At 37.2% G+C, this 72,089-nt stretch overlaps 1 protein-coding gene and 1 long non-coding RNA gene across 2 annotated transcripts; one reads left to right on the top strand and one right to left on the bottom strand.

Annotated features, from left to right (window-relative positions):
- Positions 1-22,740: 22,740 nt before the first annotated feature.
- LOC110594594 lies at positions 22,741-32,363 on the bottom strand. Its single transcript, XR_002481333.1, has 3 exons — positions 32,243-32,363; positions 31,649-31,780; positions 22,741-22,974 (listed from the first exon to the last, which is right to left on the bottom strand). It is a non-coding gene; the product is annotated as an uncharacterized LOC110594594 (long non-coding RNA).
- A 344-nt stretch (positions 32,364-32,707) lies between these two features.
- VCPIP1 (valosin containing protein interacting protein 1) lies at positions 32,708-57,962 on the top strand. The gene is made up of 3 exons (XM_008074317.2): positions 32,708-35,706; positions 47,062-47,148; positions 57,051-57,962. The coding sequence occupies exons 1-3, from the start codon at positions 32,994-32,996 to the stop codon at positions 57,920-57,922; spliced, it is 3,672 nt and encodes a 1,223-aa protein (XP_008072508.1). The 5' UTR covers positions 32,708-32,993; the 3' UTR covers positions 57,923-57,962.
- Positions 57,963-72,089: the final 14,127 nt, after the last annotated feature.

Genomic DNA, 72,089 nt, shown 5'->3' with positions numbered 1-72,089 from the left:
AAAAGAGAGAGAGAACAAAAGAAAATATTTCAATGTCTATTTGTTTTCTCTACAACGTAAGAAAGAAACTCAGCTTCGTTATTTGACATACATGTTGGCACTGGCATATTCATACAGGCCTTTGTCAGTCATGTCATACGTGTGCTATGTAAGTTGCCCTGAGAAGGATCAACTGAATGCTCTTGTTCATCTGCGATCCATCTATTGAAGTTTTGTGTAGCATAGGAGGTCACTGATGCGGTTGATTTTGTAAAAACAAAGCCTTTCAATAGAATCTATGTAACACCTTAGATTGAGATGGGGGTGATTATGAAAACTCTTTCTCTTCTAGCGAAGAACTCAAGATACTTGTGGCTTAAAAGCATACCCTAGACACACACTACATAAGTTCTGACTATAGTTCTGCCATCACCAGCCATGTAATCTTGGGAAAGTTATCTAACATCTCTGGGGGTCAATTTCGTCATCTGTAAAATGGAGATAATAATAGTAACTGCTGCATTGGGTTGTTCTGAGGATGGAATGAATTATTTATGCATATAAAAATTATGCATATAATATTAATCACCAAAATGAGTATTATAGTCAGTGCTAATTATTATTACTTAAAAGAGTGTTTGTCAAGATAAATTATACACTTTTCTCTGTCAAAAATACAAGTGATCCAGACTACCTTACCTTTTCTGTGATAATGTCTGTAGATATTATGCTACATAGTGGATTTCAAGCATACACACACACTTTCCTATTAAGGTAAAGTTTTAGCAATAAGTGAGACAGTAACTTCCTTCTCCCCATTTCCTTTAAGTGTGTATGTGTTTTGAAAGAACCACTTTGGAGAGAGCAACTTTGAAAATGTGTGGAAATATTTCCATCAGTATGTAAGTGTTGCAGAAAAATGTGTACGTGTGTCCTGTCAAAACTCTAATAAATACCAAAATTTTGGAAACACAAATTTTTCTACTTGTTTAGATTTTCCAAATGATGAATTTCAGTGGTTTTTAAATTTATCTGTTGAAAAGGCTAAATGTGATGTCTTTAAATTGGTTTGCAAGAAATACTGACTGACAGCAGAGAAAATGGAAATATACTAGTCAAACTTCGACAAAAACCTTTACAGAACTAGTTGACAGGACTGAAAAAGAAAATTAATACTTTAATAGATATAGCCAATGACAATGCATCTCTTCCATTTAAACCTAAATATATTTTTGAAATATCTTTTCAGCTATGACAGCTATTAAAATGAAGTTTATAATAACTAAACTTAGAACAAGACTTTAAAATCACTGTATCATAAAGTGTTAAGCCAAGATTTTTTAAAAAGTAATGAAGTACCAAGTTATAAAGTATCGAGTGAAAGCAAAAATGTTCTTATACTACTAATAAAATACTATTAAATTATTTAAAATGTATTTTAACATTGGGGATTTATCTTTTCAGTGTATACAGCATATTAGTAGAAAGTCAAACACATAATTTATAAATGGCTGTGCATGTTGAAACTTGGTAAAGGATGGAAAAACATGTTAGTTACCTTCCACATTCCTATTCCTTGGTTTGGTGTCATTTACGATACCGATGTCTTTTGTTCTCTTCCTCCTTCATTTAATAACTATTCATTGACTACCTAGTGTATGCCAGGTATTGTGTTAGGCTCAGAGAGGTAGAAATTAAAAATATAATCACTTAATCAGTACTTATATAATTTATGAAACATATAATAAGGAACTATTCCCATCACCAAACTCCATAGAATCACCTGCTTCTCAACTCCTTTCCCTGACTCTTCCCAGGCCTTTAAATAGCTAATGATCTGTTACAAATTGGGAATTGAGGTTGAATCTAGTCATTTGAACATTCATTTAGTTTTCACGTAGTTTAAATGACCCATTTGTGACATATTTTCTTTTCCAGATTTATACAAGGCACTTTTATGACAATCATGTGCATATATATGTTACTGATTCAACAAACATTTTCTCTGCAAAGTGCTGTGTTAAGACAGACAGAAGGTACAAGGTACAAAGATGCACTGTGCTTTCAAGGGTTTTTATAACTTTGATATAACAGGAGAAAATGAAAAATGAAAAAAGCACCTTAATTTTTTTCCCATGCTCTGTAGGCTGCTTCCACAATTGAATTTATTCCTCAGTACATTTCATTTCTAACCATCTTACCACTTCTGTCCTGGGCTGTGTTTCCTCAAGCTTGGTACCACAGTGTTGGAAAGTTTCACAGGCATTTTATTTGGCTGCAACCACCTTTTTCAGATTTTATTTCATTATTTACAGTTTCAACCCCTAACTGGGACATATTGCTATTATCTATCTGCTGGGATCGATTGTTTCATTGCTACTTATTTGTACTGAAAAACAATAATTTAAAAAACAAATAGAGGAAAATATTGCTGAAAACTAAGATTAAAGAAATGAAAATTCTCTATGCCTAAAATGAAGTCCTCTACTTCTCCCTAAATAGCAATGAAAAAGTGGTGATTTGAGGTATTCAAGGCAAGAGACTAGACCACATGACTTCCTGGGGTCTTGTTTACTTTAGACTCTACAAATAAGCAAAATCAAAATTCACAGCCTTCGGAAGAACTTACACTCATTTGACTTTTTAAAAGCAAGTGGTACTAACAGTCCAGAAACTTTGGACAAGGACTAAAAAATATAAATTAGTTACCAAAATACTGTGATAATAAAAAATTCAATTAAAAAATATATAAGCAGCACATTAAGGCAATTATGGTATTCAGAGAGACAATATGTTTAGTTGAATTTTAATGATAGATAGTCCTTGACCTAGGCCTCCCACAAAAAAATCCAATTTTCATTATTATAATTTTCTTGGAAAGTAAAAAAGAAAAATACAATTTGAACAAATTTCAGTGTAGTATAGTGATTAAGAACATGCCTTTAAACAGCCCAAGGATCAAATCTCACTCTGCTATTTGCCATTCCTGGACCCAGACACATTTTCTAACCTCCTCATCTGGTTTCTCATTTGTAAAAGTAGCTCTTACTTCATAGGGTTTTGTAAAGATAAGTTGAATGAGATAAATACATAGTAAGAAAGCAATTCATGATAAAATTTAAAATTATGAAATGAAAATTCTCTCTCTATATAAAATATAGTAGTTCCATATATCCATGGTTTTGCTTTCCACAGTTTCAGTTACCTGTGGTCAGCTGATGTCCAAAATTATTACATGGAAAAATCCAGAAATAAACAATTCATAAGTTTTAAGTTGCATGCCACTCTAAAGAGCATGATGAAATCTTGCATTGTCCCACTCTGTCTTGCCCAGAATGTGAATCATTCCTTATGAACACCCACCCTACACAATGTAATTACATAGGGGAAGAAAATAGTTTATACTATCCACAGCTTCGGGTATCCACTTGGGGTCTTGGGATGTATCTCCTGTGGATAAAGAATACTGTTGCATAAATTACATATATAAAATATTAATATGTACCCATTACTATAGGCAGATTGATGGCTCCCTAAAGATGTCCACGTTCTCATTCCTAGAACCCATGAATGTGTTCCATTGCATGGCAAAGAATTAAGGTTGAGATAGAGTTAAGTTTTCTCATCAGCTGACAGAATATCGCTGGTAGGTCCAATGTAATCACAAGGGTCCTTAAAAATGGAAAGGGGGCTCATGTCTCTAATCTCAGCTACTCAGGAGGCTGAGGCAGGAGGATCACTTGAGGCTAGGAATTCAAGACCAGCCTTTAAAAGACTCCTTTAAAAAAATAAAAATTAGCCTGTTGTGGTGGTACACACCTGTAGTCCCAACTACTTGGGAGGCTGAGGTGGGAGGACTGCTTGAGCCCAGGAGTTCAAACTGCAGTAAGCTGTGACCACATCCCTGCACTCTAGCCTGGGTAACAGAGCAAGGCTCTTCTCAAAAAAGAAAGAAAGAAAGAAAAAGTGGAAGAGGGCGGCAATAGAAAAGAGTCAGAGATGGACAACTAGACAGAGAGATGCAATACTGTGGGCTTTGAAAGTGGAGCGTGGGCCACAACTCAAGGAATGTGAATGACCTCTAGAAGGTGGAAAAGGCAAGGAAATGGATTCACATCTAGAGCTTCCAAAAAAGGAAAACAGCCCTGGCAAGCCCTTGATTTTAGCTCAGTGACACCCATGTCCAATTTTTAACCTACAGAACTATGTGATAATAAATTTGTGTTGTTTTAAGCCTCTAAATTTGTGGTAATTTGCTATAGCAGCAAATAGAAAACAAATTAGATATAGAGGCTGGGTACTGTGGTTCATCCCAGCACTTTGGTAGGCCGAGGCAGGAGGATTGCTGAGCCCAGCAGTTCAAGACCAGCCTGGGCAAGATAGCAAGACCTCATCTCTACAAAAAAATCAAAAAATTAACCAAGGGGATGGTGAGCACCTGTACTTCCAGCTACTTGGGAGGCTGAGGCAGAAGAATCGCCTGAGCCCATGGGATCAGGGCTGAGGTGGACCATGAACATGCTACTGTACTCAAACCTGAGCAACAGAGTGAAACCCTGACTTTAAAAAAAAAGAGTAATAGAAAAAATTAGCCGGGCGTAGCAGCATGCCCCTGTAGTTCTGGCTACTTGGAAAGCAGAAGGATCACCTTAGCCCAGCAGGTCAATGCTGGGGTGGCGGTGAGCGTGCCACTGCACTCCAGCCTGGGCAACAGAGTGAGACTCCAACTAAAAGAAAAAAAAAAAAGAAAAGAAATTAGATTTTGATACAGATAGATAAAGGAGCAGTCCTTCAAAAGATGCAGGCAAGTGCAGGGACATAGAAAATTTCCTTTTTAGATCTTTTTTTCTAGTTTTGGAAACCATGCTAATTCACAAACTTTTTAATTGTTGTTTTCTTTATATAACTAATTGCAAGAATTTGATTTACTATAAGATTATTCCCCAAGCAATAGAAGCGTTATTGACTTACAATCACCTATCGTTTCTTAATGAAGGAAACTGACAATTCTAGAAATTAGATATTACTTAAGCAATATCTAATTTTTTAGTTTTGTTTGTTTGTTGAGTCAGAGTATCACTCTGACGCCCAGACTGAAGTGCAGTGGCATGATCATGGCTCACTGCAGCCTCGACCTCCTAGGCTTAGGCGATCCTTCTGCCTCAGCCTCCTGAGTAGCTGGAACTACTAGTGCATAAAACCATGCCCACCTAATTTTTTTATTTTTTGTAGAGGTGAGGTCTTGCTATGCTGCCCAGGCTGGTCTAAAACTAGTTTTTAAAAATCATTTCCTATGCATGTCTAGACACCTGAGAGTATCATACAAATTAGTTATGAGCTGATGATGCCTGAAAGTAATGGGAATGGCCCTGTCATCTCCCTGAAGGGTGAGGGATTATCAGAGGAGACAGGCCACATTCACTGTTTCCTGCCTCTTCTTGACTGTATCCAAGTTACATTATGTACTCTATTGCCTTTAATTCTCAAACCATCCCACCATTATCCCCATTTTACAGATGAAACCGAAGTCGAAAGAGGTGAAATAACCTCTCCTAGGTCACATAGAAGAAAAGTAGCAGAACTGAGTCCATTTGAACTGAATAGATATCAGAGCCTCTGATGTCAGTGGGTGCTGGAAGAAAGGCCTTAGGACTAGGTATAGAAAAGTTTACAAACTCAAATGCCTATAAGTACCTGGGAGCCATGCTGAGTGTTAGCAGAGGTGAAAGTGAGATGCTAAATGGCAACTGACAGTCTCACTGAGTGGCAATAGGGTATGGTAGGGACTGTGGAAAAATACAAAGCTCATGCTCTCTCTAAAGAGAACAGTTCATAGCAGCTACCAGCTGATGGTTGCTATGTGGGTGCATAGACACAATGTTGCCAGATGTATTAATTTTTAAATAAAAGCTAGAAATATACATTTTATGTGAAACAGCATAATTTTATAATGCTGAGAAATAATTCAGATGATCTTAGAACACTGTGCAGGTCAAATAAACCACATCTATCAAGCAAATATGCCCCATAAACTGGCAATTTGAGGCCACTGCTATAAGCCATAGGAATCTATAGTCACCCAGGGAGTAGCCCAAGTCATGCTAAAAGAGAAGATGTGTAAAGATTGGACTCGATTTTGACTGAGCTCCTAGAGTAGAGAAGGTGCCCTAGTTCAGGGACAAGGGACTTGTTCTAAGGCATTAAGGCATATCAGAGAAGGGAATATGACTCAACTTTTCCTTAGAATCTTCTTAAAGTGACCTGTCTAACCAGTAATTAAAGCAACTCTAAACCTAGTAAACCTGTTGTTTTCCCTTTTTTCTTTGTTAATACATAAGTGCTTTTGAACCTATCTGCTGAATTTCTGTATAAAACAATTTCTGTATATAACAATTAGTAATCGGATTATATTAATTATTTTCATAGAAAACAACTTAACATGAATTCAATTTTATGAATATGCAAAAAATTTGACATATAATATCTGTAAAATAGGAAGATATAGTATATGACTTAGAAAATATTTATTCGAAATGGTGCAATTTCAAAAAAAGAAAACCAAAGTTAAAACTTATACACATTTGGCCGGGCACCGTGGCTCAGCCTGTAATCCCAGCACTTTGGACGGCCGAGGCGAGAGGATTACCTGAGCCCAGGGGTTCGAGATCAGCCTGGGCAACTTGGTGAGACCTCATCTCTACAATAAATCACAGAAACTAGCCAGGTGTGGTGGCGTGTGTCTGTAGTTCCAGCTACTTGGAAGGCTGAAATGGAAGGATCGCTGGCGCCCAGCAGGTCGAGGCTGCGGTGGCCATGAGCGTTCCACTGCACTCCAGCCTGGGTGACAAGAACGAGACTCCAACTAAAAAAAACAAACAAAACAAAACAAAAAAAACCTTATACACATTTGAAGTTGAAAGTTCTGATTGGAGAAACACATAAATAATTGGAAGAAACACTGAAGAATGAGTTGATGTAGTGAGATAGGAGTTTGGCAGGATTCGTTTCCTAGGATAAACAAGGCTAAATTCTCAAGATAGGTGGCTGAAGACGGTTTCTTTCAGAGGCCCCACAGAGAAAAACAGGATGCAGTTAAGAACTGGTTAGAGCCAGCTAGAACCAAGATGACAACTAATTTGCCTGCTACCCAACCTTGCCCCTCATTATATGCTCATTATAGTCTATTAGCATACTAAATGACACATTCTCCAACACCAAGACAGTTCCAACCCTTCCCATTTATAGTAACAAACTGGGTGGTAGCCCAGTTCTTAAAAATCTCCACCTCTTTCCCAGGAAATGCATGAATATTCCATTCCTTGCCTGACATATAATCAAGAGATAGCTATAAAAAATAACACCCCAGTGATATATGACAGCTGTTCTTCCTATAGACCAGCCCGGGCTGCTTTGCCTATGGAGTCAGCCTGCTCTCTGTCATTTCAATACACTTGCTTTCATTTTCCAACCCAAATCCCACCAAAATACGGGGGCTGCTCTGCCTACAGTGTTCTTCTTTTGCTTTAATAAACTTACTTTTCCTTTACTTTGGCGGTCTGCTCTTGAATTCCTTCCTGCGTGAAGCCAATAATTCTCTCGGCCTCTTGTGCTGGACTCTAGTTTTGGGACCCCCATCCGGTGTCAGCATCATCTTCACCACTGGGGTTTTTTTCTCCAGCAAAGATCTGCAGCTCTGACACAGTCATGGAGGAGGTAGACAGCTGAATTGAATCTGGGTTGGGAAGTTTTAAGAGAAGGACAGGACAGCAAAGGAAGAGGGCCCGAATGGGCACAGTGCCATTTATACTTGCTAGGAAAGAAGGAGGTGACAGAAAGGCCAGGTCAAGGGAACAGGGGACTTGAACGGGTAGAGAGTGAGGTTAACAAAAATGTATTATACACAATCGCACTATTATTAATAGTATCTTACCTTTAAAAATACGCGGTAAGTTTCAAAGAATTTTTAAAAATAGACTTAAAAAAATCAGTTTCAGGTTCATAGCAAAATTGAGAAGGTACAGAGATTTCCCATATCCTTCTTGCACCTATGCATGCACAGCCGCTCCCCATTACCAACATCCGCATACAAGTGGTAGGTACATTTGCTGCAACTGATGAACTTACACTGAACAAACCTTACCACCTAAAGTCTATAGCTTACTACATTAGAGTTCTCTCTTTGGATTGTACATGCTGTGGGTTTTGACAAACTTATGACATGTCCACTATTAACAGTATCATTCAGAATAGTTTCACCGTGTAAAGGTCCTCTGTGTTCTGGTTACTCGTCCTTCCCTCCAGCCAAACCCTGTTCTTTTCCTTGTCTCCATGGATCTGCCTTTTCCAGAATTTCATGCAGGTGGAATGATACAGTATGTAGCCTTTTCAGATTGGCTTCTTTCACTTAGCAATATGCACTTAAGGTAGTCCTTCTCCACCCCTCAACCTTTGCATGGCTGGATCATTTCTTTTAAGCACTAAAAAGTATCATTGTATGGATGTACCACAGTTTATTTATTCATTCACTCCTATAGGACATCTTGGTTGCTTCAGTTATGACATTTATGAATAAAGTTATTCATGCGCAGAATTTTTGTGGACAAAGAATTTTGCATATATAGTTTGAATATGGATGCAAATTTTCTCAAATCCTAACAAGCTAAATACAGCACACTGAATCAAAGTATGTATCAATATGACCAGAAGAGGTTATACTTCAAAAACACAATGAAACAAAAACTATACCATTATGATGCTAGGAATAAAAAGCTCTAAACTGGTAAGTTCAACAAATGGTTTGAGTAATTAATTCTCTATTTCATCATCTTTTTCAATTTGTCTCTGCTTTCCCCCTCCCAACCCTTAACCCAGCAAGGTACAGTGGGTCAGTGGACTCTAGTCAGGTTGTTGTTGATACATTTCTGTTTGAAGGGCTCTGACGCTTATGAATTGCATGACTTGGGGAAGTTACTGTAGCATCTTTGTGCCTCTTCTTCCTCATTTGTAAAACGGGCTTTTACTAGTAACTATTTCATAGATTAAATGAGTTTATATCTATAAACTCTTAGACTAATGCCTGGCACAGAAATGTTTGTCAGATGAGTGATATGTACGTGGTTCTCTTGTGTGAATGCTGGTCTCACAGGGTTGTTGACAATTCTGAGGTTGTCCTGTTGAGCCAAACTGTCCAGCCTGTGATTTGATTTGATTTTACTTACAAGCCAACAAGCTATTCTGTTACTGGCTCATGGATGTTGGAAAAGACACGGGACACAGTAGTCAGAGAAAAAGAACTTTATTATTCACAGTACAGTTTTTGAAAACGCATGAATATCAGCATTTTTGTATCAGTTCCTCTCTCTTTCCCTCAAGTTCCATAGGAGTAAGTTCCAGACAGTGGGTGTGCTTTGCAGCTGGGAAATAATAAGCCTGGGGAATCCATTGCTTTTCTAGCCAGCAGTGAACTTAGACTGCTTTTTGTCCTTTTGGACAAAGAGTGTTACCTAATTAATTAGTGTTACCTAATTCCTCGAGATTGCTCACTACAAACACACTTTAGGAAATGGCTTAGAACAAGAATAGTGTGGCAGAAAGTCTCTAAGATGGTCCTTAATGGTTTTTGCCTCCTGGTTTTTACTCCTTTGTGTAATCCGACTCACTTCTAACTGAATACAGCGCAAGTGAAGAGATACTGCTTCAGAGATGAGGTTATAAAAAAGACTGGATTCTGTCTTGGGCATCTTCTCATGTTCTCTCACTCACTCTGAAGGAAGACAGCTGCCATGTTGTAAGCTGCCTTATAGATGAACCTGAATGGCAAGAAACAGGTGTCTCTAGCCAACAGTCAGCAAGGACCTGTGGTCCACCAACAGCCACGTGAGTAGATAATCTTGAGCCTCGAACTGACAGTAGCCTCAGCCCACATCTTGACCGTAAGCTTCTGACACACCCTGAGCCAGAGGCACCCAGCTAAATTGCAGAAACTAGCAGAAAATAAGTGTTTGTTGGTTTAATCCTCTATGTTTGGGGATAATTTGTTATACAGTAGTAGATAAGTAATATGAGGAGTCAGGATCTTGCATTCCTGACATATGCAAGACATGCAGGGACACAGAGACCCACAGTTAACCATTTCCCAACAATAGGGTAAAGGTAAACCCTAGGGGTAAACAATTTCATCTTCCCAGGAGAGGACTGATATGCTCATCAACCAGGGAAGAGGCAGGTACTGAGACTGAAAACTAGAATTTAGAAGGAAGTCCTTAGCTGGAATTAAGTCTTACCAGTCTTGGGGCTGGTTTTTGAAGAATTTAGTTTGCTGGAGGACATTATGTAGAGTAGGAAAAAGTGGCTTCTGCTTTGTGCATGTAGTGGGCAGCCAGGTAGGGAGGAATCCTTTTACAGTATCAGATGCCCAAATGTCACTGTATTCAGTGAACCAAATTATCTAGTTGTACATAACTTCCTGTACTCCTTACACTCTATTTGTGTGGAGCCCTTTGCAGTTTTTAGACAGTTTCCCTGGTTTCGTCTGTGCTCCAGGAGATGAGTCAAATGCTTGAGCCACAATATTAAAGGGGAAACAGTACCCCCTGGAGGCCAGAGTGGCAATGCCCAGAGACCTCAAAGGCAGGGGAAGACAGGAAGGAGATGGCAGAGTCCCTTATAAAGAAAATTTTGAAGACAATTGCAACAAAATAAGACTTGGCCTATAAGGTATTTAAAAGAACTATAAAACTATATAGTAAATAGGGCAAAGTGGTACTGATCCGGAAAAGACAAGTAGATTCATGGAGTGAAACAGAGCATAGAAAATAACACAAGTTCATACATTTAAGACTTCATTCATGCTGATAGTAGCATTTCAAATTAGTGGGGGAATATTGGATTATTCAATAAATAGCATAAGGATAACTGGCTATCCATAAACTCCTGGTAGTTTAAATATCTAAATATACAAAAACCAACCCCAAATCATAAAGTCATTTGTAAAAAATATCAAGAAAATCTCTCTATAAACTTTGGGTAGGAAGTAACTTTCTTAACTCTTCCTCTGAAACAGAATCCGGAAGCCCTGAAGGAAAAGGTGGACTGACTGGATTACATAAAGCTGAAAAACTCCGAATAGGGCCCTGCCTCACCTATCTGCCTCCTACTCCTCTAGGAATCCCTGAGATGACAATGTGCAGAAATGATGGGTGTGGAAAATTGGAGTTAGGAGGCAAGGATAGGGCATCCCACAGGGCATGTCAGAAGTCACATGCTGTGCTCTTCCTTGAGCCTGGGCATTGCTCTATGCTCAAATAAGCAAAGAGGATGTCTCACTTGAAGTTCTGAGAGAGATGTTTTCGGAATATGGTCCTAGTTTCTCACATTTTTAATTTTAAAATAAATTTAAAGGGAATAAAAACTAATTTTACCCTTCCCCAAACACCAAAATAACTTTCATAGAGCCAAAAAGACCATAAAGTTAAAAGTGAGTGATACACGGAGATAAAGTACTTGCAACATGTATAACAAAGTGCTATTATTCATAATATATGAATATATTTTAAAGAGTTCCTTTAAAATAATAGGAAAAGCACTAAATGAAAAATCACCAAAAACCAAAACAACAACAACAAAAAACCCCACAGGACAAGGATATGAACAGGTAATTCATTGAGAAAGAGAAATTGCCAATAAACAAATAGGCATATGCTCAATCTCACTACTAGTCAGTAAAAAGCAAATTAAAGCAAAATAACTTTTACCTGTCAGCAGTGGTATATTAAAGAGGAATGAGCAGAGGGAGTGGTCAGTGGGGAAAAGGGTCAACAACAAGGGCTGTCTGCAGGTAATTTTTAAAAAATAATAAGGCTTATCATCAAGCTCCGGAAATTCTAAATAAAGTGGTAAAATACTTTCCCTTTCAGATGTAGGCTGCTCCTACCGACCACCCTTCAGAAAGCCCCTGCCTACCAGAGTGGCTAAATGTAAAAAGACCGAAGCATTCCCTGTTAGTGTATGCCCACGCAATGTTGAAGGTATACAGCTTTTGTGGATGGCAAATTGGAATGACTAAATCAACCATTTTATTTCATTATCATTTTTTAAAGACAAGTTTTTGCTATGTTGCTCAAGCTGGAGTTGTTATTCATAGGTGCAGTCATTAATGCGCTGTGGCCCTGAAGTCCTGGCCTCAAGCATCCTGCTGCCTAAGTCTCCAGAGCAGCTGAGACCACAGAAGTAGGCCACTGTGCCCAGCTTCTAAATCAACATCTTAGACATACATTTCCTGTGGCCCAGTAATTCCACTTTTTGACATTGAGAATACTGAAATATCCCCAAATGTGCCCAAAGATATGGGAACAAAAAAGTTCATACAAACTTTGAAACAGGGACATTTTGGGACACAAATATTAATCACTAGGGGACTGGCTGGGTGTGATGGCACATGCCGATAGTACCAGTTGCTTGGGAGGTTGTGGGGAGAGGTTGGCTTAAGCCCAGGAATTTGAGGCCGTAGTGATCTACGATGCCACTGCACTCCAGTGTGAGTGGCAAAGCGAGGTCCTGACTACAAAAATTAAAAAATAAAATAAAATAAAAATAAAAATTAGTAAATACATTATGAGCCGGGCTCGGTGGCTCAGCCTGTAATCCCAGCACTTTGGGAGGCTGAGGTGAGTGGAGTGCCTGAACCCGTGGGTTCGAGAACCGCCTGGGCAACTTGGCGAGACCTCATCTCTACAATAAAATAAAAAATTAGCTGGGCGTGGTAGCGCGCGCCTGTAGTTCCAGCTACTTGGAAGGCTGAAGCGGAGGGATCGCTGGCGCCCAGCAGGTCGAGGCTGCGGTGGCCGGGAGCGGCCAATGCATGCCAGTCTGGGTGACAGAGTGAGACTCCAACTCAAAAAAAAAAAACAAAAGTAAATACATTATGGAATATGGCAGTTGGGAGACTGGAATGGTTGGGAGACTGGACTACATAACTTCTAAAATTTCTTCTGACTCTTCTGATTTTATGTATGACCTTTGATTTTAGGCTTTTGAAAACAATTCCAAAAGAAGAGCTTCAAAAATAATTTGAGCTATGATAGCATTAATAACCAAAAAATTCCTTTAGAGAATCATTCAGAAGAGAAAATTAATTTTGGAAAACATTTATTTTGAAATAATTTCATATTTAGAAAAGAGTTGAAGATAGTACAGAGTTCCCATATACGCTTTATCCACTTTTCCCTACTGTTAACATTTTATATAACCATGATAACAAAACTAAGAAATTAACAATGGTACAGCACTACTAACTAAATCGCAGACTTAATTCGGATTTTACCAGCTTTCCATTAATATCCTTTTTCTGTTCCAGGATCCAGTTCAGGGTCCCACATTGTTTCTTTAGTCTCCTCCAACCCATGACAGATTTTCAGCCTTTCCTTGTCTTTTAAGACCTTGACACTTTTGAAGAGTACTGGTCACCTATTTTGTGAAATGTCCTTCCATTTGGGTTTGTCTGATGTGTTCTCATGATTAGGCTGTAAGAAAGATTTGTCCCTTCTTGCACATGCTACAACATGGATCAATTATGAGGACACTGTGCTACGTGAAATAAGTCAGCCACAAAAGGGCAAACACTGTATGCTTCCACTTATATGAGGTCCACGAGTAGTCAAATTCATTGAGACAGAAAGTAAAATTGTGGTTGTCAGAGGCTAGGAGGGAGAGCAGAATGGAGAGCTGATCAATGGGCACAAGGGTTTCAGTTTTGCAAGATGAATTCTGGAGGCTGGCTGCACAACAATGTGAATGTTCTTACCACTGAGCTATACACTTAAAAACAGTTAGCATGGCAAATTTTGTTATGTGTATTTTATCACCATTTTCGAAAATGATGGTAAAGAATCAAAACATTTCAAATAAAAAAAGAAAAGAAAAATGAGCCCCCTTTCCCTCATTTATTTGGGAGTTTGGTTTTGATTGCACAATTTTAGATAGAATGTAAGAGATGCTACAATTAGAATTATGAAATGCATTTGCTACTGCAGCAAAGAAAATGACTGGGACTGGATGGAATGATCTGGGAATTTATATACTTGGACAGGTCAACTCATGTTATCTTGGAGTAAGGGGAGACTCTCGCTAATATTAGAGGAGGGAAATCTGACACTTATCAGACTTTAAACTCGTATGTGTCTTATGAGTCACACCCTTATAAACCATTGTGTTTCTCACAATTTGTCAGACGTGTTCTAATACTTGCTGGGAAGCCTTGCTGGTGATCCAGTACTGATTAATGATTAATAAACACATGAGTTTAATTCTAGTTCCATTTACTAGCTATCGTGATTTTAGGCATATTGCATAACCTCTTCAAATTTCCGTTTCCTCTGCAAAGTGAAGTATTGTAAAGATTCAATTACATGCAGTGAGCAAAACAACTAGCACAGCTCCTGGCATACAGTTGGTATCCATATCAATCCTGGTGATTACATTTAACAGAGTGAATTACATTCTTTCAGGACTCCTGGTATCCATAAATCCTAACATTATTATTGTATATTTAAAAATTATTCCTGACCGGGCTCGGTGGCTCAGCCTGTAATCCCAGCACTTTGGGAGGCTGAGGCAAGTAGATTGCCTGAGCCTACAGATTCAAGACCAGCCTGGGCAACTTGGCGAGACCTTGTCTCTACAATAAATCAAAAAAATTAGCCCCATGTGGTGGCACACGCCTGTGGTTTCAGCTACTTGGAAGGCTAAGGTGGAAGTATTGCTGAGCCCAGCAGGTCAAGGCTGAGGTGGCCGTGAGTGTGCCACTGCACTCCAGCTTGGGTGATAGAGTGAGACTCCGACTCAAAAAAAAAAAAAAAAAAAAAAAAAAATATATATATATATATATATATATATATATATTCCTGAGTCAAAAATAACTAAACTGTGAACTCCATGAAGGCAGAAACAACTTTTCAACTTTGCATCCTGGGCATCAGGCATAGTGCCTAACATACTTTTCAGTGCTTTTCAGTAAATACTTGCTAAATGAATGGATGAACCCACACTTGATTCAATTCCTTGTTCCATTATGACTCCTGGAATATTATCTGTCAATGTTAACCTTATTCATTAATAATAATATCCATCTCTTTCATCTCAAAATAACTAATATGTGTCTCTGTAAATGCCTTCCAGTTTAGAGCTTGATCCAAAAAGTATATCCAGAATTACCCAACCTACACTTTAAATTCAGTCTCACTTATTATCCTAAGTCCTCATAAATACAGTATGTGTATTTTACCTTAAAAAAACTGTGGTTCAGAAAAGTTAAATAATTTCTCTCGTGTCATAAAGTTGATAAGTGGTAGAACCAGGATTAAGTTCAGAATGTGTGAGCATAAATTTCATAGAAGATAAAGTTATCTGTAAATAGATTTTTGCTTGGCTTGAAATTATACCCTTGCTTTGAATCATCAAATCAGTAACTAATTCAAAATGACTAACGTTAGATGGGTGGCTTAAAATCTAGGCCAAGCACAGTAGCTCATGCCTGTAATCCCAGCATTTTGGGAGGCCGAGGCAGGAGGACTGCTTAGGCTCAGGAGTTTGAAAACAACCTGGGGAAACATAGCAAGACCTTGTCTCTACAAAAAAATTTAAAAATTAACTGGACATGGTGGCATGAGCCTGTAATCCTGGCTACTCAAGGGGCTGAAGCAAAAGGATCGCCTGAGCCCAGGAGGTCAAGGCTGAAACAGTGAGCTGTGATTGTGCCACTGCACAGTGACAGAATGCGACTAACTCAAAAAAAAAAAAAAAGAAAATTCTTTAATTTTGCAGTAATATTCATGCACCACAGCCTGTTGAAGCAACAGAGCAAAAAAAAAAAACACTCTCAAACTAGTGATCTAATTCCAGTTACTGCAGGTACCAAGACTGCTCCATTGGCAACAGGGGCTAATTATAGCACAGCAATCACAGTCGTCCTTCTTGGCAAAGACATTGAGGTGAAGAACACACACATTGCTTGGTCACCAATTCTTCTGTACATCCGTAAAGTGGAAACAAACTTAGTTTTTACTGATGCTTTCAGTTTGACTAATTTTAATTTTCTCATTTCTGAAGTAAAGAAGCCACCTGCTGCAACATCCTAATGGTTTCTAAAAATGTTTGAGAAACTGTGCGCTATTTTCAGATTCTGTTAATTTAATAACAATTGACAAATCACAGTGAGCAAGCAGGCCAAGAACCTGAGAAGACTGGATAATAAAATTAAAATATTAAGCACAAGCATTCTTATTAAACAGCTTGCATATGCTGCCAAGTTGGGTGAGTGTTCATGGTTCATTGGGCTGTATTGAATGCCAAACACTTCAAAGAACATTCCAGAGATGGTGTGACTTGCTAAAGTTTGAAGTTAAGTCTCACAGTCTACATTTTGTCCTTTTTTTAAAGGATTTTTATTATGAAGTATTGACACATTTTACAGGACAACTAATTCAGTTCCTATGGGTCAATGACAATTTTTTTTTTAAGGGAGAGAAAAAAGGAGGGAAAAAAAGCAGTGCCTGGATTAAAAGAGAAACAAAAGATGTAACAACCAAAAGCATTGAGACTTTACATAGGTTTTTTTTTTTTTTTTTTGGTAGAGGCAAGGTCCACTATATTCCCAGGCTGACCTCAAACTCATGGGCTGAAGCAATCTTCCCACCTTGATCTCCCAAGGTGCTGGGATTACAGGCATAAGCCAATGCACCTGGCCCTTCATTTGGATCTTGATTCGAACAAATCAACTGTGAAAAGACATTTTTGAGACAATCAAGGATATCTGGTTATGGAATTGGTATATTTCCTATAAACTGTTAGTGTTGTGAATATGGCTTGTGTGAAGGGACAAAATTACACAGTATTTGGGACCTGCTCTTAAATATTTCAGCAAAGGCAGAAAATGAGAGATGTAAATATCAGCAAATTTAATTACTGAATCAAGGTAATGGGAGGTTATGGTACTATTCTCGTTTGAATTTTGCAAAATAAAAAGGTTTAACAAACTACCATAAAATGTAAATAGTGAAGGAGTTATGGTTATAACTCTGGACCTTCCATACCTATAAGAAGTTTATGACGGTCATCATGAATGGTGTAAACAATTCTTTACAGATGAAGTTAGTGTTAAGGCTTTATTTTCTAGTGTAGTTTTAACAAACTCCCAGATAAGAGGGAAAAATACCTTGAAGTCACAAAAAAACCTCCATTTTCTAAAGTTCCCACAAATTGCATCCCTGCTTCCATCCTTGATCATCTCTAGTCATTCTCCACTTATTAGCTAGCGTTATATTTTAAAATATAAACCTTAAAACCCCTCAAGGTATTCCAATTCCCTGAAAACAACCAAAAGCTCTGCCCTATGTCAGACAGGCCCTGACTCTTGGCCGCTACGGGAGCGCATATGTTTCAGCCTTGCTGGCTTCTTTCAGATTTTCAATGGCCACGGTCTGTCTTGGTTCATGACCTTCCCAGAGTTGGTCCAGATGTTCCTCTGGGAACACAATCCTCTAACATAGTTTTCTCCCTTATAGAACCCACCTCTTTTCTCCCTTGGCAATTTTCGCAATTTGTGTGGGTTTATTGGTTTTGTGTTTTTCCCACTCTTCTGAAATTTCCATGTGTATTTTGTTTACCACTGTCCAGTCAAAATTTAATGTTAGAAATCATTTCTCTTCAAGCTCCCAAATCCATAAGTATCATGGGAACACTGAAATGTGGTTTTGAAATATTAGAAAGAGGTAACTCAGTGAATATTATCCAAGAAGATGGCTTGAGGGAAAAGCAGAGGCATTTGGCAGGAGACAGCTCAGAAGGCATCAAGTGATTAGGCGACAGTACAAAGTCTTACAAAAGGGGGGATGGCAACACCACTGTGATTCTTGGTATGCTTGAATTCATTACATTTCATGTCCCTATGATGCCCTCCCTGCTCAGTCAGCACCCTGACTTCTGCCTTAGTCCTCTGCTGGGCAGTGAAGCACAGCCTTCACTAATGGGAAGATCAGGGGACAGGGTCCAGACAACTGACCAGGATCTCTCACTCCTATGCCCAGGAGCCAAAGTTGGTAAAAGATATGCAAAAATGTACAAATCCACAATCACAGGGAAGTCTTAACATACTTCTCTAAAAATTGAGAGCCCAAATGTATAAAATTTGAACATGACACTTAACAAATTTGAGATATATATGTGTGTGTGACACTTAACAAATTTGATACACACACACACACACACACACACACACACACACACACACACACACACACATACACATATAGTTATAACTCTACGTCCAGATTACTATTTTTAACTTTTGGCACTACACTTTTATGGTGCTTATGATACATCAGGCACTTTACAGCTATTAACTCATTCAAATAATTAAAGGAGTACACATTCTTTCTTAGGTTACATGGGACTTATAAAAGTGATCCTATACTGAGTCACAAAGCAAGTCTCACAGATACCAAAAATTCAATGTCTATAGATTTTATTATACATGGTAAAAGGACAAAAACATTTAAGAAAGCAGGTTCCTTGACAAAGGAAAGGAGAAGCAGGGAGAAACGGAAATGAGTGAAGAGGTGAAGTTTTAGCTCTACCTAAACTGATATAAAGAATAAGAAAGGAATAAGGAAGTAGAGGGGGGAAATGGGGTGAAGGCAGTAGGACAGAGTAAGGAAGAAAGGAAAAGAAAAATCCAAATGGAAGGATATTGTACAAAAATAACTGGCCTGTATTCTTATGTCAATGTCATGAAAGACAAAGCTAGACTGAGGAATTGCTCAGAGTAAAAGAGACTAAAGGCATACAACAGAGAGCAATGCATGATCCAAGATTTTCTTTTACTTACAGGACATTATTACGACAAGTGGTAAATGGTGATCAAGATCTGTGGATTAGATAGCAGTATTGTATCCATGCTAGTTTCCTGGATTTTGATAATTGTTCTATGAATATGTAAGAGAATGTCCTTGTTTTTAGAAAACAAGCACTGGGATATTCAGGGGGGAAATAGGCATGTTTGCAAATTTCTACTAAGTAGTTCACAAAATATAATCTGTGTATGCAATATAGAGAAACAAAGGTAAAGCCAATGTGGGAAAATATTACCATTTGGGAAACTGCGAAGGGTGTATGGGCATTCTTTGTAATACTCTTTCAGGGAGGCATCATCACCCACAGAAGGCTGCCTTCGAATAAACTGAAACACGGTGCCATCAGGTGGCTGCAATCCTCCACAGGATTTTGCAAGCAGAGGAGGTGAGAGCCTAGTCCTCTCTTCCCACTGGAGCCTAGTGGCCCCACGAACAACCTGCTCAACTTTTCAGCCCTGACCCTTCCTCTTATTTATCTATAAATGGAAGTTTCTCTTTGACAGGATAAATTAATGAGCATTAAAACACATCTCAAATTTGTATACCCATTGTTCAGTTCCTGTGCATGTAGGCCATGTTGTTCAGTCAGCATTTACAGGATGCTCATTGTAAACAAAGCACTGCATTAGATATAGTAGAAAAATACAAAGATAATAAAACACAGCCAAATGTCGTTCCAAACCCACACCTGACAGGGACAGAAAAAGCCTGAGAGCCAGTGTGTGTTAGTGGTTATACTGTCTACTTTCATTTTCGCAGCCTCATTTAATTTTCATAACAATTCTGGGAAGTAGGTTTCATTTATTCTCATTTTTTATGAGTAAACCCAGAGAAGTTAACTTGCCCCAAATTATAGAAATACTAAATGACAAAGCCAGGAGTATCACGCCTGAGTTATCAAGTCTGTCTGACTCCAAAGTCCATGTTCCTTCCATATCACATTTTGTAAGTCACAAGTACACGAATACAGAAAATTTTCACTTACTCAACACTCTTGGGGATGAGTCATGCTGGACAGATGAGTAAGTGAAAGGCCATCCCCTAGGAAATATTGTCTAAGACTGTCCCAAGTTAGAGCAGAGAAGACTGCAAAACCTCTGGAGAAAGTCTTTTCCTTTCTGTAGCTCTTTTCCCTCTTGGGCTTCTGGGATTTGAAACCTGGCACACCTGGTCTCTAGCTGAAACATTCTCTATGAAAACTCCAGCAGAAGATGGAGTTTTCCTTGTGCTCCCCCGAAGCATAAATGAGATAGAATGATAATTCAGAAATAATTTTAGAACGTGCAAAAGGAAAATAAAATAGGAAATAAAGAAAACACAACCAACATTAAAAGCAGTTGGGTTGTCAAAGCATAGCTTTCTGATACCAGCAAAGACACCTACACAATCCTGTACCTTAAAACATGGGTCCCCAACCTTTTTTGGCATCAGGGATTGGTTTCATGGAAGACAATTTTTCCACAGATGGGGTTAGGATCTAATACCTGAAATCATCAAGCATTAGATTCTCACCAGGATCGCTAGACCTAGATCCCTCACATGCACAGTTCACAATTGGGTTGGTGCTCCTTTGAGAATCTATTGCCACTGCTGTTCTTCTCACTGGTGGAGCTTCTCTTGCCCACCACTCACCTCCTGCTGTACGGTCTGGTTTCTAATAGTCCATGGCCCCAGAGGTTTGGGGGACCCTTCCTTAAAACACTGTCCCTTGGCCCTAGAGGGTTTATGGCTTTGCAGGTCTGTTTCCCATCTCATTTGTCAGTATTTTGCTGTTTCTTGGCCAAGTAGCTTTCAGTATTTATCTTATCATTAGTCCTAGAAATGAGTCTAATGACTCACTCTACTGCTTCCATATGTCACCTCCCTGAATTTTAGTTTTCTCATCTGTTTAAAAAGAAAATAAGAAAAATTTCTAACTCATAAAGATCAAGTTGGGGAAACTGTGTAGGCATGTAACACATACTAAACACTCATAAGTTATTTCTCTTCTCTTTTCCCATCTCTGCACAAATAATAATTATAGCTAACGGTTGAGCACTTATGATGTCCCATACACTGTTCTAAGCACTTTACACACATTAACCCATTTAATCCTCACTATAACCTCATGAGGTAGATTCAATGACTACCTTCATTTTAGAGATGAAGACACTAAGGCATAGAGAGAACAAGTTTGTCCAAGTTTAAACAGCTAGTAGGTAGCAGAGCTAGGACTGTATCTAGCCAGTTAGTCTCCAGAACCAGCATTTCTAATCACCACATACAAACTCGACCCTCTGTATTGAAAGTCAACCATTCACAACTGTGCTCTACTCAGTCCACTTTTCCAGTCTATCTCCATTCCCAACCAGGACCTACAAGCTGATACCAGAGCAAGAACAGGTAGAATTGAGGGAACACAAAGAGCCTACAAATGTATCCTAACATATACAGACATATCACCAAGAGGCAGCTACTTTATAATCTTCTGTACTGTTTGAATTATTAGAGTAGGCATGTAATACTTCTGAAAACAATTTTTTAAAATGCAGATTCATTTTGGGGAAAAAATTATCAAGTCTAGCAAGTTTGGAAAGGAAGAAGAGATTATATATAGAAGGGAGTGAAGGGAGTTTTTTGTTTTGCTGTTTACTGTCAGCTTAAGTGCACTAAAAAGACAACTTATCAGGAAATAGTGAATATTCTCCCTTATCATTATGACAGTGGTTAAGAACAAGGGTTAAGACAGGCATGGTTTGAATTCTAGCAACACTACTTTACTGTTGGAACTTTACCTAACCTCTCTGAGTGTGTTCTTATCAAGGAATAACACCTATCATGTAAAGATATTGTTAGGCTTAAGTAAGACTGTGCAATTAAGTTATTTGGTATAGAGCTATATTCATCACAAGTATTCAATATTTTTCTTTCTATAACATCACTTTAATAGTTGAAGAGTATCCCATCTCATGGGGATGTGCCATGATTCATTTAACCAGTTCCACACTGTTCAACATTTGGATAATTTCAATAGTATCAATAATAGCCAGCTGTGTTGGCTGATGCCTGTAATATCAGCTCTTTGGTAGGCTGAGGTAGGAAGATCACTTGAGCCCAGGGGTTCAAGGCTGCAATAAGCTATGGTTGCAGCACCGTACTCTAGCCTGAATGACAGAGTGGGACATTGTCTCTTAAAAAAAAATCAATAATATAAACAATATAGAATTTTCCCCATACATTTCTGTTTATTTCTTTAGGGTTAAGTCCTATGAATGATCTGCTAGATCAAAAGAGATGAGTAAACTTTTGACATCCATTTCAAATGACCTACCAATATATAGCTTTAACAAGTAAAACCTTCTCTATATTATATTAAAGAGATTTAATATATTAATTTAATATCTTGCCGATGTTGCACATCTATGCTAATTTTACAGGTCAAGAAAAAAATCCAACTTACATTGCTATTTATTCTACATATTAGACATTCCAATTTCTTCTTCTGTTATATTATAAAGCTCTTGAACTTCTTAAATTAACTGAAGTACTAGATTTGCAAAAAAATAGGAAAATAATTTAAAAGGTAAAAATGTTAGCTGGGCTTAGTGGCTCAGCCTGTAATCCCAGCACTTTGGGAGGCCAAGGCGAGTGGATTGCCTGAGCCCACGGGTTCGAGACCAGCCCAGGCAACTTGGTGAGACCTCGTCTCTACAATAAATAATTAGCTGGGCATGGTAGCATGCGCCTATAGTTCCAGCTACTTGGAAGGCTGGGACAGAAGGACTGCCTGAGCCCAGCAGGTCAGCGCTGGGGTGGTCATAAGCATGTATGCCACTGCACTTCAGCTTGGGTGACACAGTGAGACTCCAAAAAAAAAAAAAAAAAGTTCATGTGGTATATTGCAAAGGTGGCATTTCAAGTCATTTATGAGGATACATTTTCCCAATACTTTTCAAAGTATTCCCTGCAGCCTCCCCTTGAGGGGACAGTGAAAATGTGTATAGGAGGTGCTGGATGGTTGGGATAGTTCTCAGTCCTTCCCACTTCAACTACATTTATCTGCTTTGCATATTGAATTCATTGTTAAGGTTTGATCTGAAGAGTTCTGTACCTGAAAAAAACAACAACAACAACAACAACGCACATTAATGCAAAGTTTTGAGATAACTGGCATTTTGTAATAAATAAATAAAATAAGTTGAATCACTCTCTTACATCACATACAAAAACACCTTTCAACTGGATTAAAACATTTAAATGGAAAAACTTTAAATAAATTACAAGAAAATATGAGAATGCATTAATGGATCATAGGGATGCAGAAGACCTTTTCATGCACATTGATAAAAGCAAAAATCATAACAAGTGGTGTTGTCTGTATTGCTTTTTTCGTAAAGTGTGTGCCTCTGACACAGGTTCAAAATGGTTTAATGGCCAAAGTGTGGAAATGCCACATATTAATAATAGTGCCAAGAGGTGGCTTAGGGCACTAACACCCCCATTATCCCTATAGCATCTCTAAATAATCACAAAATGTGCACTCCAAATGAAACAAGGTGCAGAAGGACATATCTTAATGTCATATGCCCCAAGCAGATGCCAGACACTAAGCCCTTCTCCCTAGACATTCTGGAGTCATCACTGCTGCTCTCTGGAAAGTCACAATGGCATTAGCACAGAAAGGCTCCAAGAAGTCCTACAATGGAAAAGTATAAAACTAATTTAATCTATGTTTAACTACAGAACACTTCCTTCAACATGATGCCTATTAATATCCTAAGAATTCGAGGCATATACCCTGCCAGACGCCAGACTATGTGGAAATTAATATTTGAACAGGAAAATGCTGCATGGGACGTGCTTGTCAAGGATGTGGTCCATTTACTATGAATTTACCGATGCTCAATTGGAGGCACTCTCCAATGTGATCTGTGGACACCTTGGCCTGATACTTTAATTTAGTACACACGTGTAACTTCCTACAATAAACTTCTGCTCACCTAAATAACAATCCCTTCTTGCAGACTGCCTTGGATTTTAATTCTTACACATCATCATTATGGTTCACTTACATCTTAAATGACACAATATAAGATGCGTGATATAAAATATTATATGGAATAATGTGAAAGAATTTAAATTATCCAGAGGGTTAAAAAATAATTGTGCAGGATTACACCTGTGCTCTTCTGCAGTTATAGATGTAAAAAATGTATCAGGTACTGCTTGTTCTGATTTTTATGCCATACTCACAAAAGGAACTGAATTAGACTTTGTTTGGGGGGGTCAGAGTTACATGGTTCAAAGAGAGGGATCAGGCCCTTCTACAAAAACAAAAGACTGTTACTAGAATGAGGATATAACAAGTGTTTCACTTAAGTACACTCTTAAACTTTATTTTCTTTCATATTTTTTAGGTTGCAAACAAAGGGGAAAAGCAGGAGGATGAGGCAAAGGTAACACAACTGCAGTGATAAGTATTTTCCTGCTCCAATGACACTAGTTATTTCATTTAAAATTAATGGTGATTTTGGCTGGAGGTGGGGTTTAAAATAAATAGTCATTTTGGCCAGGTGGGGTGGCTCACAACTGTGATACCAGCACTCTGCTTGAGCCCAGAAGTTCAAGATCTGTCTAGGCAACAATGGCAATATTTTGTCTCTACAAAAAAATAAAAAATAAAAAATTAGCCACGCATCAGGGTATGTGCCTATAGTCCTAGCTACTCAGGAGGCTGAGGCAGAAGGATCACCTGTGACCAGGCAGTCAAAAAGCTGCAGAGTTGTAGTGAGCTGTGATCGTGCCACTGCATTCCAGTGTGGGTGACAGAGTGAGACTTTGACTCAAAAACAAAACAAAACTAGTAATCTGAATTGTAAAATGTTAGGTTTATGACCATTAAAATTCAACTTATGATCTATTTCTATATTAAATGTGTCTCTGTATGTTTAAAAATGTCAATACAAATAACATCTGTTTGCATACATACAATGTACTAACTTCTAGGTCTTTTGAACAAATGCAAGATAATCAGATCTTATATTTTAACACATATTTTTGTGCTACAAAATCCCGGAAAACTAATTTTATTTGAGTATTATTTGGTAACTCTCTGTAAAGTAGTCTTATCCATCTTAAGATAAGGTTAGTATTTTTAAGCATTTGAAATCTGAATTAAATAGTATCTAATCTAACTATTACTCGGAACCAAAAAAATAATAATTCTTTACTGAATATTTACTATTTTACTTATAGCAACTAAGTTGTTACAAATTCAAGTATATGCATGTATGTTTGTGTGTGTGTGTTTTATACAATTTGTTAGTAGAAAAGTGGCACTGACAGTTATAGTACTGAGTTTATTGCATGACATGTGATGACTCAACTCTCCCACTTCTTTTCTCTACCAAAATGATCACAAAATCTTTTATCACAATGTCCTCTGGCTTTCAACTGATACCAAAAAATCCTAAATTCAATGTGAACTCAGGCACTCAAAACTTCATGTTTTAAAGTGCTCATCTGGAAAATAATAAATATTACTTTGCTTTAGGTTAGCAGCAAAATGACAACATAAAATTTAAAAAACAACATACACTTGGATCTCAGGCTGAGACACACTGTCATGGATGATAGACATTCATTCATTCAACAATATTTATTGAAGCTATTGTGTGCTTGGTACAGGGAATCCAACAATCAACAAACCACCTGCCTTTATAAAGAGCCCTATAGTCTGGAGGAAGGAGGACAAAATACCAGTAATTATATACGTTCAGATGATTAGTGGTATAAAGAAAACGAGTGGGATAAGGGAATGGAGAAAAAGATAGAGGGGCTGTTTTAGAGAGGTTGGTTAGGAAAGGCATCTCACTGGAGCTGAGATCTGAGCAGACATCTACATGAATTCAACCTGGGAGAAGAACAAGTATAAACGCTGAGACAGGAACGTACTTGGGAGTGTTTGAGGACCAACAAGGAAGCCAGTGTGGCTGAAACACACAAGCCACAGAAATGTCAGAGAAGCCAGAAGTCAGATCACACAGTGTCCGATATGTTGTAGTGATGATTTTGTTGGTCTTCAGTAAAGAAATGGGGTTGAAGGACGCATGCTTTAGACAGACTGAATATAGAACTTCTAGCTTTAGAGCTCAACTTTTTTTTCTTTTACTTTAAAAAATTAATTTTATTGTGGTATAATTTACTGTTAACAAAAATACACTCATTTTGGGACTTATTATTATTATCATTATATTTGAGTCGGAGTCTCACTTTGTTGCTCAGATTGGAGTTGCAGTGGCATGCTCACAACCACTGCAGTCTTGACCTGTTGTCCTTTCACCTCAGTCTTCTAAGTAGCTGGAATCACAGGTGCACACCACCACATGTGGCTAATTTTCTATTTACTATAGAGATGAGGTTTTGCCAATTTGCCCAGGCTGGTCTCAAACCTCTGGGCTCAGGCATTTCTCTTGCCTCTGCCTCCCAAAGTGCTGGGATTACAGACGTTGAGCTACCATGCCTGGCCAAGGACAAATTACTTTTAATGTGCATTCAGAGGACCTAGTGCCGTGACGTCCAATACTGAAACTACACTAACCACATGTGGCTAAATTAAACAACATTAACAATCTTCAGTTGTACTGGCCACATTTCAAGTGCCTAACAGCTACATGTGGCTAGTGGCTGCCATATTGAACAGCATAGGCATAAGACATTTCCCTCACTGCAGACAGTCCTGTTGCAGTTCCAAGATGGGAATTTGACCTTCACCACATGGAGGTAGGCCCAGCAATCTGAAAGCTGAGTAAGCCATACAAGTCATATTACCTAGCTACTATCCATGTTTATTACCTTTCACACCAAGCAATTAATAAAGTACTGTGAAGAAAGAGTTTTGCTCCATGCTTGGACCAGGGTGTTCAAGGGAGAAGAGAATCCACTAGGATGGCATGATAATGCCATCAATAATTATGAGATGTTTACTACATAGAAATTCTTCCTCTATAACTAAGTTCAAAGGATTTCCTATTTTTTTTTAATGGAAATGGTGATTTCCTTTAAAACTCACAAGGCATAATTTTGTTTTATGTAAAATTAAGCCTCAAAATCTTAGTCTTATTAAATTGACAATGTGCTTTTGGAGGGAAGATTCTAAGGCAAATATGCTGAAAAATGAGCATTTGTTCAATTTAGTAGTGGCTGCATGAATATTTTTTATATTATTTTTGTGTATACTTAAGAACGTTGTCTCTAAACATATATATATATATAATTTTTAAAAGTTAAATGTTGACCAAAATAATTTAATGATACCAAGATTGTTCATGAGGTAATTAAAACAATACAGGTCAAAAACAATATGTACAGCAGAAGAGTCAGTATAACACAGTGATTAAATGCACAAGCTCTAGCACCAGGTTGCTCTGGTTTTAATCCTAATATGCCACATATTAGCAATGAGACACTGAGCAAGTTATTTAATCTGTGTCTCAGTTTCTTCATCTGAAAAATAGGAATGATAATAATAGTACCTGCTCCATAGAGATATAATGATTAAGTAAACACTACACGTAAAGACTCTGATGCATGGTAGATGCTAAATAGGTGTTAATAGCTACTATTATTATGACACAAGTTGGGTTTCTTAATAAAGTACATACTATATACAGATAGAAAAAAAGTTTGAATGATTCATTAAAAATGTTAACACTTATAACCTCTGATAACAGATTATTTAAATTTTCTTCTTTTTCACTTATTTTCTGAACATTCTACAACGAGCACTTCCTTTTTTACTTAAAATAAGAGAAACACAGTAACAAGACATTTCCTAAAATTGCCCTACAATTTGGTAAGCCGTGATTCACAAAGTGAGAACCTTGGACCAGCAGGATCTGCAACCAGAAAACTTGCTAGAGATGTAAATTCTCAGGTTCCATCTCAGACATACTCATTCTAATATAATGTGTTTTACCAAGCCTTCCATTTGATTCTGATGCTCACTAAAGTTTGAGGACTACTGTGCAAAGGCGTAACTTGTAGTCTGTACTTGATCTCTCTCACCTTTATATACCCAATGATAAATATTGCCAATCTTTCTTCCCTGAGTGCTCTCTGGAACTCTTGTCACAAAGCCCTCCTTCCACTGTTGCACACATGGCTCATGAAGTTTCTCCATGAGTCTTTTGAGAATAACCCCTCCTGTCCCGAGTTACTGCCTGATGCAGAAATCCCAAATGCTTTCTGGGGCTAGGCAGGTAATTTGTCTCCTGGTGTAAGACCTTAAAGAATGAAGTGCTGGCCACTGCCCAAAGACATTCACATTAAAAAAAAAAAAAAATTAAATTGCTGCTAGCCCAATAAAAACACACCTAAGCCAAGTTTGGCTACTGGCCACTACTTCTTGGTCAATTCTCTTTCATATCAGTAAATAGCTGTGATGTCGCGGAAAGAGTGAATGCTGAACAAGGAAAACCTTTATTTGCAGCTCAGTTCTGCTTCTTCCTAGCTGGTGGTAATAAAAATGATGATAATGTTAACCTTTTGGAGTTACAATACTAACTATCTCACAGGAGTGTTTTAAAGATTAAGATAATATATTCAAAATACCTACCCTATAATAAGTCCTCAATTTTTCATAACACTTGTGATATATTTCCTCTACTTATATTTATGAACAATTTAGTTGAGCCTCTCTCTCTTCTATTAAACTCTAAGCTCCTTTGGCACAGAGATGGTATTTTACATCATTTTAAGTCCTTATACTACCTACTTCAGTAATTAGTCCCGGACATACTCAACCCAAGATTCAACCAAAGCTTGCAACTGTGTCGAACTGCATGTGGTAGGGATCTGGAACAACACAGTCACTTCTTAGTACAGATGTACAATTTATATGAGCAAGTATATGGTCAACTTATAAGAATCCCCAAAGCTATGACTCTCATCCTTAAATATATAAATATGAAACACCAAGCAGATGACTTCTGCTTTTACATTTACCATGCTTGTTAAAAGCAATATAGGAAGTTTAGAAGTGCCATACTAGAAATTATGAAAAAAAATGAATTTCAGTTTTAGCTGCATTTTGGCAATTCAGATACTGGGGTAATGCTGGAGTGATGGTGTTAGAAGAGATGTGGATCAGTGCAGGTAACATTAGATGACAAGTTCTTTTTTCCATATGGAATACTGAGACAAGAACAAGTTATCTACCCCACAAAGACCCTGTGAATGTTTATTAGGCAATTAAGAACATGGAATTTGGGAGGAAAAGGAAGGAAGCATATGAATCCTGGATAAACAAGTTAGAGGCTTTCTACACTCCTATGGCCTTATACAAAACAGTATGTCATATTTTTGCCATAACAAAACTTTTTTTTTTTTTAATTACTTTGTAGGTCACCATGCCTTCTAAGTGCTGGTAATAAAGAATTAATTCAAATGTTAGACTAGGCATGGTTAATTTCATTGCCCCTTTATTTATGCTAGCTTTCCTATTTTCTGAACTCTGACGGCATTTACAGATTTATTATATAATTGATTTTCAAGTTAAATGATCTAACTTAATTTTACAATTGCTTGGAAACTTATCTCCTCCCCTTCCCTCATTAATTATGCTTTATACCAGGGTATTTCTATTTCTTTCCCTAAAAGTATAATATTTAAAACTATAAGAAATATAGCAACAAATGAGTTTAAATAGCAAATTTTGTTTACAAAAGAACGTTCTTAACTACTCAAAATTCTATATGGGGAAATGAACACTGGACCAGTCAAGTGGACTGTGCTTGACAAGCCAGAGAAAGGCTTCTCATTTCTCCAGTGGGGTAGAAGTGGTTATTTTGTCAAGGTATGATTCAGAATGACATACTCAGATGCAATTTTAAAAAATCAACTTCACTATTCATATGTATCATCAACAGGGAAATCTGGCTTGGTGATGTAAAGGCATAAAAAAGCATGACAGTGTTAGAACTGTAGACTGCTGTCATTTCATGTGTGCTCCAAGGCTTTAATAATTCAATTCTTTGGATTCTGTATGAGAAAAATAAAGTTTTGCTGCTGGTATAACTTCTTAGTTGCAGCATAAAATAATTTCCATTAAAAGGGCATACACAATTTCTCCACTTATAAGCATTCAATTAAAAATCAGTTCCAAGACATATCTGTGTAGTTACCACCAAACTTTTGTCAGAATAAAAATAAACAATTTTTCCTTCATGAATTAATTCTGTGAGAAAAAATTTAAAAGGCTGAGCATGGTAAAGCCCATGCCTGTAATTCCAGCACTTTGGGAGGCTGAAGTGGGAGGACTGCTTGAGGTCGGGAGTTCAAGACCAGCCTGGGCAACATAGTGAGACCTTGTCTCTACAAAAAATTTTTTAAAAAATTAACCAGGTGTGGTGGTGTGCAAATAGTCCTAGCTACTTGGGAGGCTGAGGCTAGAAGTTTGACTTCTTGTTTGACTTCAACTGAGCCCAGAAATTTGAGGCTGCAGTGAGCTATGATCACACCACTGCCCTCCACCTCTAGCTTGGGTGACAGAGCAAGACTCTGTCTCTTAAAAAAAGAAAAGAAAAATATACCTTTCAAGATACATAACTTGTAATGAAGATCTATTATTATTATTATTATTTTTTTTTTTTTGAGTTGGAGTCTCACTCTGTCGCCCAGACTGGAGTGCAGCGGCCGCTCCCGGCCACCGCAGCCTCGACCTGCTGGGCTCCGCCAATCCTTCCGCCTCAGCCATCCGAGTAGCTGGAACTACAGGCGCGCGCTACCACGTCTGGCTAGTTTTTGATTGATTGTAGAGATGAGGTCTCGCCAAGTTGCCCAGGCGGGTCTCAAACCCGCGGGCTCAGGCAATCCACTCATCTCAGCCTCCCAAAGGCGCGGGATTACAGGCTGAGCCACCGAGCGCAGCTTAAAGATCTATTATAAAGGTAACAATATTTATGCGCAGGCCAGGTACAATTGACTAGAAAATAATTAACACTCAAAGGATTTTTCTTTCAAATACATAATTGTTTTGGAAGGAAACTGTAAACAATTATTAGGTGTAAATCAGAACGAATACCCTTTATGAGTATCTTATCTTACAGAAGATTCAATTCAAAGCATCAGAGTCTATTTACTAAAACAAACAAAAAACTCAAATGATTTCACGGACTGCACTGATGCCTCTATTTTGTGCCAAGTGTTTACAAAATGTCACTTATCTAAGGTAACACTAAGGTTTCAGAAAGCAAGAATTTCCAGAATATGTGAAAGGGGCTGATTGTATTAAAAATTATTAATAAAATAACACTAGCTTTCAACTAATATATTAAGTTTTGCATGAAGAAGCAGTTTCCTAGCACACAACTGATAGAACAAAAATTGGTGCCTCCTTAATGCTAAATAAACATCCCTGAGTCACTAAGGAAGACCCCGAGGCCGAGCAAAATATTTGAGCATCACAATTTGTTCTTTTGTAGGAAGTAGTGTAAAAAGCACCTTCTGGGTGTGAGAATGGACTCCCTGGAATTCGGCCAAGTCACTTAATTCCTTTAGTCTCAGTTTTCCTAATTGTTTTTTTAATTTCTATTTTTCACCTCTTGGCGCTTTCACGTCCAAATTTCCCTAAATGTAAATGAAGTAAACAACACCTGGTTAAAAAAAAAAAAAAAAGGCAGTACAGGACTGGTGTGAGGATGAGATGACATACGCGAACATATTGTGTAAACTATAAAGTAATAGTAATCAAAAGCTGGTTATATTTTATGTAATAATGGCCTTACCTTTCCTGCCTGTGTCCCTATCTGTAAAAGGGTACATACAGGTTGAGGTCTGAATGTCTATCCAGTCATTTAGCGGCTGCGTAAGCTTGAGCAAATCATTTCCATTCTGGGCCTGTATCCTAAGGAGGTTGTCTGGAAGATCAAATGATACCGTGTATGTAAAATGCTGTACCAGACTAACAACTTAACAAATGATATCTGTTATTATTCTCTGGGTGTAGGGTTGTAGGAGCAAACGAGATTATATCTAATTAAAAGTCTTCCTCTCTCTCTACATATCTCTCTCTCTCTAGACATCCAAGGTATGTTTGTACTGCAAACTGCCAAGACATAAAGGGAATGAGAAACCAAATGGCGCTTCAACGACTCACACCAGACGGAGAGAGGCAGAAAAGGGAGGCTCAGGCGCCTCCCAGAAGGTGGCTTGGAATAGCGGTAGGAATGAGAATAGAGAGGTGGGGCAGAAAAGAGACTGAAGAGACACTCCGAGAATCAATTCACTATTTCCCCTTTTTCTTTTGACCTCCAGCCTGGGCTAGACCCTTTCATTCAGTTTCCCAGCCCACCATAGCCCTGGGCATTTATTTACTGTACCTTCTTCATCGAGGGCCTTTCCACTCCCCTCCCCTTCTAGCAGTGGTGAACTTCAGACCCTCTGCTTCGACGCCCACTCCCTTCAATTCTGTTTTTACCAAGGTTTGTATCCTCCCCAGCGCCTAGGAGGGAAGTGCAACTGGACGCACCGCAGGGCATCCTAGGAAATGTGGTCTCTTGGACTCTTTTCCTCGGGCAGCAGACTGGGGGAAGACGGCAAGGAAGGTACCGTTGAAACTACAACTCCCGGTAGGCAACACGAGTCCCCAACTTCCTTTCTGCCCCCCTTCCGATTATCGTCCTCTTCCGCCTCTCCGCCGGAGCTGGACCGCTTGGTCTCACGGTATTTGTAGTTCACTGTGGACCCAAGCTCCTAGCACTCGACGGCCAGTAGAGGGGCTAGAGGACTCTAATTCCCAGAGGGCAGAGCGGAAGCCGCGCCTGCGCACTCCCAGTGGGGGCGTGTATGTCTGTGTGTCTGAGGGAGAGGGAGAGAGAGCGAGAGTGAGTGAGTGTGAGTGCGGGGTGGGGTGGTGGCCGTTACGTTCGGGGCAACGGCCAGCAGTGGAGAAGTAAGAAGAGAAATAACGTCCGGCGCTTCCGCCTTCGCTTAGGAGGAGGAGGAGCTGGTAGGGAAAGGAAAGTGATTCGCCCTGGGCCTGGACGAGACCAGGTCGGGTCGGTGGAGGTCTGGGCTATGAGCCTTTGAGGGTCGCTTGGGACGCGGAGCGAGACTCGAGAGCCGAGAGCTATGTCTCAGCCGCCGCCGCCGCCTCCGCTGCCGCCGCCACCTCCTCCCCCCGAGGCTCCGCAGACTCCGCCGTCCTTGGCGGCGGCGGCGGCGGCTGCGCCGGGGGGACTCTCGAAGCGGAGAGACCGGCGAATCCTTTCCGGGAGCTGCCCGGATCCGAAGTGCCAGGCGCGTCTGTTCTTCCCGGCCTCGGGTTCTGTCAGCATCGAGTGTACCGAGTGCGGACAGCGGCACGAGCAGCAACAGCTGCTGGGGGTGGAGGAGGTGACCGACCCGGACGTGGTGCTGCACAACCTGCTGCGGAACGCGCTGCTCGGGGTGACGGGGGCACCCAAGAAGAACACGGAACTGGTAAAGGTGATGGGCCTTTCCAACTACCACTGCAAATTGTTGTCGCCCATATTAGCTCGCTATGGAATGGACAAACAGACAGGCCGGGCCAAGCTCCTCCGGGACATGAACCAGGGCGAGCTGTTCGATTGCGCTTTGCTGGGTGACCGCGCCTTCCTCATAGAACCAGAGCATGTTAACACGGTGGGCTACGGCAAGGACCGCTCCGGAAGCCTCCTGTATTTGCATGACACTCTCGAGGACATCAAGCGGGCCAATAAAAGTCAGGAGTGTCTCATTCCAGTGCATGTGGACGGGGATGGACACTGCTTGGTGCATGCTGTGTCTCGGGCTCTGGTAGGCCGGGAGCTCTTCTGGCATGCCTTGAGAGAGAACCTTAAACAGCACTTTCAGCAGCACCTGGCCCGGTATCAAGCTCTGTTCCATGACTTCATTGATGCTGCTGAGTGGGAGGATATTATCAATGAGTGTGACCCTCTGTTTGTACCACCTGAGGGTGTTCCCTTGGGCCTGAGGAATATTCACATATTTGGCCTCGCCAATGTGTTACACCGTCCTATTATTCTGTTAGATTCCCTCAGTGGCATGAGAAGCTCTGGTGATTATTCAGCCACCTTTCTGCCTGGGCTCATCCCTGCGGAGAAGTGCACTGGGAAAGACGGTCATTTGAACAAACCAATCTGTATTGCATGGAGCAGCTCTGGTAGAAACCATTATATCCCCTTGGTAGGCATAAAAGGGGCAGCTTTGCCCAAACTGCCTATGAATTTGCTTCCTAAAGCATGGGGTGTGCCTCAGGACCTCATTAAGAAGTACATCAAACTTGAGGAAGATGGTGGTTGTGTTATTGGAGGAGACAGAAGTTTGCAAGATAAATACTTACTTAGGCTTGTTGCAGCTATGGAAGAAGTCTTTATGGACAAACATGGTATCCATCCTAGTTTGGTTGCTGATGTCCATCAGTATTTCTACAGAAGGACTGGAGTGATAGGCGTTCAACCTGAAGAAGTCACAGCAGCTGCTAAAAAAGCGGTAATGGATAATCGCCTTCACAAATGTTTGCTCTGTGGTGCCCTTTCTGAACTTCATGTTCCTCCAGAGTGGTTGGCTCCAGGAGGGAAACTGTATAACCTGGCAAAAAGTACTCATGGACAGCTGAGGCCTGACAAAAATTATAGCTTTCCCTTGAACAATTTGGTTTGCTCATATGATTCGGTGAAAGATGTTCTGGTACCAGACTATGGGTTGAGTAACCTAACAGCTTGTAATTGGTGCCATGGCACATCTGTGCGAAGGGTCAGAGGAGATGGATCTATTGTATATTTGGATGGAGACAGAACTAATTCTAGGTCCACTGGTGGAAAATGTGGTTGTGGATTCAAACATTTTTGGGATGGTAAGGAGTATGACAATCTACCAGAAGCTTTCCCTATTACTTTGGAATGGGGTGGGAGAGTGGTCAGGGAGACAGTATATTGGTTCCAGTATGAAAGTGATCCATCCTTGAATAGTAATGTTTACGACGTTGCAATGAAACTTGTGACCAAGCACTTTCCAGGTGAATTTGGGAGTGAAATCCTAGTTCAGAAAGTTGTCCACACTATATTGCATCAGACTGCCAAAAAGAATCCTGATGATTATACTCCTGTAAATATAGATGGTGCTCATGCCCAAAGAGTTGGAGATGTACAAGGACAAGAATCAGAGTCTCAGCTCCCAACTAAAATTATTCTTACTGGACAGAAAGCAAAAACTTTGCACAAGGAGGAGTTAAACATGAGTAAAACTGAAAGAACTATTCAACAGAATATTACGGAACAGGCTTCTGTAATGCAGAAACGGAAATCAGAGAAGCTAAAACAAGAACCAAAAGGGCAGCCCAGAACTGTTTCTCCTAGTACTATTCGTGATGGTCCATCCTCTGCACCTGCTACGCCTACCAAGTCTCCCTATTCACCTACAACTTCTAAGGAGAAGAAGATCCGAATAACAACTAATGATGGACGACAGTCCATGGTTACACTTAAGTCTTCAACAACCTTTTTTGAACTTCAGGAAAGTATAGCCAGGGAATTCAACATTCCTCCATATTTACAGTGTATTCGATATGGCTTTCCTCCTAAAGAGTTAATGCCACCACAGGCAGGAATGGAAAAGGAGCCAGTTCCTTTACAGCATGGTGACAGAATTACAATAGAGATTCTAAAAAGCAAAGCTGAAGGTAGTCAGTCTGCTGCAGCACATTCAGCCCACACTGTGAAGCAAGAAGATATTGCTGTTACTGGTAAACTGTCATCTAAGGAACTTCAGGAGCAAGCTGACAAAGAAATGTACTCCTTGTGTCTTTTAGCAACATTAATGGGTAAGATCAATTTAATTCACATTGTGTATCTTAATTGTAAATATAATACATTAAGTTTTTCTCTTTGGGGGGCACATCTGTGGTCATTATAAATATTTAATTATATATTTTAGGAGAAAATTATTTTTGATGTTTTGGCAGTTAATGGGTAGATACTAATATGATTATTGAGTAACCATTAGGAAAACAACTAGAAAGTGAAAGTAGTCTCTCAACTGTCATCAGATTATTTAAACATATCTTTGCAATTTTCTTTTTAAAACAGGCTTGGAAGGTATCTATTTAAAGCCTTTTAATTTTTTAAAAGTTTTTTTGTAGGCTTTATTGAGCTGCCTCTCCTGCCCCTTTTTCATTTATTTTTAATTTTTATTTTCCTGCCTGTCATGTGATTTCAGGACTTCCTGTTTGATGAATTGCAGTTTCTGGTGTTTATATTTTCACTGTATTCCTTCCTAATAGTCTCTCTCTTCGATTTCATGCTCTGGCTTCCCCAGTTCAACACATTTTTCTTATCTGTACACTAGGATTAGTATTTAATTTTAGTGCTCAGTAAGTCTTTGCCATAGACTGTAATGAACAATTATACCTTATTAGAAACGTAAGAAACAGATAGATGGAATGGGGTTAAGAAGTATTTCCTTTTAATAATTCATAAATTAAAGGAAATATGTAATTTAAAGCTTTAGATAATTCGGGATACTGTCCAGAGGTGCATTTTTGCAGTATCTTTGTTTGCTTAATGTTTGGTTTAAAATCACTGTCAATATGCTTTACTAAATTTTAAAGAATGAAGTGAGATTTAAATACATTAGATATCGGAGGGACCTTATTTTTGCTGGGATTAGAAATTTGAACTAGAAAAGGGATCTGGGTTTTGATTATGTTTGCTGAGAGTGTTAAATGTCAGTGAATTGGGCTTTGACCTACCAGAATGAATGTTATTTACTCCTTGCCTATAATGAATATTATTATTATTATTTTGAAAGTAGGATTTATTGAGAGGACAGAAAAGCCCCCACTGTGGGAGGGGGGACCCACGGGGGTTGCCCTATTATTATTTATTCTTTATTGGGGGCCTAGTACTTATAGAGGATCTGAAAAACCTGCACAAATGTATAACTTGATATTGCTGATTTTAATTTGGCAGACATAGTAATTCAGATGGAGGATATGTCAGGAACTGTCCTAGGCACTTTGCGTATTTATTTCTACCTATCCAGAGTTTCTGGTTTCTTAGAGACTGCATGGGATAGAGGAAAAGACTAATCTTTGGAGTCAGAAAGACCTAGAATTTGAATCTTGGCTCTACTACTTTATTACCTTAGTGATTTCAGGCAAGTTCTTAATTCCAGAGGGCTTCAGTTGCCTCCCCCATACAAAATATCCTTTGTAGCTGGTGTGTAAGGCCAAAGTATACCTAGAACTCTGAAAATTAAATAACATCCTCACAGAATGAATACAATTAGATACATGTGGAAGGTACTTTAAAAGACCAGCAATTTCTCAGGTCAAAAACAGGAAAAAGAAGGCCTTCCTCAGTAGAAGATGAACTCTTGAGTTTGTGGCTCATATCTTCTCTAACCTTGTATGCTCAGTGACTAGTATAGTGCCCAGCAGGTAGTAGGTACTTTGAAATGTTTTTGACTGAATTAAATAGATGACATTAACATATCTAAAGAAAGGCTGTATCTGCAGAAATGGAAGGGATGGTCAGTCAGCACTGAACATTGAAAAAGAGTCTGAAAAGCAGAATTTGGCAATGTTTATATACTGCTATACAAAAAAAAAAGATACATCATCTGGGGTTCGCGAAAACTCTGGTAACTAGAAAGGTAATCTCTGTGGCAGGCCAGGAATATTTGATCAGTCCTGACTATGACCTAGCTGAAACATCTCTATCCCTTTGCCTGATTTCTATGTTTATTAAGCATCTATTCTTATCACTCATTTAGCTTCCTGATAATAAGTTTTGATGTACAGATGAGAATGAAGATAAAGTTATGTTTACTCTGAAAGTATGCTCCCCATTGTAGATTAATAAATTGACTTGGATAGGATTATGATCAGTAGTCTTAATCTGGTCAGTATGATATATTTTACAATGAAAACTGGTAAAATATAATTCTAGCTTATAAATAGCTGTTTTTTAAGTTTGGTTTGAGGTTCTTGGATCTGAATATCTGAGAACCAGACTATGAACTGTAATGAATATATCAAGATAATGTCTTTTTGTCCTGATCCCTTCCCTCTTCACATCCAACATTCATATTGCTGCCTCTGTCCCATAAATTTTAAAACTGTTGCTTTCACTGTCAGCATAGAATGTGAATGCAAAAAAGTGTCTTGCTAATTTCAAAATAGTAGACTTGAGAGACTTTCTGTTTTAAATTGAAGTACTAAAACAATGCATAACATGCATTATATTAGTCCCTTATAAATACTAGTTTTCTTTATAATTCTCTTATAAATTTATTTGAATTATGTAGAAGATTTTTCTAATAAAAAGTGATATGTTTCTAAAAATGTCAATTTGGAGATAGTTATACACACACAAGCATATGTAAAGGTTGCTGGGCAACTACTGATGTTTAGAATGGAGAGAGCTAGAAAATGACAGGGCTTATTTAGAAAATTACAGATTTCAAAGTGCAGAAATTACTTTGTGAATTACAAAATGTGAGCTAAGCTGCTACTATGTTAGTTTAGAAAATAACTCATCAAGCTTTATGGTGTTCAGATAGCTGACTCTTATTTAAGTTTCGGCTTAAATACCACCATCTAAAGATTTGAGAGACCTTTGCTGACCATTCTAAATAGGTCCCCTCTATAATTATGCAGTACTCTGTTTATTTTCTTCAAAGCATCTATCACAACTTTTAATGATCTTGTTTGTTAAACTTTTTATTTGCCTCCCCCACTATGTTATAAAGTCAGAGGCAGAGACCATAGCCTATTTTATTCACTAATGAATGCCTTATCACCTGGTACAGGTCCTAGCACATAGTAGGTACCAAGTAAATGCTTGTTGAATGAATGAATGCACATTATTTCAGCAAAATCAATGAATGCTATGAGTTTGAGGCTAAGATGGGGGTACAAAGATGAATGAGATTTAGTCCTTACCATCCATAAATTTACTTGCACAATCTCAAGGAGTCCTATACTTTTTGTTTTTTGAGACAAGGTCTTACTCAGTTGCCCAGACTGAAATTCAGTGCCACAATTTTGACTCACTGCAGCCTTGATTTCCTGGGCTTAAGCAATCCTTCTGCTTCAGCCTCTGGGGTAGCTGCGACTACAGACACGCACCACCACCCCTGATTTTTCTTTCTTTCTTTCTTTTTTTTTTTTTTTTTGTAGAGACAAGGTGTTGCTATGTTGCCCAGGTTGTGGACTTGAGCTCCTGGACTCAAGTGATCCTACCTTATCCTCCCAGAGTTCTGAGATTACAGGTGTGAGCGACCATGCCTCGCTGAATTCCATACTTTTATAGTTTTCATCAACAGATATCTAGCTTTCTTTTCTACATACATAAAAATTATAGGCCGGGCTCAGTGGCTTAGCTGGTAATCCCAGTACTTTGGGAGGCCAAGGCAAGTGGATTGCCCGCAAGTTTAAGACCAACCTGGGCAACTTGGGAAGACCTTGTTTCTACAATAAATTTTTTTAAAAAATTAGCCGAATGTGGTAGTGCATGTCTGTAGTTTTGGCTACTTGGAAGGCTGAGGGAGAAGGATTGCTGGAGCACAGCAGGTCGATGCTGGGGTGGCCGTGAGCATGCCACTGCACTCCAACCTGGGCGACAGAGTGAGACTCCAACTTAAAAAAAAAAATTATAAAGCCCCAAAATATGATCAATATAACATTTTAGAATACATTTCATTTGATTAAGAATCAAATATATGTGTACTAAGGATTGTATATTTTCACTAAATAGACTGACTTTGTGATGGCCAAGGATATGAGGTTTTTTCCTTCCTTTTTTTTGAGTTGGTATCTCACTCCGGCGCCCAGGCTGGAATACAGTGGCACAACAGCTACCCCAGCGTCGACTTGCTGGGCTCCAGTGATCCTTCCACCTCAGCCTTCAAGTATCCAGAACTACAGGCATGTGCTACCATGCTTGACTAATTTTTGATGTAGTGTAGGGAGGAAGTCTTGCCAAGTTCCCCAGGCTGGTCTCCAACCCATGGGCTCAGGCAATCCACCTGCCTTGGTCTCCCAAAGTGCTGGGATTGCAGACTGAGCCACTGAGCCCGGCCCCTTTCTTTTGTTTTTAAGTAGAATAAATTGAAATTTTCTATTATTTATATCAACAAAACAGTAAACAGATGTATCCATTTTTTGCTTGGTACAAGTCACTCATGGATCTTAGTCATTTTGAATCTTATGATGGTAGTATAAAACGGAGTAACAGTGTTCTACCTATAATATTTCACACTTCAACCTCTTATTCAGACTGCTAGACGTAATTGATCTTCATTTTTTACAGACAGTCATCTTTGTTATTTATATAATACTTGAATGACCCTAACTCTTGCTTTACAAAATATGTTATTACAATTTCTTACAGACCAGTTATTTGTGAGTTTTCTTTCATAGTAGATAGGATTGGTAGTACATTATTCACCATAAATATTAGGCTCGTTTTTTTTTTTATTCGTATTATATTTTCTTAGTTTCCAGTTTGTTTTTTTGTTTTTCCTACAGCTAAAGACAGATTTAAGTGAAGAGTAGAATTTGTCAGTTTGGAGTTACTTAAATGGAATTAGACTACTTGATATTTGTCTAGCTTTACTGTAAAGATGGCCAATCTTTTAGGAGTTGAGAAGTGTGTTTGATTTTTTTATACCTTCTCTCTTTCTGAAAGAACTGTGTGACTTTTTAATTTATATTTTAAAAATACACAATATTTTGTAATTTCATAATACTTCTTGATGCCTTAGGATTTTCTAAATGCTTTAGTATTTTCCAGAATCATATTTGGACCTTAGACACTTGTTTTTTAGGTGACATTGAATGTGAATATTTTTATTACATCTTGATTATTTTTTCAAATGTTAGATGAAGGACAGGTCAAATCTAGGTAGTACTTACGCATAGTATTCTTGTATGTCTTCTGATAACCCTTCTGTTGATTTTTATGTAGCAGATTTAACGCATTACTTTTTATCCAATTATAAAGTTTAATAAAAAGTAATGCATGTAGATGTATCTTAAGATAAATATAAACATACATGTTGTACATGCTGTTTATATCATATTTTGAAAATTATGTTAACTATTATGCTATTCCTTTCTATACTCAACTGCTTTGTTACCTTTTATTTCTCTTAATATTTTTTCAATTACAATATATTATTTTTTAAAAATTCAACAAGTTTACATATGTCTAAAATAAAATGTGGTAGTTCTCCTTAACATTTTTACTTCCCCATGAATGAATTGGAATGTGTCCTTTCAGATTCTGTGTACATGTGTACATATTTACACTCTGTTGGATTTGTCTGCATATAAGTGTATGACAAAAATATTCTCTAATACTGTTGGTGACTAACAGCTGCATGGCTGGATACACTTAAGGAGACTGAGTATTAGGCGAGATATGCTTATCTTAGAAACCATTTTGACTGTCAACAGAATAGATAAACTTTTACATGGGTAGATCTGAGAAAGGGCAGAGAGATAGCAACAATTCTTTCAGCAAAGAATACTTTTGAAATTCTCTCTAGTAAAGACAATCCTGTGTTCCTACTTCATATTTGAAACTACTTATTCAAATTGTTTAAAAATTTGGAATTGTTTATTTAATTTTTTCTTTTTTTTTTTTTTAAGTCATAGTCTCACCCTGTTGCCCACGGCTACCACAGCCTTGTTGTGCTGGACTTAGGCACCTCTCAGGATCCTTCCACCTCGGTCTTCCAAGTAGTTGGGATTGTGGGCACCGGCAACCATGCCAAGCTAATTTATTTATTGTAGAGATGAGATCTTACCATGTTGCCCAGGCTGGTCTCCAACTCCTGGGATCAGGCAGTCCCCTTGCCTTGGCCTCCCAAAGCACTGGATTTACAGGCGTGAGCCACTACACCCAGCTAAACTTTAAATTTAAATAAACTTATGTATTTTCAGTTTATTTTATGGTCACGGATACTTGAGTTTAGGTTAATTTTAGTTATTTCTTTGGGACGTTAAAAATATATTTTATATAAATGTTAGATTTAAAAATTTACTACAAACTAAAAACTTCAAGTTGCCTTTAAAGTGTTTAAATTTAGAAAATTAAAATGATGACCTCTTAAATTTTTTGACGATAACTTTAAACTTCATTACTTTCATTACTAAGAAAAAGTTAGAAAAATAGTTTTAAAAAATTGTTATTTTTAACATGCTCTTTTAAAAATTAAAGATTAACTCATATTAAATGGGGAAAAAATGGATAAACCAAAAGAAAAGCTGCCCATAATGCCACTGCCATATTTAGCCATATTCAGGTAGAAGAACTGAAGGCTATGAAGAGGAAGGATTTGTGGAAGACAAGGTGTTAACAGAGGTTATCTATATTGGTAGTACAGATTTTCTTTCTACATTTATATACACATGGTATATTGAAATATTTTACTGTTGTACTATGAAAAAACAGTTGAATTATAAAGTTAATTGGAGACTAACAGAAAAATATTAATTAACATATTATTTGCTAGAGACTTTACCAAACCATTCCTATTCTCTAGAAGTACACTTTCTAATGAAATGGTAGAAAAATATTTTTTTCCTTCTTTTTGCTATGATTTTATTTTTTTAGATTTTTGAAGAGAAAACAGATGGTACCCATTAGTTACATTTTATAGATACAACGTTGAAGAACAGTTATCATCTTGCCAGTTCAATTAAGTTTTTGTGGACTTCTTTTAGGTGCTGTTTAAAAGGAAAAACCTCATTTTTTCTTTCTTTTTTTTTTTGAGTCAGAGTCTCACTCCATTGCCCAGGCTAGAGTGCAGTGGCATGCTCGTGGCCATCCCAACGTCGATCTGGGCTCCAGTGATCCATCTGCCTCAGCCTTCCAAGTAGCTGGAATTATAGGCCCATGCTACCATGCCCAGCTAATTTTTTATTTATTGTAGAGATCAGGTCTTGCCAGGCTGCCTGGGCTGGTCTCAAACTCATGGGCTCAGGCAATCCACTCGCCTTACAGGAATTATAGTATGAGCCACCAAGCCCAGCTGAAAAACCTCATTTATAATATTTATTCTATACATTCATTTGACTAATACTAAGAGTGCTGTGATCTGTTTAACACTGTGGCAGGCCCTGGAGATAAAGTCAGATAGGCCAGTCTGAAAAGGGAAAACAGGTCAATAAACCTGCAGTATGATAAGGACTGTGGTATTCATAAACACAGGAGCATCAAATAAGGGTACTTACCAGCCACCCCTCCAAAGGAGCCTAGAGGAAGTGACACCTAGATTGAGTTTTAAGGATAATTGACAATTATTGATTGGTCTTTACGGTAATGGAGCAGTTTGGTGGTGTTGCTTTTTAAAAAAAAAAAAAGGTAAGGTATGATGTGAGATGGGAGACGCAGATAAGGACCAACTTTTAGAGTGCCTTGAATGCCGTGGAACAAGAACTTGGACTTTGCCACATGGCTTTGGAGAGCCATTACAGGTTTAGCTTTGAAGGCTGTATGGAAGAGGAATTTAGGGAAGACAGGGAAAAGCTTTAGGGAAGATATGGGGAAGACAAGACAAGGGAAACCAATTAAATGGTGGCAGTAATCTAGGCAAGAGACAATGCCTGAACCAGGATAATAGAAGGAGGAATGGAGAGAAATGCAATGTGAGACTCATGGGGGACTTGTGTAAAGTGTCACAACCCCTGCTTCCTGATCTCTAATCTTTCTCCTCATTTCTTTTACCAACAAATATGATTTCAGTGGAGATATTTGTATACCAAAAGAAATAATTCATCTGTTTTTTCCCTCTAACCAGTTGTTGATGCCTTGAAATTCTGTATTTAAAAAAAAGACTGGATAGTTCTATCAAATTTGTTGTAACACAGTTTTGCCCTTTAGTAGAGGTTTAATATCAGTGGAACAGGTATAAGCTTTGGAATGATATACATGGTTCACATCCTGGCTCTGTGATCTCTAGCTTGTTTCCTTGACTGTAGAGCTTAGTTGTGATGAGTAAATGAAACTATTTACTGCTCAGAGTTTTGTAGATAATAGAGGCATAGACAGCATCTATCGTTCTTTTAAAGCAAGAGAGCAGTAGGATCACATTACTCTACAGAGGATGAAAATTGGTTCTTGGGGGAGGGAGGGTGAAAAGAATCTTACTTGTTAATGTATAAAACTAAGATATACATTCGGCACATAAACAGATATATATCTGTTTTAGTCAACTATCATGGGGGAGGTGGGGAGGATTAGGAAAATAATGTCTACAAAGTCTCCTTAGGGAGAGATCATGAAAACAAGGTTAACAAATACAGCAGAAAAGTACTAAGAAATGTGATTTTTCTTTTTCTTTCTTTCTTTAAGAAAAATTTTTTTGAGACAGTATATCTCTTTTGCCCAGGCTAGAAGGTAGTGGCTACATCATAGTTCACTGTAACTTCAAACTCCTTGGCTCAAGTGATCCTCTAGCCACTACCTCCTGAGTAGCCAGGACTACAGGCTTAGGACCATTGTGATCAGCTGTGGTTTTTCAATTTTTTTGTAGAGACAGTATTTCCCTGTGTTCCCCAAACTGATCTTGAACTCCTGGCCTCAAGTGATCTTCCCATCTCAGCCTCCCAAAGCACTGAGATTACAGGCATTAGCGGTCGTTCTTGACCAAGAAATATGATATTTCTGATGATTCAGTTGGTCACTTCTGAGTAGTTCACCACTTTGGCACCTGTTCAGATTCTTGTTTTTGTTTGTTTTTAAAAGACTACTCAAGAACAGTAGTGAGAAGGGGGTAAAGAGTGAAACAAGGACTTCCAATCATGACAGACTCTCCATGATCAATTGAGTAACTTACTACCTTTGGGCCGGCTTTGTTCAGACTCTTACCAAAAATTAAATGTTACCGTGTAATTTTTTTATATGTCTTCCAAATAAATGCTATCCTAGAATATTTAAGAAAACACTAAGTATATTTAGGATAACACTGACAATAATTAAATGAAAGGTTGTCACCATAGAAGTCATTTATCCAAATGAAGATTAATAGTGAGTTCAGCAATCAGAGCCACTGTTAGAAGTTCTTAATATTTCTGTATTTGGGAACACTTATTAATGTTCAAAATTTTAAGTTAGACCTCTGTGTGTCTGCCCTTAAATATAGATATTCTAGTAATGCTGCATTATTAGTCACATGTTGATTTGTAAGTAAATGTTCTGGTTAACTGAAACTTCAAATGCCAAAGCTTTTTAAATTTTTTTGCTTTAAACTGGTATACTGAGGATTTAACTGACTACCACACAAATTCATATCCTGTTTATGAATGTGAAAAGGGTTTAGAACGCTGAGACATTGTAACTACATAGTGATTAATTAGCATCATCCATCACTGCTATTCAGTGCTCAGGTCCGATAATATAATCTTCAAGTAGGAAAGACAAAAGTTTACCTTTTTTGGTTAAAATTAACTAAAAAGCCCAGGCGTGGTAGCTCACTCCTGTAATCCCAGCACTTTGTGAGGCCAGAGTGGGAGTATTTCTTGAGGCCAGGAGTTTGTGACCAGCCTAGGTCTTGAACAAAAAGTTAAAAAATTAGCGGAGTATGCAGTATATACCTGTAGTCCCAGCTATTCAGGAGGCTGATGCAGGAGCATCCCTTGAGTCCAGGAATTCAAGGCTGCAGTGAGCTATGATTGTGCCACTGTACTCCAGCCTGAATGACAAAGTGAGACCTTGTCTCTAAAAAAAAAAGCTAAACTACAAACCTACACACTTATTGGTTATGAAAGCAATACATACATGTTAGCAGATTGGAAAGTAAAGTATAAAGAAACAAAAACAACCATATTATGCATACCTTAAGTAACTTTTATGTTTTTTCCATTCTTTATTGACTTCCTCAACAGTGATTATCATTCTCAGCTTTTCATTTGAAACTTGTTATTGAAATAGGTACTCTCAAAAGATGTTTTTGAAAAAAAGATTTTGTGAAATGATGGTTTTGTTTGTGGATATTGTGGTCTTCTAATTGTTATTTTGGGCCAGACGCAGTGGCTCATACCTGTATTCCCAGCTCTTTGGGAGACTGAGACAGGAGGATCACTTGAGGCCAGAAGTTCGAGACCAGACTGGGCAAAATAGGGAGACCCTGCTTCTACAAAAAAAAAGTTAAAAATTAGATGGGGATGGGAGACTGAGGTGGAAGGTTTTTTGAGCTCAGGAGGAGTTTAAGATTGCATTGAGCTGTGATTGCACCACTGCACTCCAGCCTGGGTAACAGAGCAAGTCTCTGTCTCTAAAAAACTTTTAAAAATAAAAAAGCCAACTTTAAAACAACAAAATGCAATATAAATTACTTATCTTCAGTTTGACTTTTTCTCCCTAGCCCTTTTCATTTATTTTTACTTGGTTTAAACATAAATATAAAATATACAATTTTATATTTTAGTTTTAAAAAATAAATATCTTTCTATAACTTTTTCTATCCTAGTACAGTTTGTAAACTAGTTTCCTTTGAGCTGGATTGAACCTTCAGATATATTTTGTTTAATATGCTCAATATAGCTGGGCTTGGTGGGTCAGCCTGTAATCCCGCGCCTTTGGGAGGCTGAGGTGAGTGGATTGCCTGAGCCCATGGGTTCGAGACCCACCTTTGCAGGCGAGACCTCATCTCTACAATAAATCAAAAAATCAGCCGGGCATGGTAGCGTGCGCCTGTAATTCCGGCTATTCGGAAGGCTGAGGCGGAAGGATCACCGGAGCCCAGCAACGGGAGCGGCCACTGCACTCCAGTCTGGGCAACAGAGTGAGACTCCAACTCAAAAAAAAAAGCCCAATATTGGCTCATGCAGTTTTAATGACACTTTTGAATTAGTTCCTGTGTTTAAAAATTGGGAGAATTCATATTAAAAACTTGAATTTCTGGCTTCTCTTGAAAAGCCACATGGTCTTAAACATCAGGCCTACAGTCTTCCATGACGGCACTTGGCGGTGGCTGCTACCTTTAGCTAGGCTGTGCATTTCTAGGTGCCGCAGTTCTGTCATTTTAAGTCATCCCTTTATGGTGTACCAGGCTGTTTCACTCAAGGAGCTCAGCCTTGCGATCTGTGTTCTAGGCTAATCTATACTAAAGCAGTGTGGGTGGAACTCTTGTTTGTTGCTAATACTGTATCTGTTTTGTTTTACAGGAGAAGATGTATGGTCTTATGCAAAGGGACTTCCTCATATGTTTCAGCAGGGTGGCGTATTCTACAATATTATGAAGAAAACCATGGGTATAGTTAATTTCTTATTTTTAGATATCTCTACTTAAGCTGTTGTAAGATTAAGAAAGTTCAGATAGTCTTTTACTAAAAATATTTCTGAAGTTAATTTTAGGTTTATATTATTCTTTAGCAGTTAAATTATATTTAGCAGTTAAGTTATATTCTTCTGTAATCTAATTAAAATGACTTATCACTGTGACATGGTCAGCTGTGTTTTCTGCTGTAGTATTACTAAAAATCTCCTATCATTTTCTTGCTTCTCTTTTCTCTTTTAAACTATGTGTATGATTCTTAACAACTAAAGACAAATTGTGAAATTAGAAGCAGATTTGATTATAATGCTAGTGACCATCCCAGAACCAGATAATATAATGTTTTTGTTGTTGTATTTTAGCTATAGTTAGTATATATCTCATTGCATTCTAGGTTCTAGGAAACAGCTTATTTTACATTTAGCTCATTTACATTGTGTAAATATTACTTGTAAAGATAGATACACTTGTGTGCAAATGTACATCTGTACCTTTTTTTCTTTGTTTGAGTTGAGTTCTCACTCTGTCACCCAGGGTGAAGTGCTGTGGCACAATCATGGCTCACCGCAGTCTTGACCTCCTGGGCTCAGGCAAATCCTTCTGCTTCAGCCTTCTGAGTAGCTGGGATAACAGGCTCATGCCACCGAGCCTGGCTAATTTTTCAATTTTTTCTAGAGATGAGGTCTTACTATGTTACCTAAATTGGTCTCGAACTCCTGAGTTAAAGTGATTCTTCTGCCTCAGCCTCCCAAAGTACTGGGATTATAGGTGTGAGCCACCACCTCTGGCCTTCAGAGTAGTCTTAAGAGGTTGCCAGGGTATGTGTTGGACTTCACACAGGTTTTCAAAGATTTGATGTGAATTCTTTTGGCTCTAGACTTACCACTCTTGTTTATCTCACTGTTTCACATACCTGGCCTCTGTAACCATTAAGTACATAATCTCTAGTTTATGGTTTTCATCTCTTCCTCGTACACTTTTTTTCCTACTTAAAAAAAACCCTTCAACTTGGATATTGTAGAAATACTCAAACATACACAAAAGTACCAAGAATAATATAATGAACCTCTGTTTAGTTTACCTACTACCCAAATTCAGTAATTATCAGTATATCTCTATCCCCTTCTCAAGTGGACTATTTTAAAGTAAATCTCAGATATAATATAAATTCATCTTTAAGTATGTCAGTATGTATATCTTTTTCTTGTTCCCTTTTCTTTTGGAACTTCAGTATGTATTTCTAAAGGGTAAAGCCTTATTATTATTATTATTATTATTATTATTATTATTATTGGCTTTTTAAAAAATAGCCACGGCTGGGCATGGTGGCTCAAAAGCCTGTAATCCCAGCACTTTGGGAGGCTGAGATGAGGGGATTGCCTGGGCCCACGGGTTCGAGAACAGCCTGGGCAACTTGGTGGGACCTCACCTCTACAATAAATCAAAAAATTAACTGGGCATGATAGCCTACACCTGTAGTTCTGGCTACTTGGCAGGCTGAGATGGAAGGATCTCCTGAGCCCAGCAGGTCGACGCCGGGGTGGCTGTGAGCATGCCACTGCACTCCAGCCTGGGTGGCGGAGTGGGATCTGACTCAAAAAAAAATTTTTTTTTAGTAAAAATTTAAAAACCACAATATTATCACACCTAAAAAATAATGAATTTTTTTTAATACTACCAACTATCCAGTCAGTGTCTAAATTTCCTTGATAATGCCTTAAAAAATGTTTTCTTCTCTCTCTTTTTTTTTAAATCAGAAACCAAAAAATACCTTTCTCTTATCTGTTTTTCTAAGACAGGGTTATTGAGGCATAATTTATATACAGTAAAATTCACCCTTTTTAGTTATAGAGGTGTATACACTGTGTATATGGTATACGATTTTGGCAAAAATACACAGTCATGTAGACATCATAGTTAAGATATAGAATCGTTCCATCACTCCAAAAAGTTGCCTTATGACCCTTTATAGTCAACCCCCCTTACCCCCAGGCCATGGCAACCACTGATTTGATTTTTGCCCCTGTATGTTTGGTTTTTTTCATATTGCTATATAAATGGAATCATATAGTATGACCTTTTGTGTCTCGCTTCTTTGATTTAGCACAGGAATTGTCATACTGTGGCCTGTGGGCCATATCAGGTCTGCTGCCTGTTATTGTTTTACTGGAACCCAGCCATACTCATGATGACATATTGTCTATGGCTGCTTTTGAATTATAGTGTCAGAGTTGAATAGTTGTAAAAGAAACCATATGGTCCACAAATGTTGCCCTTTACAGAAAAATCTTGTTTGTTTAGGTTTTAGTATGCTTTTCAGATCAGTCTTGTTGCATGTTTTAGTTACTTATTCCTTTTTATTGCTAAGTAGTATTCCGTTATATGGATATATCACATTTTTAAAAATCCATGACTAGTTAGAGGACATTTAGGCTGTTTTCAATTTTTGGCTATTGTAAATAAAGCTGCTAAAAACATTTGTGTACAGGTCTTTGTGTGGACATGTTTTCATTTTTCAAGTCCACTTTAACAATTTTTTATTTTATATTTTATGTTTTTAGTGTCCTATCTAAGAAATCTTTGCCTAACCCAAAGTCATAAAAATTTTCTTCTAGGAGTTTTATCATCTTAGATTTATGGTCCACTTTGAGTTGATTTTTTAATACATTGCAAGATATGAGCCAGGATTTTCTAAATGTATGGGTGTCCAGTTGTTCCAGCACTACTTCTTGAAAAAACTTTCCTTCATTCATTGAATTATTTTGGTACCTTTGTCAAAAACCAATTGACCATGAATTGTATATGTAGAAAGGGTAAACTATACAATATGCAACATATACTTAAGTAAAATTATTTTTAAAAAATCAGTTGACCATATATGTAGTTCTATTTTTAGAATCTGTTGATCTGTATGTATGTTCACCAATACCACACCTTGATTCATGTACTTTATAATAATTCTTAAAGTCAGTGTGAACCTTCCATCATTTTTTCTTTTTCAAAATTGATTTGGGTATTCTGAGTCTTTTGTTTATGCAATATAAATTTTAGAATCACCTTGCTGATTTCTACAAAAAAAGTCTGCTGGGTTTTATTGGGATTGCATTGAATATATAGACAGTCCTCAATTTAGGATGGTTTGACTTTAGATTTTTTTGACTTCATGATGACTTTATCGGCTTACTAAATGCATTTTGAGTGATATTTTTGACTTTTGATGAGTTTATAGAAATGTATCCTCATTATAAACCAAGGAGCATCTATATAGATCAGATTGGGGACAATTGATATTTTCATAACACTGAGCCATTTGATTCATGAAAATGTTATATTTCTTCATTGACTTAAGTCTTTCATTTCTCTTATTAAAATTTTGTAATTTACAGCATACACCTTACACATACTTTGTTAGGTTTACACCTGAATATTTTATATTTTTTGAATGCTATGGTAAAAAATGCTTTAAAAAAATCCAATTTCCGGACTGGGCATGGTGGCTCAAGCCTGTAATCCTAGCGCTTTGGGAGGCTGAGGCAAGAGGATTGCTTGAGCCCAGGAGTTCAAGACTAGCCTGGGCAACTTGGGTGAGACCTTGTCTCTACAATTAAAAAAAAAAAAAAAATTAACCAGGTGTGGTAATGTGCTTTGTAGCTCCAGCTACTTGGAAGGCTGAGGTGGAAGGATTGCCAGAACCTGGCAGGTCAAGGCTTTGGTGGCCGTGAGTGTGCCATTGCCCTCCAGTCTGGGCAATAGAGTAAGATTCCAACTAAAAAAAAAAAAATTCAAGTTCTTAGTGTTCATTGCTAGTGCATATAAATAAAATTGGTTTTTATGCATTGACTTCGTACCCTGTGACCTCGTTAAATTCACATATTAGTTCCAGCAGCTTTTTAGCAGATTCTTTGGGATTGTCTATATAGGTCATCATTGTCTTTTTGAATAAAAGACAATTTTTTCTTTTTCAATATTTATACCTTTTATTTCTTTTTCTTGCCTTATTGCAATGACTTGTACCTTCAGTTCAGTGTTGAATAGGAGTGGTGAGAGCAGACATTATTTTCTTTTTCCTTATCTTGGGGGGAAGCATTCAGTCTGTAGTTTTTTCAGAGATATTTTTTATAAAGTTGAGGATACTTGATAATCCTTTCTATTCCATGGTTTGCTAGTTTAAATGATGAGTGGATGTTGTATTTTGTTAGATGCTCTTTTCTACATTTATCAAGATGATCATGTTTTTTTCTTTTAGTTTGTTGATTGGGCAAGTTACATTGATTGAATTTTTGAATGCTGAACCAACTTTGCATGTTGTATTTAATTTGTTAATATTCTTTTTTTTTTTTTTTTTTTTGAGTTGAAGTCTCACTCTGTTGCCCAGGCTGGAGTGCAGTGGCACACTCACGGCCACCCCAGCTTTGACCTGCTGGGTTCTGGCGATCCTTCCGCCTCGGCCTTCCAAGTAGCTGGAACTACAGACACGTACTACCATGCCTGGCTAATAATTTGTTAATATTCTATTGAGTGTTTTTGTGATTGTGTTTCTATTCCCAGCCTAATTTTTTTTTAATATAGGCATTTAAAACTATACATGTCTATCTTAGCATCTCTTCCCTTTTTATTGCATTCCTTTTAAACTTTTTACCTTTCATTTTATTTTCTGAAATATATTGATATGAATTGGTGGTTTTTAAAATTCAGTCTTTCACTAAGATGGGTAATGAGGACCTCAGCAATTTGGGCAAGTAGGCACTGTCTCCCATGCAACTGAAAGTAACATCCCTCAGTTGTTTTCTGTATGTGGCAGGGGAATGGGGGAGGAAGGGGTGGTGTGGAAATAGCTGTCTTGATCATCTACATAGTTTTGCTTCTAGTGTGAAATTATTTTTAAAATAGTAGTTGTGGTACTGAGGCAGTTCACTGGGAAAATACTAGTCTTTTAAATAAGTGGTGCTAGGACAACTAGATATCCACATGTAGAAGAATAAGTTTGACCTCTACCTCATACCATACACAAAATTAATTAAAAATGGATCAAAGACTTAAGTGTAAGAGATAAAATTAGAAAACTCTTAGAAGAAAACATAAGCATAAAATTTCTTGACCCTGAATTAGGCAAAACTTTCTTAGATATGACACCAAAAGCACAAACAAGAAAAAATAAAGAAAGAAGCAAACTTTTGTGCTGCAAAAAATGCCATCAATAAAATAAAAAGACAACCTGCATAATGGGAGAAAATTTTGCAAAGTCCATATCTGATAGTAGAGTTGTATCTAGAATAAAAGAACTCTTATAACTCCACCAAAAAAGACAAATAAAAATAAAAAAAATAAAAAAAAAAAAAAATCCAATTAAAAATGGACAAAGTGTGTGAATGGATGTCTCTCCAAAATATATGTGTAAATGGCCAATAAGCATGAAAAGATATTAATATTATTGGTCATCAGGGAAATGCAAATCAAAACCACACAGAGATAATACTTCACACCCATTCTCATGGCTGGGATTAAAGAGTCAGGTAATATGAACTGTTGTTAAAGCCTTCATACATTTCTGGTGGGAATATAAAATGGGACAGCTACTTGAGAAAACAGTCTGGCAGTTCCTCAAAAGATTAAACATAGAGTTACTGTACAACCCAGCATTTCTACTCTTAGGTGTTTACCCAAGAGAAATGAAAACATATGTCCATCCAAAACTTGTTCACAAATATTCATGGTAGCATTATTTATAATAGCCAAAAATGGAAGCATCCCAAATGTCCATCAACTAATGATTGGATAAATAAAATGTGGCATATCCATACAATAAAATTATTTAGCAATAAAAAGTAACCAAATATTGATACATTATATCAGGGATGAATCTTGAAAACATTATTTTACATGAAAGAAGCCAGTCACAAAGCCACATAATAAAATATCTAGAATAGGCACACCTAGAGAGACAGAGGGTAAATCAATGTTTGCCTAGGCTGAGAACGAGGTAGAGGGAAGAAATGGGGAATGACTGCTGAGGTTTGGGGTTTCTTTTTGAGGTGATGAAATATTCTACAAATGGTTGTGCAACTCTGAATATACTACAAAACCATTCAGTTGTGCACTTAAAATTGGGTGAATTGTATGTGAACTATATCTTAATAGAATTGTTATATATATATTATTTTTTTTATTTTAAAGATGTGGGGTACAATTCAGGATTAGGTATACAAATGGTCATCGTACAGGTAAAGTTTTTTTTTAAATGTTACATGTGGTATTTATCCTTATTAGACAGTAGTTTAGAGCTCTGGAGTTAGAACATCTGAGATCAAATTCTGAATCTATCACCTACATTCTGTGTGACTTCTAAATGTCAGTTTCTTTATTTGTAAAGTGGCTATGATAATGTCAGTGTTGTTGTGAGGATCAAAAGAGATCCTGCACATACAGTGGTTAGCAAATGACCTGGTACCTAATAAATACTTAGCAAGTGTTATTGTTATTAGAATTCCAGCTTTATTTGCAGAATTAAAGTTCTTTTGATGATAACACAGCCATTTAAAATGGGTCCTCCTCAGAAAATTATTTTACCTTCCAAAATATGATTTTTTTTCTGTTTGTGGTTTTTACCTTTTTACATCAGATTCATGTATCATATTATTATTATCCTGTGGTAAAAGAATCATAGCATGTCAAGCCCACCTCCTCACCCTCAAAAATAGGAAAGAAACATACCTCTCTTACTTTGTTCAAATCCACCCTAACATATAAATGGTTATATCTACATTTGAATAGAAATATTGCCTAATATAACTAAGCTGGACTATTACTGTTTCTGTTCTTTATATTTGCAAAAGCATTTTAAAATTAATTGGTTTAAAATGTGGTGAGTTTTATTGCAGGTCTTTGTGCAGAGGTAAGTGCAGAGAAGAAAGGTGAATTTAGTTTTAATACTTGTGTAGATATCCTTTAACTAAATAATATTCAGCTTTGCTTGTGTTTGAACTTCATAAAAATGGAATTATACTGTATATGTTCTTCTGTGACTTTGATGCAACACTTCTTTAGATTTGCCCATGTTGATGAGTTCAACTATATATATAGTTGATTCATTTTCACAGCTGCATAGTATCGTATCATTTTAACATAATTCATCCATTTTTCTGCTGATGAGCTTTTGGGTAGTTTCTAGCTTTTTGCTATAAGGCACAATGTTGCATAAATACTAGTATACATGTATTTGGCATTTATGAGTAATGGAATTGTTGATATGTGATAGAGAAATTTTAATGTACCTGGATTCCTAACATTCAAAACATAAACAACAATTATGCTTAAAGGTATCACAACAATAGTTGCACTGTATTTAACATAGTTCTACTGATTTATAAATATATTTGAAATTACAGTTTTAAAATAACATTATAAAAGTCTAGAAACTATAGAAATGGGAAACATCACCTATAATTTTTAGATATTTGTCTTATACATACAGATTTTAGGCAAGCATGCAATCGTACTTAGATTTGTTTCCTACTATTGTAGCATCATGCACATTTTACTGTATATATCAGGCATTATAGCTTTCTGATTTATATAAATTTTAACAGCTGCTTATTACTTCCATCAAGTAAATAGGGAATAATATATTTAATAATTTCTTTCCTATTGAAAGTTTAGATTGTTTCTAGTGTTTCATTATAAATAATACTGTGATGAACATGTGTGGGATTATGACTCTTTCCAGGGATAGCCAAAGGAAAGCATCACAGAGGTAGTCTAGAAACAATTGTAAAACCTTTTTGATCTGATAGAATTAAAACATATTGACTACCTGACTTACAGTAAGCGATATGGTATGTGCTTTGCATAGGTTTTCTCATTTCATCCTTAAATAATCATGTGAGATAAGGAGTAATATCTCCACTGTTATACTTACCCAATTATATTATAATGATCTATTTGTATCTATCTTCTAAGAATTATGTTTTGTTTTGAAGTCCTCAGAATCCATTTTAGTTCCTGGTACACAGTGAGGCTCAATAGATGTTATGTATAGAAGTAGATATTTAAAAACTTTGTCTTGGGCCAGTCTGGTCTTAAAAAATTCTCTTCTTTGCTACCTTTGTTTCCTGAGCCATAGTATACAAATCTCTGAGGAAGGGAATTGGTAGACAATAAACTGATTCCAGCTGTGCCCAAAAAAGTACTATTTAGACTGCATTTCTGACCTTACTTTTGGCATGTTACCTGCTGAAAATGTGTCAAGGGGAAATTCTACTTGGAGTTTTATTAATTAATACTTTACCTACCATTGAAATTGATGTTTATTTGAAATTAATGTTATTTATTCATTTGCAATTGAGTTCTTTTCTCTGGTTATTTGGAATTTTTTCAGAGAGGTACATTAGAACCACCGAAGCTTTTTAGGGGAAAGAAGGAACTATTCTTAATGTTCTACAAAGCTGGAGACTGCCTAAATGCCCACAGAGCATTCTAGAGTTTATTTATCATCTCTCATCTCTGGATTTCTGTTGCACTTACCCTTTCCTTCATTTCTAACTAGTTTGCGTTTGCTTTTGTATTTTCCCATAAACATACCCACCCCATGAACCACATATTATTAAAAGTTCTTTACTTTACCTTTTTTAAAACATGGAAATTATGTGATTTCATAAAATTGGAAAACCTACTATCACATAAGTGGAGTATAGTTAGAGTGACAAATTTAAAATATAAGGATAGTGAGTTGTTTAAAGCACACACATTTAAAAAAAAATACCCAGGCTGAAACAGCTGTAAGATTTTGGAATACCCTGTAGTGAGACCAACTTCTTGACTAGAAAATGAAAGAAATTCACTTTAATGTTCTTATCCTCTATTGCTGCATTAGGGGACCATGAGACATAAATAGCAGTGAGCTACGTGAGAAGCATCTATAACCCAGGCTTACTTTGGTGGTTCTGGCCTGTCAGAAAATAACGAGTTATTTCAAAAGAATTTAATTGAATAAGGCCTTTCAAATTTTCTTACGACCAAGTGTCAGTTCACACTGAAGTCACAGTGTGTTAATCTTAGTTTTCCTAAATGTGTCCCACAACTATTATTTTATGGAATATCTTATTTTGGAAGCTCATATTTTTTATATTTGTGAAAGATGCATACTATGGCACACCATGAAAACACTTATTTTGGTATTCTATAATTCAGTAGAATTACTTTTGATTTTAGTTCAACATACTGTGTAACAAGTTAGGTACACTTTACTTTGCCTTTATAGGTATTTTGCGGTTTTTAATGTGAATCTTAGTAAGTAAAAGTATGTTTTCTCATTGGTTTACATTGTGTTTTCCATATAACTCAGCTGTTTGTTTGGCGCTTCATTTTTTTTTTTTTTTTTTTGAGTTTGAGTCCCACTCCGTCGCACAGGCTGGAGTGCAGTGGCATGCTCATGGCCACCCCAGCTTCAACCTGCTGGGCTCAGGCGATCCTTCACTTCAGCCTTCCAAGTAGCCAGAACTACAGGTGCATGCTACCACGCCTTGCTACATTTTTATAGTAGAGATGAGTTCTCACCAAGTTCCCTAGGCTGATCTCGAACCTGCGGGCTCAGGCAGTCCACTCGCCTCAGCCTCACAAGTGCAGGGATTACAGGCTGAGCCACCAAGCCCAGCCTAGAGCTTCGTTCTTAACTTCAGGATAATTATTTTTTTAAAAAGATCTGTGGAGGGAACTATTGTAAGTTTATGGTGATGGTTCTTTTTTGTAATAGGATAAATTCTTTTATAAGAACTTTTGTTTTGAAAGACACTGTCTGTAAATTGTTATTGAAAATTCACCATTTCAACTATAATTGTCTTTACTAAGATTCTAAAATGTTAAATGTCTTTTCCCCAACTTTAGGTATGGCTGATGGCAAGCATTGTACTTTTCCACATCTACCTGGCAAAACCTTTGTCTATAATGCTTCTGAAGATAGACTGGAGTTGTGTGTGGATGCTGCAGGACATTTCCCCATTGGTCCTGATGTTGAAGATTTAGTTAAAGAGGCTGTAAGTCAGGTTCGAGCAGAGGCTTCTACAAGAAGCAGGGAATCAAGTCCCTCACATGGGCTATTAAAACTAGGTAGTGGTGGAGTAGTAAAAAAGAAATCTGAGCAACTTCATAATGTAACTGCCTTTCAGGGAAAAGGGCATTCTCTAGGAACTGCATCTGGTAACCCACACCTTGATCCAAGAGCTAGAGAAACTTCAGCTGTAAGAAAGCATAATACAGGAACAGACTTTAGTAATAGTTCCATGAAAACAGAGCCGCCTGTATTCACAGCTGCTTCTAGTAACAGTGAGCTTATTCGAATGGCTCCTGGAGTAGTAACAATGAGAGACAGCAGGCAGCTTGATCCTGATTTGGTTGAGGCCCAGCGAAAAAAGTTGCAGGAAATGGTTTCTTCTATTCAGGCTTCAATGGACAAGCACTTGCGGGATCAAAGTACAGAGCAGTCACCATCTGATCTTCCTCAAAGGAAAGTAGAAGTTGTGAGTTCTTCTGCGAAGTCTGGGAGTCTTCAGACTGGCTTGCCTGAATCTTTTTCTTTAGCGAGTGGCACTGAAAATTTGAATACTGAAACAACTGATAGCTGTGTGGTAGATGCACTGGGAACAGCATTTGCCACAAGGTCAAAAGCACAAAAGGGAAATTCTGTGGAGGAGCCTGAAGAGATGGATAGTCAAGATGCTGAGATGACTAACACAACTGAGCCAATGGATCATTCTTGATTTCATTAGAGGCTAATAAAGGCAGAATGTTTATTGTGAATATGTAATATTTGTTGGCTGGGCCACGTAACTTGATTAGTCATTAAAAATCTTGTACGTATATAATTCAAAGATTATATCTTGTTATTCAGTGCATGATAGCAAGTGTGTGATTGGCAATAGCTTTTAATATACTGCTGCCCAGGCTGGCTCTGAATTTCTATAAATTAGTTATTAGATCTGCTGAGATGAGTTTTCTTCCTTATATGTGGTTCATTGGAAATTCTTTGTAATTTTACTTCCACAAAAGTCTTAATGTTTCAAACATAAAAATTCTCTTGCTAAATGTGTTTGATTTCTGAAGAGGCTAGAAATGGAGGTGGGGAAATGAGATTTTACTATGCTGATATCAAGGTAACCATCCCACATTTATTAGCGTGTCAGAAGATTTATGTCAATTTGAAGGTTGAACTAAATTGTATCTTAAAATTCATAAAATTATTTATTATGCAGTGGGATGCTGACATTTCTGTGAATGTAAACACATTCATAGAGCTATATATGTCTGGCAAAAATATCTTGACAATAGAGTGTAATGATATAACATTTTCTGATTTGAGCAAGGTTGGGGAAAATATCTATTCTACAATGATAAAGTCAATATGATTCAGTTGTGTTGTTGTCTAAGCCAACACAGCCAATTGTGTGCTCTGTTGTTGATAATATGTTACCATTATTTTTTGAATGCTGGCTTGGTCAAGTACCACCTAATTTTTTTTTTTTTTAATCTTGCAGAAAAGTTAATTGCAAACTGTGGTAGAAAACAAATAATGGTAGCAGCAGTTAATTTCTAATTTCCAGAGTTTGTCAGATTCACAGAGATTTCTAAATAAGAATTTATATTTATGAATGAGTAAATTGTTCTGCAGTTTTGATCAGTGGTATTTAAGCCTGTACATGCTAAATGTCTTTGAGCCCCTTGAACCAAAAATGTTACCTTTTTTTCCTTAGAGTCCGAAGATTATTTGTTGGCTTCACTTGGGTTTGGATGCAAATTTTACTGCATCATACCCTGATCAACTAACTAGGCATTTGCTTAAATAGTGTATTCATCAGATCCTTAGTGCCAGTTTTCTTGAGAAGCAGCTTTCATGCTTATTCCTTAAGGACAAAGAGTGTTTATCCTGAAATTGGTATTGCACTATTTTATCCTATTCTGCAAATCTGTATTCTGAAATGTACATTTCAACCCATTTTATTCCTCTGTTCACTGAAATTAAGTTGAATTTGAATGGATGAAAGTCAAAATGTATGTTAATATAATCTCTTACCTAGAGCATTCAAAGCCTGGCTGTTTTTGTTTGCACATGTAACAGATGCAGAACTGTGTTTGCAATTCTAAGAAAATGTTCATCAGAAAGTATATTATCAGGTGTTTAAAAATCTCTACCTGTTGTTTCATAAGAGATATAGATAGTACTTTAACTTGTTTTTTCAGATGAGAGGTTTGGTCTTCTTTCTATGAAAGTACCTCTAACTGAATTCACTTATTAAATGAACTACTCCATTAATATAAGGAAAGAATGGAGAAAAAGACATTTTACACATGTATCCGAGCAAGACATATTTATATTTGGGTTAGTTTTTATCACATTGTCACATTTCTCTTTATAATATTTTATCTCCATTCCTCTAAATTTACTTTCAAGCATCTTTATATCCAAATAGCAGGAAAATTTAGAATTTTTATATTGTGTACTAGTTTTGCATAAAATAAGAGCTGCAGCTACAAAATAATATTTACCACTTAGTAAAGATGGCTTCTGTGTATTAAGCTACAAATTACAAATATCACTTCACTGACCACTATAATTATTTTTGGCTTTTTCAGCCACTGAAACTTTTATTTTTTGAATTTAAATACTGGAAAGCTGTTTAATAAGCATAAAGTGTGCTGCTTTCAAGTACATGATATCTTTTCTTTAGCAAATATTTTCTTCATCTGTGGCTTGGTATATATAATAACTGATATAATGTAACATTAATGTAAAAATATCAGAAACAAATTTATCTCCCTACTAAATACTGAAATTTAGGGTTAATTAGAATGCACATATGAATGTTAGAAGATGGGCTTAATCTCTGACAACTTTATTAGCCACTGCATTGCTATTAAAAGCCAGTTAGATATGAATTTACAATAATAGTTTGGGTTTCCCTTGATAAAGAAAGATTCGATTCTGAGAAGTGATTAGATTTCTTTAAATTACTTTAAATCAGCTGAAATTTTGGTTGAGGCAATTAATGGTTTTTGAGAAGTAGGCCAGTTGTCCTCACAAAGATGTTTTAGAACAGAATTTCTTGATTGTCCTTTGCTCTTCCATATGGTTATAACCAATACATGACTGTAGAATGATTTTTTTTTAAGTACTGCCATTGGTGATATTGCCACATCTTGGAGTCCAAGCTAGAGATCTCAAATAAGTTAAAATATTTTTTTAGCCCTAGATGTAACATTGTTTAAGATAGTCCTATAATTAAATTCTGTTTGCAGTGTTTCACTAAACATTGAAACAAAGTAAATTTTTTTCTTCAATAATCTATTTTGTAGTTAATCATACAAAGTTTGGGTTGTTGACCAGGTCTTGTTGAAGATGATGAATATCTAGGATACTGGTAATGAGAAATTGGTTGAAACTGAAGAAAACAAGACACTGCCAAATATTACGAGATAGAATATAATTAATTCAAAGAGAATAGTTACTCAGGAACTAGTTAAAAGAGCAAGCCCATTTCCCCCTCTTTCACTACATTTTAGACATTTTGGAAAATGTTAGGGTAGAGAGAGACCTTAAGGATTTTAGCAAATGCTATTGACTTAAGATTAATTTGCTTTTTATCTTCCGATGATTTTTAGTTTGGTTTTTACAATCAAGCCTACTGCTTGAAATTAGGATATCAATCTGAAATGCATCTGTGATTCCTGGCCACAGGTCCTTATTACCATTATTTCTAAGAATCTAACTTCATTGGAAATGAGCACTGACTTTTGCATATGGTCTCTTACCTCAGGGAAGATCACTTGCTAGCAACTCATATTACTAATACAGGGTTTTGAGAATTGTACTGACATCATGTTAACTACTAAATGCAAAATTTATAACAGTATTGTTTTATGTAGTTATCTACTAATGCTGTCTGTTAGTGAATAATTCTCTAAATATTTAGACCTCACTATAACTAACCTTTAGGTATGAAAAAAACTTTAACTTCTGTCATTAATTACACTTCAACTGGTCGATATAGCGGCAATATAAAATATTTATTCAAAGTATCAATACAGTTTTGTCTTCATTTTTCAGCAGTAATTTTTTATACTTAAAACACTGCAGCACAGATTTTGAATTCATGTTCTCAAAACAAGGTTACCATCTTAAGATTTTTATAAAAGCAAAGCCTTTGCAAAATTGGATTACATTCCAACCATTTTAATATGAATTTAAAATGACCACTTATAACAGTAGAAGTGAGATCCATATTCTAAGTAAGTTCGGTAAATATATCCTACGTTTCAAGGTTATATAATTTAACAAAATGGGACAACCACAAGACTCTTCGTAATATAAGAAACTAATTTTTCAAATCATTCATGTGAAAATATATCATAGTAGAATGTATACTTAAGAAATAAAGGGGAGCTATATCAACAATGTAAGTTATAGAGTAAACTGCAAGTTCTGCCATTCTTGAAAATTCTTTGGGATGCTGAGTGTTTTAGTTCATATTTAATGATCCTTAAATCATGGGAATTTTGACATTTGTTCCAAAATAGCAGAAATTGTAAAAATTGTGAATTATTGGAGAAAATGTCATTATTTGTATATCTGACATTTAAAATTTTAAATTATGGAGTCTATGCTTTTGTAGTATAATAATACAGTGATTCTCTTGTAAAAGAAAAGGAAAAATAGTAAAAAAAGTTTTAGTTGATGTTATCTGCTTGTGAGTATCAATTACTTAGTTTTTAAAAATTTAAGGTATGGCATACTTTTCTTTAGAATGCAGAGATCTCTTCCTGAGCCTTTATGCCTGTGGTAGAATAATAAAAACCTAAGAGGTTATCAATATTTTCAGGTTTATTTGACCAAGAATTAGTGCCAAGAACTGGAGAGTATACTTTTTGGAGGTAAATGCTATTTAGAGTTTGTAAAAAATAAACAATAATAGTGTAAATATTTAGAAAAATTAAATAGCAAGTGCTTTACTGCTCAATAAAATAGTATAGATGCTGTATCATCCTTAAGGCACTGGCTGTTGCCCATTATTTTTTGATTTTGTGATTGCTGTATATATTACATTTCAGTAATGAATTATTAAAACAGTTTATAGTGTTCTACAGCACACCTAACTGTACAATATTTGAAGTTTTATATGAATAATAAAACTATAAGTTAATACATACTGATTTCCCCCTCAACTTCTCCACATTAGCTTTTTAAAGTAATTTTATATTCTTTAGTTTCCTGGAATTGTACCTTACTATTTAATGCATGAACATATAGTTCAGTTTTATAAAAGAATTCTTAATGTAATAAAGTTATTTTTTAAAACTTCCTTAAGTGAGTTATACAGGAACAGTAATTTCTCCCCTTAACGCAGATTTCAATACTAGATACAAGGACCCAATTTTACAAAAGTAGATATATATTACATAATTGGGCCATATGATGCTTACCGAATATCTAAAAACAAGACAAAGACAAATTCTAATAAAGAGAACTTGATTTTGCGGTGGTTTTTTAAAAAATGCTGGTTAGTGATTAGGAAATGAAGGGAAGTAGAGAAAATAGTACTAAATTACATTTGTATAACTTAGCAACCAATACATATTTACTTTTAGTTGTAGTCTGTATGCTTAATACACTTTTATTGGAATAGATCATTTAACTCAGTAGTTAGAGTATAGCCTCAGATTCTAGACTTTCTATGTCTGAGTCTTGACACACTTTACTGTGTGACTTTGTTATGAGTATTAAATGAATTAACGTGTCTGATGATTAGAACAATGCCTGACACAGTAAACACTCAAATATTTGCTATTATTATTGTTATGTGTCAAAGTAATGTAAAGTTCAGTTGCCATTTAAGTGGGATAAATCCTCACAGGACACACATTATTAAATAATTTATTTTGTAACATCTAAAACTTGTTTTACTTGTGGTACATAATTAATGGGCTCACAACTAGATGGTTGTACAATTAAATATTTATGCAAGGGCTTTATGACCACATGCAATACTGAGAATCTGGAGAACCGACAGTGTGCTCTGTGATCTGGGGCAAGTCTTGGAGCGTTTCAGTACCTCCACTTCTACTGTAACCTTGTGGTCTCACAATTGTTACCCTTTTATTCTCGTAACCATTGTCATCATAGTCTTTACTTGGCCAAAGACATAGTGTTGATGGGATGAGTGACATGGTTGTGAGCCCCATGTAAACTAAACGTTTGCTTTAGACTTTGGCTATAGTTGTCCCAAACTTGGACTTGAGGTCTTGTATATGCATGCTGTTGGTCACATACCATCAAGATAGGATTCTCAAAAACTCTTTAGTAAATAAAATAAGATAAACATCTTACTTATGATAGCTCATTTTGACTTTTTTTTTTTTTTCTGGCTCTTTCAAATCCCAGTAACTGCAATTCTCACTGATTAATTGTTTCTAAACATTAAAAATGTATATAGAAAAATTGAAGTAAGTCTTTAATTGGTTTTCTGAACTGTATATGGTACACTGAAGTGAAAAACTTACAGGCTTCTCAAATTTTCACTTTCCTCATTGGAAATAAATTTGTCTGGTCCATTTGTCATACCACACAATTCTTTATCTGAAAAATGGACAAATTGTGTGAGAATCTAGGGGAATTATTCCTGTTTGTTCTATGTATAAAAAGAAACATATAGTATAAACATATATAGAGAGAGAAAGAGTATAAGGTCTGTCTGTAAAATGACATTTTTATATTTGATTTGTGGCATCAGCATATTTTATTTTGGAATCAGCATATTATATAGTTATGCTTGAATTATTCATTCATTCAAAACAAGTACTGATCAAATGCCAAGGTTCTGTTCTAGAAACCTGGGAAACAGTTCTGAATGGATCAAATTCCATGTACCCTTAGAGCTTATATAGACAAGCAAAAAAACATTAATAATAACAATCATTTAGTGACCCCTTTCCCTATATCTAGGCAATAGGTTAAAACACAACATATAATAACCCTCAAAACAGCCTATTGTGGTTGGGTACCATCGATCTCTTCATCTATAGAAACAAGCTTGTAAAGTAGGTGGTTTACAGAAGGTAGCGGAGTTAGTAAGTGGCGGTGCTGAGATTTAAACCCAGATGTTTATGACTCCATAGCCTATGCTCTTAACTTCAATGCTACGTGTGTCATTCAGCAAAGGATTCAAATTTGGCGGTCACAGAAGTCTTTACAACATCTCTTGTTAAATCTATCTTGTTTTCAGGCACACTAGACTGGTTTGAACTGATTTCAGTGCAGAATATCTGGCTTTAATTTCACTTCCTCCTAGTTCCCCAGTTCTTTCTTGGATTTGCTTTCCTGTCTCCTCCAAATTTGGAGGTGCTTTAAGGAAGGGTCTTGGAATTTTGTATATCATTTTGAGAATTATTGGTTACATAAAAGTCCTACTACTACATTTCAAGGACCTAGAATAATTACTGTTTATTAAGTGGGTCTGCTGCTTTGGAGAGAAGATTCCTCAAAAGTGATCTTTCTCAACATATAGTTCACAGACTGCATGCATCTCACCAAGAAAATTTGTTTCTATGGAATCTATCATGTTCCAGGTAATTTGCTAAGCATAAGGAATAATAAAATAGTGAGAAAGCCATTCTTCCTGCCTTTATTACACATATATTTAGCGAAGAAGAGCAACATTTAAACAAACAATTAAGTGCATTTAAAAGGGGAATACTGGGTGGCGTGGGATTAAACTGCAAGAGGAGCTAACCTAACCTGCTAATGGTGAGGGAATGCTTTCTGAGAGGTAAGGCATTGACTGAGGCCTAAAGAATTAATAGGATATTTAAAAATCAAATTGGCACAATTCAGCATCTGCAAAAATATTTTACTTACTAGGCCAGCCCATCAAGCAAAGTTAACTGGGATGCCACAGTGTAGACCCAACCCAGATTCTTCCTGTAAGGGGGTGGTGCCCCAATTGAATAGAAAAGGATGAGACTTTGAGAAAGCTTGTGAAGATAGGGTTGCTAGGGACCAAGAAAAAAAAAACTAGCAGAGAATGAGATTCTGCACCTAGTGTATAAAACCAACTTCAGAAACATTCGTTTCTCCTTTGAAACTAAAAGATGTCTCTGCTACTTAATATAACCAATGTAAATTAGATGCATAGATGTAAAACAAAAATGTAAACAAAACAGTGAAGAAAGAATCGAATTAGGGCTTGGAAGCCCTCAGTTATCCTGATTTCTTTCAACATTACCAGAATTATAGAAAGATTAGTTTCATCTCTTTCTATAATCTTTTCACAGCCTACACCCCAGTATCTGTCCCTTCTCTCTGTCTCCATTAAGCATAGAACTGCCTAAGTGGCTAGTAACCAGATGTTGATTTTTAAATTGTGCTTGTAATATTCCTTTTCAAGTTAAAATTATCACTATGTGTGACCTTTCTTATGGCAAGTGATTTGACTCTTCTCTAGTAAATGTTAAAATGTTATTAAATGTATTTTTGGTACATGAGGAATTAGAAAAATCAATATCTAAAAAAGAAGCAATCCATAAAAGTTCTCATTGAAATAGGACTTAATTTTTTCCTACTTAAAAATTATTCTCAAAGCAATACATGTACATGGTTAAAACAATTCAAAATTATAGAAAAGTAACTTGTTCTCCCATCCTAATTGTTAAATCAACCATTTCTCTTTGATGGTTATCTCTATAACTTAAATAAGATGGTCATAGGTCTAATAACTTGATTTGTCAACTTAATTTTTTTTATTTTTAGAGTTGGAGTTTCATTCTATCTCCCAGGATGGAGTACAGTGGCAGGCTCCCAGCCACCGCAACCTCGACCTACGGGGCTTAGGCAATCTTTCTGCCTCAGCCTTCTAAGTAGCTGAAACTACAAGCACTTGCTACCACACCCAGCTAATTTTATTTATTTATTTATTTATTTATTTATTTACTGTAGAGACGAGGTCTCACTATGTTGCCCAGGCTGGTCTTGAACAGGCTCGGGCAATCCTCTCGCCACAGCCTGCCAAAGGTGCTCGATTATAGACTTGAGCCACCATGCCTGGCCTATCAACTTTAGATAGTATTTTATTTGCCCATTATGAAAGATGAGTTCTCTTGCTCTTTAGAACTTTAAATAATATGCTTAGGTTTTATTAAGCCATCAATTTCTTGACTTTCTAGTATATAAAATAAGAAAATTAGCATTTCTACGCTTTCTAAAATCCCTTATCTTCCCATACTACTTTTTAACTTCTATCAGCTGTACTGTTTATTATTTTTACATTGTCAAGGTTTATGGTATATAAAACATGTTCTTGTAGCCATAATTGTCTTTTTTAAAATCTATAATTTGATCAAGCTAACAAACAACTGAGGTGGTCCCAGATGTTGAAATAAAAAGGTTTTTTGTTTTTTTTTTCTGAGACACCAATTAGAAGTTGGCATTTCCAGGCCGGGCTTGGTAGCCTGTGGGTTTGAGACCAGCCTGGGCAACATGGTGAGACCTCATCTCTACAATAAATCAAAAATTAGCTGGGTGTGGTAATGTATGCCTGTAGTTCTGGCTACTTGGAAGACTGAGGTGGAAGGATCACCTGAGCTCTGCAGGTCAAAGTCAATGCTGGAGAGCTGTGAGCATGCCACTGTTCTCCAGCCTGGGCAAGAGAGTGAGACTCCAACTCAAAAAAAATAAAATAAAATAAGTTGGCATTTCCCAAGGCAGATATTGTAATTTATTACATTTAAAACACAGTTCTCATATTTTTGCCTGAGTATAATTCACTAGCAGTTACTCAGCAAGAAAAAGTAAGAATAGATTATGGAGGAGATTAATTAGCACAACTGTTTCATAGATATTTGAATTATCTTGTTTTATGACCCACTATTCACTCTTGTTTGTCATACATTTGTCTCCTAACATGGAGCCTTCAGATCGGAGGGAAATTCAGTTCCCATTTCTGCTGCATTCTTCTCCTGTGTATAGTTTCTGAGGTGTGATTGCCATCAATATGTTTTATACATCAGTATGGTTGTTTCCTGTCTTCCTGAAACTATTAACTGAGGTCCACAGATGTTCCTCCTGCTACTCTTCTTCTTAGCTGTTTTGGTTTGTTTCTGCTTTACTGTAATAACAACATGAGTTTGGAATGGAGAAGGGATCATCATGAATGTTCACTTCACCATCTTGAACCAAAAAAGCCTAGGTCTTAAATTTGTAATGAAATTGCACGGGATAATTTCAGGTTTTTTGTTTTGGCTTTAGTCTCCTTTAGGTGACTGCAGCATTTTGTGAGCCCAAGACATTTTAATTTCAAAGGAAGGGTGAAGATAGCTAAGATAGCAATGCTTAAAAGAAAACAAAAAGCTCAATGTTTCATTTATTCTTTTAATGTGTAAAAAAAAAGGGGCAAATAAAAAAAAAAGAAGACATTCAAAGAACTGACTACAGAACTGCTCTTTAGAGATGTGGGTATGTTTACTATTGGGAGAAACAGCCTTCCTTGGGCTTCTTGCACTCCTACACACAACTTGTTAGGTGTGCTGGGTATAAAAGACTATTTTACGCAAGCCATTTCTAAGGATTGTTTGCAGCTGGTTATCTTGAGAGACGAGGTAAACATCTCCTCACCCTCAGACAAAAAAAGCAGGTTTTTCTTACTGCTTGCTATAAAAGTGGTGGAATCTCCAAATTCTAGTTGGAGTCTCACTCTGTCACCCAGACTGGAGTGCAGTGGCCGCTCCCAGCCACTGCAGCCTCGACCCACTGGGCTCCGGCGATCCTTCTTCCTCAGCCTTCCGAGTAGCTGGAATTACAGGCACGTGCTACCATGCCCAGCTGATTTTTTGATTTATTGTAGAGATGAGGTCTCACCAAGTTGCACAGGCGGGTTTCGAACCCATGGGCTCAGGCAATCCACTCACCTCAGCCTCCCAAAGTGTGGGATTACAGGCTGAGCCACCAAGCCTGGCTCCCAAATTCATCTTTAACTGCAGCACAAACCTACTGTGTGTATGACATCCTTTTAGGTGAAATTACATTACTCCATGGGGCCTTAAAACAAGAAAAAATGACACAAATATGCTGTGCTATAATAAAAACCCTTTGTCTCCATTCTAAGAATCTGGTGTCTTATACCAGTGTCCATGAACCAGTAGTAACTGATTAACTTAGCTTATAAGTAAAGTAAAATCAAATCCCAGATCTCATAGCTACCTGACCAGAGTGTCAAGAATAAAAGGGCACTCGCAGATGTTCTGGAAACCCTGTCATTCTTCCTATTAAAATTAAATTTTCACAAAATAAGTTTTTGTTTTTCAAAAGTTTCTAAATTCTTGAGCCCACATTTGACTGGATAAAGTAAATGTGTCATGAGTGAACATAATCATTAGTATCCTTCTGTCAAAACTATAGTTTATTGGCTATGGAGTTCCAGAGGCATTAAAAGCATTCATACCTAATGCTCACTTTCTGATTTGTGGGTGGCTCCCTTTTGCTTATTTAGTAGAAGGGTAAAATCTTTCTCTTTTTTTAGTCGGGGTCTCGCTCAGACACCCAGACTGGAGTGCAGTGGCACAATCATAGCTCACTGCAGTCTTAACCTCCTGGGTTTAGACAATTCTTCTGCCTCAGTCTCCCAAGTAACTGGGACTCAGAGGCAGGCACCACCATGCCCCACTAATATTTTGATTTTTTGTGGAGTCAAAGTCTCACTATGTTGCCTAGTCTGGTCTTGAACTCCTGGGCTCAAGCAATCCTCCTGCCTCAACCTCCCAAAGTGCTGGGATTATAGACATGAACCACTATGTCCAACTGGGTAAAATCTTTGAAAATGAAAATCTGAATATTCTGATTTTTAGTTTTAGAGTAATGTTTGAGGCTGCAATACTGGACTAGAACATAAAAAATCTGGAGATAGTCTGTTGTTCCTCTTTAGTGAGTTACTAATTAATATCACAGTAAACCAATTAGCTCAAAGTTGGTTCATTTGTACATATTAATGTAAGTTACTATGTTAGACAGGTATTGGTATAATAAGAAATTTATGCACAGAGCACATAGCACCCCTATTATAACAATTATTGAGAATCCTTATTCTTAGAGGAGAAGAATTACTTATTAATATTAATCTTATCATTTAGTTACTCTTATTTTTCAACTAAGTTAACCTATATAGGTAGAACTAGCTAAAATACAGTGAACTTATGAAAATAATAGCAAGGTCAGTTTTGAATCTAGATCTCTAAATTGAGAGCCAGAATCAACATTAAAAAAAGTTAGTATATGAGAATGTACTTAAAAATCAGGTACACACAAATAAAGTACATACTCATATAATTATTTTAATAATACCTATAAAGAATTATGCTTTAGTTTAGCTATAACTAGGTAAATTAATTCTACATATTAAAATGAATAAGCTTTTCCTCTACTATATAAATCTATAAGTCTTCTCTCCTCCCAACGTCTTGAATTCAGATCTATTAGCTATCTCATCTCCTATTACTGTCATACTCTAGTAATACCGTACAACCCACCCATCTAAGGTGTATAATTAAATATTTTTTTAGTATGTTCAGAGCTGTGCAACCATCACCACAATTGATTTTATGCCATTTTCATCACCCTCAAAAGAAATCTGTACCTACTGGCAGTCACCCTCCATTCCTTCCAAAGGCCTCCAGCCCTAAGCAACAATGGCTCTACTTTCTGTCTTTGTTTGCTTTTTAAAGCAGGGCAGAGATTAACAAATTTCTATTTTAAAAGATTCTTCCCAGGTGATCGTGTACAGGATATATGGGATTGGACATGACTAGAAGCTGGGAGATCAGTTATAAGACTTGCTGTAACTGGATAAGAGATGGGAGCTTAAACTGGTACACTGGCAGTGGGGATGGAGAGGAGAGGAGGATGGAGAGAGGATAAAAAGGTGAATCCAAACTCTCGGGTTCTTATTTGAAAGCCTGGCTGGTTAGTCGTGCTACTAATTTGGGATAGAATATAGGAGTAATTATAGATTTGTTGGTAGGAAGAGAGTTCTATTTGGAGACATGTTGAATTTTGAATGTTTAGTGCTTCCAGATAAAGAGAGATGGGGTTCAGGAGTGGGGTTGGGATTGAAAATAAAGATTTGTGGGCTGGGCGCAGTGGCTCAGGCCTGTAATTCCTGCACTTTGGAAGGCCAAGGTGAGAGGACTGCCTGAGTCCCAGGGTTCAAGACCAACCTGGGCAACTTGGTGAGACCTTGTCTCTACAATTAAAAAAAAAAATAGCCAGGCGTGGTGGCATGTGCCTGTAGTTCCAGCTACCTGGAAAGTTGAGGAAGGATTGCCTGAGCCCAGCAGGCAGAGGCTGGGGTGGCCGTGAGCGTGCCACTGTACTCCAGGCTGGGTAACAGAGTAAGAGTCTGACTCAAAAAAAAAAAAAAAGAAAAAGAAAATATTTGTGAATCATAGAATATAACTAAAGTCACAGGAGTAGATGAGATTGCCTAGGAAGAGAGTGTAGACTGAGAAGTAGGGCAAAAAATGGAATATTCAGAAATGTCAACAATTAAGGAACCACCAGAAGAACAGAGGCCTACAAAGGAGTTTAAGGGATGGAAATCAAGGAGGTGATATCACAAAAATCAAGGGAATTAGTTTCAGATAAAAGGGAGAAATAAATGCTATAGAAAGTAAAATGAGGATTTGTTTCTTTCTACAAGCATACATTGGGTTTAACAGGGTTTGGTGACTTCTGGCCATAATTTCAATGGCATGGTGGTGGTAAAAGTCAGGTTGCAAGAGAACAGAAGACTGATTAAGTAGTGAAATTAAGATACTCTTAAGTTTGATGGAAAGAGAAGAAGGGAAGGCAGCAGATACAGGGTTATGAGAAGGAGGGAAGGAAGAATGGATGGATGGAAAAATAACTATATTTAGAGAAATTATCATAACCCTATTGGACCCAACATGCCCTCTTATAGCAATATTTTCTATTCCCTATACCATACTAACATGAATTCATACATAGCTTACACACCATTTTTTTTTTTGAGTTGATGTCTCCCTCCGTCACCCAGGCTGCAGTGCAGTGGCACGCTCACAGCCATCTCAGCTTCGATCTGCTGGGCTCCAGCTATCCTTCTGCCTCAGCCTGCCAAGTAGCTGGAACTACAGGCACCTGCTACCATGCCTGGATAATTTTTAAATTTATTATAGAGACGAGGTCTCACCATGTTGCCCAGGCTGGTCTCGAACCCACAGGCTCAGGAAATCCTCCCGCCTCAGCCTACCAAAGTGCTGGGACTACAGGCTTGAGCCACCACGCTGGCCACTTACACACCAATTTTTAAAATTACTGCTCATCCTATAACATAGAAGATAAACAAAATAATTTTATAAGAAAACTTCTTCAGGCACAGATAATCTAGCTGATATATAGGTAGACTCACCATGGACACAATAGCTACAAATACAGACAGACATCGGTGGGCTAATATTATATTAGTGTCTTAATACTTTAAGCTGGGTTGCCTTCAGTGAAGTGATTTTCTAAAATAGGGAAACAACTCTTGGAGTAGTCTGAACAAAATAAAATACAATCTTCTCTTCGTTTACATATACATTCTTGCATTTCTGTAAATATTCCATGTATCTTAAAACAGCGCAAGAGGCAGGTCGTGGTGGCTCAGCCTGTAATCCCAGCACTTTGGGAGGCCAAGGCGAGAGGATTGCCTGAGCCTGGGGATTCGAGACCAACCTGGGGAACTTGATGAGACCTCGTCTCTACAATAAATCACAAAAACTAGTCGGGCGTGGTGGTGTGCGTCCTTCCATCTGCTTGGAAGGCTGAAGTGGAAGGATCGCCTAAGCCCAGTGGGTTGAGGCTGGGTGGCCGGAGCATGCCCACTGCCCTCT

Source organism: Carlito syrichta, unplaced genomic scaffold (genome assembly GCF_000164805.1).
Source record: "Carlito syrichta isolate Samal-C Ts95f unplaced genomic scaffold, Tarsius_syrichta-2.0.1 Scaffold316389, whole genome shotgun sequence".
NCBI classification, from domain to species: domain Eukaryota; kingdom Metazoa; phylum Chordata; class Mammalia; order Primates; family Tarsiidae; genus Carlito; species Carlito syrichta.
This window is presented reverse-complemented; position numbering and strand designations above follow the sequence as displayed.

Excerpts from the sequence above, each read along its gene's own strand:
- VCPIP1 (XM_008074317.2), top strand. The coding sequence starts at position 32,994 with ATGTCTCAGCCGCCGCCGCCGCCTCCGCTGCCGCCGCCACCTCCTCCC. Across the intron at positions 35,707-47,061 it reads TCTTTTAGCAACATTAATGG|GAGAAGATGTATGGTCTTAT; the intron begins GTAAGATCAATT and ends TTTGTTTTACAG. Across the intron at positions 47,149-57,050 it reads TATTATGAAGAAAACCATGG|GTATGGCTGATGGCAAGCAT; the intron begins GTATAGTTAATT and ends CCCCAACTTTAG.